Raw genomic sequence first — 72,089 nt, 5'->3', positions numbered from 1 at the left:
AGAAAGCTTGAAAGTCCTCTATTTTATTGAAAATCCATATTTTGCCTTGGAGCATGCATGATACTCGGTTTTGCTGGGTAGGTGATTCTTGGTTTTAATCCTAGCTACATTGACCTCCGGAATGCTATATTCCAAGCCCTTCCATCACTTAAGGTAGATGCTGCTATATCTTGTGTTATTCTGATTGTGTTTCCACAATGCTCAAATTGTTTCTTTCTGGCTGCTTGCAGTATTTTCTCCTTGATCTGAGAGCTCTGGAATTTGGTGACAATATTCCTAGGAGTTTTCATTTTGGGATCTTTTTCAAGAGGCAATCTGTGGATTCTTTCAACTTGTATTTTACCTTCTGGCTCCAGAATATCAAGGCAGTTCTCTTTGATAATTTCTTGCAAGATGATATCTAGGATCTTTTTTTGATCATGGCTTTCAGGTAGTCCAATAATTCTTAGATTATCTCTCCTGGATCTAGTTTCCAGGTCAGTGGTTTTGCCAATGAGATATTTCACATTGTCTTCCATTATTTTTTCATTCCTTTTGTTCTGCTTTATAATATCTTGATTTCTCATAAAATCACTAGCTTCTACTTGCTCCAATCTAATTTTTAATGTAGTATTTTCTTCAGTCATCTTTTGGACCTCCCTTTCCATTTGGTTAATTCTGCCTTTCAAGGCATTCTTCTCCTCATTGGCTTTTTGGAGCTCTTTTGCCATTTGAGTTAGTCTACTTTTAAGGTGTTGTTTTCTTCAGTATTTTGGGTGTCCTTTAGGAGTCCTTGACTTGTTTTTCATGGTTTTCTTGCATCCTTCTCATTTCTCTTCCCAATTTTTCCTCTACTTCTCTTTCTTGCCTTTCCAAACCTTTTTTGAGCACTTCCATGGCCTGAGACCAGTTCATATTTTTCTTGGAGGCTTTTGATGTAGGCTCTTTGACTTTGGTGACTTCTTCTGGCTATATGTTTTGATCTTCTTTATTGCCAAAGAAAGATTCCAAAGTCTGACTGAGAATCTGAGTCCATTTTCGCTGCCTGGCCATGTTCCCAGCCAACTACTTGACCCTTGAGGTTTTGTGGGGGTATGACTGCTTGTAGAGTATAGAGTACTTTGTCCCAAGCTTGAGGGACTGTGTTGTTGTTTTCAGAGCATTTTCTACACAGCAAGATCTGCCACAGCAGCGCTCCTCCTTCCCCAAGAACTGCCAACCTGGACGGCCAACTCAGATCTGAGCAGGCTCTGCACTCCTGCTCTCATCTGCCAGTTAATTCTTCCCACCAAGTGGGCCTGGGGCCAGAAGCAATTGCAACTGTAGTTCTGTAGCTGCACCATCTCCACAGCCCGTGGGACAGAGACCAAACTGAGAATTCCTTTCACTCTGTCCCTGCAGTTTTTTCCCCACTAATCTTCTCTGTTCTCTTTGGTGTTTGTGAGTTGAGAAGTCTGGTAACTGCCACAGCGCACTGATTCAGGGAGCTAGGGCCTGTTCCACCCAGCTCATGCTCTGGTTGATCTGGGCACAGCCCAGGCTGGGCTCTGTTCTGCTCTGCTCCCAGCTCCGTGCGATAGACCCTACCCAGCGACTATCCAGGCTGTCCAGAGCTGGAGCCCTGCTTCCCTCCCGCTATTCCATGGGTTCTGTAGTTCTAGAATTTGTTCAGAGCCATTTTTTATCAGCGTTTGGAGCATCCCGGGGGAGAGCCCTAGGCAAGTCCCTGCTTTCCAACTGACATTTGGTTCTGCACCCCTCCTCTTCTGTTAATCTGGGAAATTTATATTTTTGTAAATATTCATACATTTTATTAAGATTGTCAAATTTACTGGCATACAGTTGGGTAAAATAGCTCCTAAATATTATTTTATTTCCTCATCATTGCTGGTGAATTTACACTTTTCATTTTTGATACTGGTAATTTGGTTTTCTTCTTTCTCTTATCTTTATCAAATAAACCAAAGGTTTATCTATTTTAGTGTTTTTGTTTCATAAAACCAACTCTTAGTTTTATTTATTACTTCAATAGTTTTCTTGATTTCAATTTTATTACCCTCTCTTTTTGTTTTAAGTATTTCTAATTGGTTATTTACCTGGGGACTTTTAATTTGCTCTTTTTCTAGCTTTTGTTTAGTTGCATGCCAAAATGATCAGTTTACTCTTTCTCTACTTTATTCATGTAAGAATTTAGAGATAAAAAACTTCCCCTAAGAATGACTTTCACTGCATCCTATAAGTTTTGGTATGCTGTATCATTATTGTGATTCTCCTGGATGAAGTTATTGATTGTTTCTATGATTTGTTTTCTGACCCACTCATTCTTTAGGATTACATTATTTAGTTTCCAATTAATTTTTAGCCTATCTTTCCATGACCCTTTATTACATGTAACTTTTGTCATGATCTGAAGAGAATAAATTAAAATTTCTGTCTTTCTGCCTTGGATGGTCTATTTTTGTGTACGTGCCATGTACTGCCAAGAAAATGCATATTCCTTCCTATCCCCATTCAATTTTCTCCAGAAGTCTACCATATCTAACTTTTCTAGAATTCTTTTCTCCTCCTTAACTTCTTTCTTTTTTGTGGTTAGATTTATCTAGTTTAGAGAGGAGGAGGTTGAAGTCCCCCACTAGGGTAGTTTTGCTGTCTATTTCTTCCTGTAACTCCCTTAACTTCTTCTCTAAGAATCTGGATGCTACACCACTTGGTTCATATATATTTAGTAATGCTATTACTTCATTGAATATCATTCATTTTAGTTGAATATATTTTCTTTCCTTATCCCATTTAATTAAATTGATTTTTAGTTTTGCTTAATCTGAGATCAGGATTGCTACCCCTGATTTCTTTTTCTTTTTTTGTTTTTTTTAATTTAACTGAATCATAATATATTCTGCTCTAGAATTTCCTCTGTATGTATCCTTTCATTTTAAATGTGTTTCTTGTAAACAGCATATTATAGGATTACAGTTTTTAAACGATTCTGCTATCCTCTTCCTTTTTATAGGAGAGTTCATCCCATTCACATTCACCATTATGATTACTGTCTGTGTCTTTTTCTCCATTCTATTACCCACCCCACTCCCCATTAATGCTTTTCTATCTCCTTTCTCCCTTTCCCTACTCACTTGAATTTTGCTTTTGACCACTGTTGCCCTCAATCTGCCATACCTTCTATCAGCCCCCCTCCCTTTTCTTTCCCTGTTCTCTTACTACTTCTTCTCTTTCTTCTAACCACCCCCTCCCTTTTCCTTCTCCTTTCTCCTCCTTCCACCTGTAAGGCAAGTTGATTTCTATACCTAACTGAGTATATTATTCCCTCCTTTAGCCTATAACACTCCTAGCCTCAAGGGCTAAAAGACGGCTGCATTCCATCTTTCTGCTGGCTCCGCTGTTGCAAGATTTTTCCTGAGGCAGTATTTTCTGGTTTTTTAAGGTCAATAAGGAAGGGTAAGAGTGACCTACTGCTTACTCCACCATCTTGGCTCTCAGAAGCCAATTCTACTTTTTAAAAGTTGTTTTCTTATGTGTACTTTTTCCCCCATTTGGTCAATTGTGCTTTTTAAGGACTTGTTTTCTACAGTCAATTTTTGTCCTTCCTTTTCCAAGCTATTGACTCTCTTGCATATCTCTCATTTCTTTTCCCAATTTTTCTTCTTCCTCTCTTATTTCATTTTTAAAATCCTTCTTAAGCTCTTTCAGACCAGTTTATATCCCCCTTTGAGGTTTTGGATGTGGTTATATTGACAATGTTGTCCTCTTCTGAATTTGTGTTTTGATCATCATTGTCCACATAGAAAAAAAAAGCTACAGCCATTTTCTGTTTCTGCTTTTTACTCGTGATGTTTGCCTCTTTCTTGGCTTTTATGATCTCTCCTGTTGGAACACAGGGGGCCCTGACCCAAGTTTCTTGTGCTGGGGGTCAGAGGCCTCATCCCAGGCTTTGTGTGCTGGGGGCTCAGGTGCTGGCAGCTAGAGGCTGTAGGTGTCTGGCAGCTTACCAGGTGCTGAGCTATGGTCAGCAATGCTGAAGATCTCATGGTGGGTTGGGTCTGGCTGCTCTGAAGCATCAAAGGTTTGTCTGCTGGAAGATTCCTGCCTGCCTGCCTGTATTTGTTCTTCCTGGAGCTGTGCTGAAATATGGGGAGGTTTGGCTGCTGGAGGATGCCTGCCCACCAGGGCATGTGATGGTCTTCTGAGCCAGTTCCTCTGATTGTGCCAAGGTACTTGGGGATCCTGCTATTGGTGCTTGCCTGCTCTAACACCCTGGGAACCAAGATCTCCCATTGGTTTGCTGAAGGTGGGGCTTTCCCCTGGTTTCTTGGGATACCTCCCTCCCTTTTCTGCTCCCCTTCTACCAGTTTGAGAGGGACCTTTCCTATTAATCCCCCAAGCTTTCCAAGCCAAAAGTCTCTTTTACCCCACCTTTCTGCTGGCTAAGCTGTTTAAGGGTTTTTTTTTTTCCTGGGGTGATATTGTCTGGGTTTTTAGAGGCCAATAAGGGAGAGTGAGACCAACTTACTGCTTACTCCACCATCTTGACTCCTAGAAGTGACCACTATCTCAATATTCTTCATAGAGGGGCTGATACAAAGCCCAATAGGAAGTTAGCAAAGTTTGCTTTCTGCCCCTCCCCTCTTCTTTTCTGAAACCTCCTACTCACTTTTGATGGACCTCAAACCTTTTTCATGCAGTGCCCTTCATCCTTCCTCCTTCCTGAACAGACTGTCTCTCTCATCCTCCATATATTTAACCAATAGAGAATATAGTCCAAGTTCCAAAACATCACCTTTAATTTATATTGAAATTTCCTGTGTGTGCTCATTTCTCTTTGTCTAATGATACTAGTAGATCTCTTGCCAGTGGTTAGCCTGATAAATCAATTGGTAGTGATTTAAGGAGAAGAATGAAAGCTCTGAGAGCTTGAAAATGATACCCAAAATTCCTAGTCATCTAGAAGAATGGGGAGGTTAGGTTCTTTGACTTCACATTACTCTCCCTTCACATACTCTACGTTCCAGGTTAACTAGTCAACTTCATGTCCCCTATGCAGAACATTCCATCACTTACCTGTGGGACTTTACACAGACAATCCTCATGCCTGCAAACTATTGGAGTTACTAGTTGCCTTCATTTCTCATCTTAGTTTTAACCTCCTAAAAGGTTTTTTGTTTGTTTTTGTTTTGTTTTGTTTTATTGTCTCATATCTGAGGAAAGGTCTTTCAGACCTTGCCTGTTATGATAAATAGAGGAATGTGTATGTGTAGATGTACATATGTGCACATCTTCACACACACACACACACACACACACATATATATACATATATGCACATACACATGCACATATATATTCAGTTATTTTGAAAAAAAATTAAACCCTTTAAGAGCTGGCCCTGCACAATTTTGGGTCTGTATATTACCCAGTATCTAGGAGAAAAGATAAAAAAACTATGCCTGAAGAAAGGTAAACTTGAGCTCAAATCTTTTTTTTTTGTTTGTTTGTCTTTTTTTATTAATTTTTTTTTTATTTTCAGTTTACAACACACGGTTCTACATAATTTTGAGATCCAGATTTTCTTCCCTCCCTCCGCCCTCCCTCCCCAAGACAGCATGGAATCTCATATAACTACCATGTATAACTTCGCATTGAATTAAATTATACACTAGTCAAGTTGTGGAAAAGAATTATGACCAATGGGGAGAATCATGAGAAAGAAGAGACAGAACCAAAAAAAAAACCCAAAAACAAAAACAAAAGAGAAAAAAAAGGCGAGCATGAAGTGTGCCTCAATCTGCATTCAAACTTCACAGTTCTTTCTCTGGATGAAGATAGCATTCTCCATCGTGAGTCCCCTGGAGTTGTCCATGCACCTTACGTTGCTGAGAAGAGCGAAGTATGTCAGGGTTGGTCCTCACAGAATCCATATATCTGTGGTTGTGTACAATGTTCTTCTGGCTCTGCTCTGCTCACTCAGCATTATATCATGTAGGTTTTTCCAGATTGTTACGAAGTCTGTATCATCCCCATTTCTTATGGCACAATATTATTCCATTACTTTCATATACCACAGCTTGTTCAGCCATTCCCCAATTGATGGGCATCCCTTTGATTTCCATTTCTTGGCTACCACAAAAAGAGCCACTATAAATATCCTTGTACATATGGGTCCTTTTCCCGTTTGTGTGATTTCTTTGGGATACAACCCTAGAAGTGGTATTACTGGGTCAAAGGGTATGAACATTTTTATAACCCTTTGGGCATAGTTCCAAATTGCTCTCCAAAATGGCTGGATCAGCTCACAACTCCACCAGCAATGTAGCAATGTTCCAATTTTCCCACATCCTCTCCAGCATTTGTCATCCTCTTGTTTTGTTATTTTAGCCAATCTGACAGGAGAGATGTGGTATCTAAGAGTTGTTTTGATTTGCATTTCTCTAATCAGTAGTGATCCAGAGCATTTTTTCACATGCCTATAGATAGCTTTAATTTCTTCCTCTGAAAACTGCCTGTTCATATCCTTTGACCATTTCTCAATTGGGGAATGGCTTGTATTCCTATATATTTGGCTCAGTTCCCTGTATATTTTAGAAATGAAGCCTTTATCAGAGAAACTAGTTGCAAAGATTTTCTCCCAATTTTCTGCTTCCCTCCTAATTCTTGTTGCGTTGGCTTTTTTTGTACAAAAACCTTTCAATTTAATATAATCAAAATTATCTATTTTGCATTTTGTAATGCTCTCTATCTCTTGTTGGGTCATGAATTCTTTACTTTTCCATAAATCTGATAAGTAAACTATTCCTTGCTTTCCCAAATTACTTATAGTATCAGATTTTACTCCCACATCATGAACCCATTTTGACTTTATTTTGGTGTATGGTGTGAGATATTGGTCTATGCCCAGTTTCTGCCCTACCATTTTCCAATTTTCCCAACAGTTTTTGTGAAATAGTGAATTATTAGCCCAGAAGCTGGCCTCCTTAGGTTTATCAAAGAGTATATTGCAAAACTTGTTGATTTCTCCTACTTGTGTGCCTATCCTATTCCACTGATCCACACCCCTATTTCTTAACCAGTACCAGGCAGTTTTGATGACTGCTGCTCTGTAGTACAGTTTAATATCTGGTATGGCAAGGCCACCTTCTCTAGCATTTCTTCTCATTAATACCCTAGATATTCTAGACCTCTTGTTTTTCCAGATGAATTTTGTTATTATTTTGTCCAGCTCAGTAAAATAATTTTTTGGTAGTTTGATTGCTATGGCACTGAATAGATAGATTAATTTAGGTAAAATTGTCATTTTTATTATATTAGCTCAGCCTAACCATGAGCAACTGATATTTTTCCATTTATTTAGATCTGATTTTACTCGCATGAAAAGTGTGTCATAGTTATGCTCATATAGACCTGGGTTTGTCTTGGCAAATAGACTCCCAAATATTTTATAGTGTCTATAGTAACATTGAATGGAATTTCTCTTTCTATCTCTTGCTGTTGGGATTTGTCAGTAATGTATAGGAATGCTGAGGATTTATGTGGGTTTACTTTATATCCTGCAACTTTGCTAAAGTTGTTTATTATTTCAAGTAGTTTTTTACTTGATTCTCTAGGATTCTCTAAATAAATCATCATATCATCTGCAAAAAGTGATAATTTAGTTTCTTCTTTTCCTATTCTAATTCCTTCAATTTCTTTTTCTCCTCTTATTGCTACACCTAATGTTTCTAGTACCAAATTTAATAATAGGGGTGATAATGGACATGCTTGTCTCACCCCTGATCTTATTGGGAATGCATCTAGCTTATCCCTGTTACAGATAATGCTTGTCGATGCTTTTAGGTAGATACTATTTATAATTTTAAGGAAGGTTCCACTTATTCCTATGCTTTCTAGTGTTTTTAATAGGAATGGGTGTTGTACTTTGTCAAAGGCTTTTTCTGCATCTATTGAGAAGATCATATGGTTTCTGCTAGTTTTGTTGTTGATATGGTCAATTATGCTAATAGTTTTCCTAATATTGAACCAGCCTTGCATTCCTGGAATAAATCCTACCTGGTCATAGTGTATTATTCTCGTGATGATTTGCTGCAATCTTTTTGCTAATATTTTATTTAAAATTTTTGCATCAATATTCATTAGAGAAATTGGTCTATAATTTTCTTTCTCTGTTTTGACTCTACCTGGTTTGGGTATTAGTACCATATTTGTGTCATAAAAAGAATTTGGTAGGATTCCTTCTTCACCTATTTTCCCAAATAGTCTACAAAGTATTGGAATTAGTTGTTCTTTAAATGTTTGATAGAATTCACATGTAAAACCATCTGGCCCTGAAGATTATTTCCTAGGGAGTTCATTGATAGCATGCTCAATTTCTTTTTCTGAGATGGGGTTATTAAGAAATTTTACTTCCTTTTCTGTTAACCTGGGCAGTTTATGTTTTTGTAGATATTCATCCATATCTCTACGGTTGTCAAAATTATGGGCATGCAGTTGGGCAAAATAATTCCTAATTGTTGTTTTGATTTCCTCTTCATTAGAGGTGACCTCACCCTTTTCATTTTTGATACTAGTAATTTGATTTTCTTCTTTCTTTTTTTTTAATCAAATTGGCCAAAGGTTTATCAATTTTATTGGTTTTTTTCATAAAACCAGCTCTTTGTTTTATTAATTAATTCAATAGTTTTCTTGGTTTCAATTTTATTAATCTCTCCTTTGATTTTCAGTATTTCTAAATTGGTATTTAATTGGGGGTTTTCAATTTGCTCTTTTTCTAGCTTTTTCAGCTGTATGCCGAGAACATTGATCTCTTTTTTCCCTATTTTATTCATGTAGGCATTTAGGGATATAAAACTTCCCCTGAGAACTGCTTTTGCTGCATCCCATAAGTTTTGGTATCTTGTTTCATTATTGTCATTCTCTTGAATGAAGTTATTAATTGTTTCTCTGATTTGTTCTTTGGCCCACTCATTCTTTAGAATTAAATTATTTAGTTTCCAATTAGTTTTTAGCTTATTTTTCCATGGTTCTTTATTAAAAATGATTCTGATTGCATCATGATCTGAAAAGGATGCTTCGACTACTTCTGCTTTTCTGCACTGGATTGTGAGATTTTTATGCCCTAGTACATGGTCAATTTTTGAGTATGTGCCATGTACTTTTGAGAAGAAAGTATATTCCTTTTTATCCCCATTCAGTTTTCTCCAGAGGTCTATCATATGTGCCTTTTCTAAAATTCTGTTTACCTCCTTAACTTTTTTCTTATTTATTTTGAGGTTAGATTTATCAAGTTCAGAAAGGGGGAGGTTGAGGTCTCCCAATATTATAGTTTTGCTGTCTATTTCTTCCTGTAACTCCCTTAACCTCTCCTCTAAGAATCTGTATGCCTTACCACTTGGTGCATATATGTTAAGCAATGATATTGATTCATTGTTTATGGTGCCTTTTAGGAGGATGTAGTATCCTTCCTCATCTCTTTTAATTAAATCTATCTTTACTTTTGCTTTGTCTGAGATTAGGATTGCTACACCTGCTTTTTTTACTTTAGCTGAGGCACGATATATTTTACTCCAGCCTTTTAACTTTACCCTATGTGTATCCCCCCGTTTCAAATGCGTTTCTTGTAAACAGCATATTGTAGGATTATGGTTTTTAATCCATTCTGCTATCTGCTTCTGTTTTATGAGAATGTTCAACCCCTGCACGTTCAGAGTTATGATTTCTATCTGTGTCTTTATCTCCATCCTATTTCCCCCTGTTTATGCTTTTATTTCTCCCTTTCCCCTTCTCCTCCTCAACAACGTTTTGCCTTTGACCGCAGCTTTCCTCAGTTTACCCTCCCTCTTTATTCCCCTCCCTTATCTTACCGTTTCCCACTTGCTACTTCTCCTCTCCCTTCTGACCACCCCCCTCCCTTTTCTCCCCCCTTCCCCTCCTACTTCCCGTAGGACAAGTTAGATTTCTAAACTTATCAGGGTATGTTATTCCCTTCTTGAACTAGATCAGATGACAGTAAAACACAAATACTGCTCTTCTCCCTCCCTTCTTTCCCTTTACTATAATATGTTTTTGCGCCACTTCTTTTGGTGTAATTTACCCTTTTCTACTACCTCCTTACTGCTCCTCTCATAGCCCTCCCTTTATATCTCTTACTTATATTTTATATCTTTACATCAGTTAATTTATATAGGCATTCACAACCTATGTATATCCCTTTCAATTGTCAAAATAGCTGTACCATTCTCAAGACTGACTTATATATGTGTATATATATATATATATATATACACATGCATACATGCGCGCATATATATACACACATATATACATATATACACATATGCACACATATATATATATATATATATATATACTATATATATACATATACATATAAAACATACATAAGATGATATAATCCCACATAAAGATGTAAACCACCTGCCTTCTTGGTTAATAAGGTTTGTGGGGTTTTTCCCCCTGGTTACCTTTTTATGTCTCTCTTGAGTTTTGTGTTTGGAGATCAAATTTTCCATTGAGTTCTGGCCTTTTCATCAGGAAGATCTGGAATTCCCTTATTTCATTGAATGTCCATTGCCTTGCCTGAAAAATTATGCTTAGTTTTGCTGGGTAGTTGATCCTTGGTTGTAGTCCCAGCTTCTTTGCCCTTCGGAATATCATATTCCAATTTCTCCTGTCTTTTAATGTGGAAGCTGAGAGATCCTGCGTGATCCTGACTGTAGTTCCACGATATTTGAATTGCTTCTTTTTGGCTGCTTGCAGTATTTTCTCCTTGAGTTTATAGTTCTGAAATTTGGCTATAATATTTCTTGGTGTTTTCAGTTTGGGATCTCTTTCAGGGGGTGATCAGTGAATTCTTTCAATGACTATTTTGCCCTGTGGTTCTAGGACCTCTCGGCAGTTGTCTTTGATAATTTCTTCAAAGATACTGTCAAGGCTCCTTTTTTCATCGTGGATTTCCGGTAGACCAATAACTCTTAAATTGTCTCTCCTGGATCTGTTTTCCAGGCCAGTTGTTTTGCCAATCAGATATTTCACATTATTTTCTATTTTTTCATTCTTTACATTTTGTTTTACTACTTCCTCATAGATTCATTAGCTTCCACTTGCTCAACTCTAATTTTTAATGAGTTAGTGTTTTCATTTTGTTTTTGAGTCTCCTTTTCCATTTGGTTGATTTTACCTCTCAGGGTGTCATTTTCTCTCTTTAGATTCTGTATCTCCGTAGCCATTTCACCAATCTTATTCTTTAGGGACTTGATTTCATCTTCTTTTAGCTCCCTAATTTGGTTTTTAAAATCCTCCTTTAGCTCTTCCAGCCATGCTTTTTGGGCTGGAGACAAGTTCATATTACTTTTTGAGGTATCAGACACGTCTATAGTGTCATTGCCGTCCACTTCCGTATTGATATTTTGATCCTGCCTGTCTCCATAAAAAGAATCTATTGTCCTCGGTTTTTTTGTGTTCTTCTTCATGTTGGTTTGCCTTTTGCTGGCTTTACCCCGAATTTCTAGCTTTGGGCTCTTTGTCCCAGCTTTCTTATTCTGGGGGTTGTGAGTCTAGAATTATAACCTTCAGTTTCCTGAGGTGTGGAGGAGGGGTCTGGCTCCCTGGCGTCTCAGTCCCTATGGGTGCTCTCCAGCACTTGCATTTCAGCAATGGTCTCAGCTGTTTGTCGTTTGAGCTGATGACTGGCGCTTCCCCTGGGGGAGCAAGATTACGTCTGGGCTCCGGGTGTTGACCTCTGCCGACTCTGCCCCTCTGGGTCTAATGAGCTTCTACTATTTGTCCTGTGAGACCCCACTACTTTCTCCTCTGTTTCAGTTCTCTTTTTTTTTCCGAGGAATTCTCTGGGTGAGGGGGGGAGGGATTAGAGCCTTTTACCTGGCCATTGAGTCTTCCGGAATTTCAAGAAGCCGAGTTCCTGGGTTTTGCAAGCGTCAGGAGTGGGTGTTTTCACAGCCGGTGGTGTTGCGCTGCCTCTCGTTGCTCCCACAGACTGCCGTCCTGTGTTGGGAGTCCTGGGGATCTCTGCCGGTTTCGGGCGCCCAGCTTTCTCCCCGCCTGTCTCCCACGTGGATTTCCCCGCCAGCCGCTTCCGCTTTGGTCTGGAGCAGCTCCGCAGCCGAGCACTCTCCGAGCCTACAGGATTGTGTCTTCAGCCTTTCAGACTCTCCCGGCTCGGAAATTGGCCCCACGCAGACTGCTCGCCGTTTCTGACTCTCTCAAATCTGTTCAAATTCACTTTTTTACGGGAATCTGACAGACCACGTGAGAGAGCTCCTGTAAGACGCTGCCTTCATGCGGCCATCTTGGCTCCGCCCCCCTTGAGCTCAAATCTGACCTTTAACATATACTGCCTCTGTGACCTTAGGTGAGAAACTTCATCTCTTAATGATTATTCAAGAATAAATCACAAAGAATAAGTCGCAGAGAAGGATCTTACCTGCATTGGTAGTGAGAGTTTCCTCACCTGAGATTTTTTGTTGTCAGTGGAATCCCATGTCCTTTGTCTAATCTCTAAAATTTAGCATAGTGTCTGATGTCATTAAAATGCCTGATTAATACTTAATTACATTTAGTTCATCTAATTTTAAAGTAGGTCATTATTTCCTATTCCTCTTTCTCAAAAGGAAAAAGAAAACTTAACAAATTTTCTTGTTATTCCATTTTATGAGCTCAAAGAGGCTCGTAGTCATATAACTAGAAGCTGTTAGATATATTCTCGCCCTGGTAATAAAAAATCAAGGTCAAGCATTCTTTACATTATTACTCTAGCAAACATAGCAAGTTGTTATACATTTTACAGTTTACTGTTATATTAGCAAATGCTTTATTATTTATAACCATTTAAAAATTTGTTGCCCCACCTGCCTTTGGAGCCCTGGAGATGGAACTCCTGTTATGGCAGGGGAGGCATGGGGTAGGGTGGGGCAGGAGTCTGTGCTTCCTCCCAGGAGCAGGGCACTCCCCACTTCCACTTACCCCCTTGCTTGGCTACTGGACCTCAGTGGAGCCTGGTTTTCCCACCTCATTTTTCAGGGTGGTGGGGAGGGCTCTCAGATCCCCACTCCCTTCCATGAATAGGAGCACCTATACACCTCTGCAATAATGCTTATCACTTAACAAACCACATTTCTGCTGGGTGACTACATTCATTCCTGGGACTGGATTGTCAGTGATCTAGTCTCAGGATATGCACTGCAGTCTGTGTATATACAGCCCCCTGAAGGTTACCTTGCCAGCCCTTCTAGGATGCCCCAAGATCTCTAATGCCATGGCTAGGGCCATGGCATCAACACATAGTGATGAAGCAGGAGAAGAAGAGACAGGAGGAAGATGTAGACAAGATGATAGAACAGAAAATGAAGTAGGAACAAGAGAGGAGGAAGAAAAAGGAAATGTAAGAAAGGATGTCACTGGAAGTGACCAAAGAACAGATCCTTAAATTGCTGGAGATGCTCCTGGCCCTACAGGAGGTGAATCACCACATTTTCCTGCAGCTCAAGAAAGTTTTACATGAGGAGGAGAAAAGGTGACCTAAGGATCAAAGTGACTTGACAACACTTACATCTGCAGCATACTAACAAGGTCTGTCTGTGCCCACAGCAACATATTCTCAGCATGCAAGTCAGCCCTGGAGGACACAGCAGACTGGGAACTCTTATGTCTGTTCATAGGGCCAAACAGATGTTTGGATCCCAAGTGCTCATGGCCTGTCATTTTGTGGGGTCAACAGCTTTTGCAGGAACCTCAGAACATGGGCAATTCCAGGGTAGCCCAGGAGGGTCCTGTGGGGCAGCCCAGTCCCCCACCTCACTATGGACCTACCCAGCTGGGCAATAGTCCCAGCCAACAGCTCAGAGCCTCCTCAGTTTTTCTTGCTGTTCAGTACCTGTCCCAATGTCAGCCACAGTCCTATGCAGTACATGACCACTACCAGCCCACACAGAGTTCCTGCAACTTGGCAATGCCCTGTCCCTTCAGAAGCAATTTGGCTTCTCCGATTCATTTTTTTTGTGTCCTATTAATCCCCAGGCTCTGTACCCAATTTGTAGTCTTTTAGCCACACCCCAGCTTCCTGTACAGATGGTAAGTCCAGCTTTTTAGCCACCAGCTAACCATCCCCCACACCTCCCCCCACACTTTTATTCAGCACAGCCAGAACCAATGTTTTTATCACAAGTGACTTGACTCGGGGCAGTGTCCTACCTCCCCAGGTCTCCCAACTAATAAATGCTGTTTTATTGGAACCTTTTGGGGAAAAAAGAGGCTATGAGGAGAAGTAGCTCTCAAAAAATGTTGATTGAAAGTAGGGCAGTGGGAATTTGGAGTGGGAGGACTTAGATGCAAATTATAAATTAGCTACTTTAATACCTGAGTGATATGTACAATTTGGTAAACCTCTTTGGGACTCAGTTTCCCATCATGATGTCTTAGATCCCTTCCATCTTTAAAGCCATGAATCTATGAACTTCTGTAAGTAATACTTTGTCTTTTTCCCTATTGAAATTCCTCATAATTTTAGGATAGTTCATTTTAATTTTTGATTGATCTTCAGTTGAGAGCCATTCATAATACCTCAGATGTAAGTTGTTCTGTCATCCTCTCTACACAGCCAGGCTTTCTTTGAAGTAGCTAATGATTTGTTGATTTGAAAGAAAAGATTTAAATGCACTAAAATATCTTCCCGTTTCTAGAAATCCTTGATAATTTTTAAAGTAAAATATCCTTCCACACTACACATCATCATTTCCCAAGTTTTATAAGTATAAATTGTATATATCAGGTTTTTGTAAAGCTATGCCCTCCTACTTTTATCACTAAGATTTTTCATTTGAAGACACTGATATCAAACTTATAGTGAGCAGACTTCACAACTAGGAAATAATGCAGAGCAAAGAGAGTGGGAGAATTGATTGGTAATAAAGGGGGAAGGGACTCCATGAAGATAAATGAGACAAATGGGTGGCAAGCAATAGTTCCATTATGTGGATTAAGAATGTGAGGCCCAGAGAAATTACTTTGTTTCATAAAACCCAAAAGCCTGGAAAAGGTAGTCTGTTGAATTCTAGCTCTAACCAATGACTATTACTGTTCACCTTTTGTAATAATGACTGACATCTAGATAGCATATAGATAAAGAAGTCATCTATTTAATTTTATCAGATGCTTATTTTGAGCCAGGTACTGCATTAAGAGCTGGGAATACAAAGAAAGTAAAAACTTGCTTCAAGTAACTCACATTCTAAAGGGAGAGATAACTATGTTCAATTAGCAACTCTTCCTAAATGACATTTGTTACTGTAACAAGTAGTGACATGTGTAAAATATATACAATTTAAATGGAATGTAGTTTCAGAGAAAAGTTAGGTAGGCATTGGGTAAAGCTTCCTAGAGAAGGTGGGATTTGAGCTGATATTTGAAGGAATGCAGGAAAATTACAAGGTAGAGATAAGGGAAAATATTTCAGGCATGGCAGACAGCAAAGGGAAAGGTATAGAGTCCAGAGATGAAGTATTCTATAAGAAAAACAACAATCAGGCTCCTGTAGCTCGATTGTTAAATACATGGAGAGGAGTCAAGTGTAAAGTAGAAAGACAGAAAGAAAAAACAAATTGCAAATGTCTTTAAAATGCCAAGTAGAGGCTTCTACAAGAGATTTTGGAGGCAACTTGGCAATGTCAAAGAACACTAGAGTTAATTTATTATGGAAATGACTCTGTATGTTGGGAAAATCAATTTGAGAACTGAGTAGAGGATAGAGTAGAGTGGGGATTGATACTACTGGTAGAAAAATTACAAAGCTATTTTGACAATTTAGGTAATGGTTTAGGTTTTGTACTGGATGTGGTGGGGAGCAGATATGTGGATGGAGAGAAGACAATACATAATAAGAGATGTCATTGTAATAGCAATTGAGATTTGAAGATTTTTCCCACTTACTAATAGGCTATATGACCTGCTTACGTCAAAGAAAGCTTACCTCATATTTGGTGGGAGGAGCTTCCTGACAGGAAAAGGAAGTTATGTCACAGGAAAGAGAAAAAAGAAACAGAGAGAGAGAGAGAGAGAGAGTATAATTATGGCTACTAGTGGCCTCTCTCATGATAGAACTGGACAGGCCCACTTAGCTGTACTGTGAGCTTGCTTTTGGGGAAGACCCCAGCAGGGGATCAGAGAAGTTTTGGGATGGCAAGACTCCATGTTGTAGTATTCTGTATTTAATGTTTTACTGCTCTGATAGATTGGATAAATGGCTTGTGGGATATGGTTCTCTGGTGTCTGAATAAATGGTTTACTTCTTCTATGTGGACAGTCTCATATACTTTGTGATACAGAACTATATAGGCATTTTGACAATTATCATCTACATTGTTATTGTTGCTTAACTGATACAGTCATGAACTAGAAATTAAAATATTTGACATCATATTGAGTGTTAGGAGTCAAGAATGACACAAATGTTGCATCTACATGACTGGGAAGCTGACTGTTTTCAGGGAAGGACAATGACTTCTGTTTAGCCATGTGGAATATGAGTCGCCTGCAGGTCATACATTTCCACATATCCAAAATCAGTTAGATAACTTAATATTGGTATTCAAGATAAAGGCTGGGGTTGAGGATATAGATCTAGATATCTTTAGCAAAGATATTATAAGTAAACATATGTAAGCAGTGTGATCACTAAGAAAATGCAATATGCTGGGAGAAGAGAACAAGTTCTAGGACAGAGACTTGAAAGACTCTTGTGATTAATGGACATGACCTGGAAGATGAAGAAAGCAGAGCAAAAACATTTAGACAGATATTCAGACAGATGAGAGAAAAATCAGGAGAGAATAATGTCATGAAAATCTAGGGAAGAGAAAATATCCATGTGGAGAGGGTGATTCAAAGTTTGGATAAGGATTGCAAAAATGTAATTTGATTTGGCAAGTAAAAGACAATTGCTAATTAGAGAAAGAAATTTTACTGGAGTGATGACATAAGAAGCCAGAGCAAAAAGGTTTGTTTGAGAGTAACTGGAGAGGGTATGGATACATCTAGTATAAATTGCTTCCTTAAGGAGTTTGACCAAGAAGAGAAATACAAGATGGAAGCTAGTAGGAAGGGTCAGAACAAATGAAAGTATTGTTAGGATAGGGTAGATAGGGGAATATTTGTGTGCATCAGAGAAGGAAAGAGTAGACAAGAGTAAATTGAAGATTAGAGAGAGAGGGGAGATGATAGTAGGAAAGTATTCCAGAGAAAACAGTTGGAGATGGAATAAAGTGTTCATGAAGACAATTTGGACTTTGTAAGGAGAAGGCCACTTCTTCAAGCAAGATGTAGATAAAGGAAGATGTAATGCAAAAAAGATGCCTGAGTTATGTGAGATAAGAAAGTGGGGAGAAAAAAGGAGCTCTATGTTAATGTCCTCATTATTTCTATGAGGTATGAAGTAAAGTCTTAGCTAAGAAAGGGGCCAAGTGTTTGTTTCAACAATCCGGCTAGCAGCTTCTGTGGGGGTGCAAGATCCACCCACAGCCAGCACCCAGAAAGCTGCCAACAGCACAGGTTCTTTTGATCTACTTAACTAAGGAAAGCAAGGTGAAGGGGTTGACAAGTTTACTTTAATCCAGCATACAGACAGTATTCACTTTGTTCAGGGGAAAAATCCAGCATCCTGAACTTCAGAATAAAATACAAACAAATTACAAACATCAACAGACAGACCCAATACAATTCATAGTTACCAACATCTAGGTTCAACCTGGGAGCTCAGAACAAGGGCTGGCCCAGAGTCATGTGCCACCACTCCTGTGGCAAAGAGCTCCAAAGAACAAACAGCCAACACCTGGTTTTTATATCTTTTTCAGCATCAGGGGTGAGTCACACATGCCACTCACCCATGTGACCTAGAATCGTCACAGAGAGGCGGACTTAAACCCACATGGCCTAAAAGCCTCTGCTCTCCCAGACCTGTAAACTAGGCCCTCCCTGGAGTTAGCCCCACCTTGGGCCCCACCTTAGTTGCCAATCCACACCCACTAAGGTTTTGCAACTAATAGGGGTTTGGGCCTGGGGCTTAACACCTAGTAAGACTCAATCAAAGACACTGAATTAATCAAAGGAAACAAAGGCCAAACTCTTCAAGGGAACTTGTTGAACTAAGTACTAAGGAGCCCATTTTGATTACCAACACAGTGTTTCCACAGAAGCTTTGAGTAAGAATGAGTTTTGGGATAGTTACTATCACTACAGTAAATGGGTTTGAAAATGCATTAGGGATGTTTAAAAGCAGGGGTATGTTGAACCCTGCTTCTACCAGGAAAGGTGATTGTTTATTCAAAAATTTTACAAATGGGATTCATTTATTGTTTTTTTATTAATTTATTTCCCCAGTTACACATAAAAACAATGTTTAACATTTATTTATAAAACTTTGAGTTCCAAACTCTCTCCCTTGTGCCCCCCGCCCTCCTTCCCCCCTGCATTGAGAAGGCAAGCAGTTCAATATATGTTATACATGTGTAGTCATGCAAAACATTTTCATAATAGTCATGTTGTGAAATAAAGCACATTCTAGAAGGAAAAACTCAAAAAATAAAGAAAGTTTTAAAAATGTATGCTTCAATCTCTATATACAATCATTTCTTTCACTGGGGATAGAGAGCATTTTTCATAAGTCTTTCACAGTTGTCTTGGATTTTTGTATTGCTGAGAAGAGCTAAGTCATTCACAGCTGATCGTCTTAGAATAATGCTGTTACTTTGTACACAGTACATTTCACTATGCATCAGCCCATGCAAGCCTTTCCATATTTTTCTGAGAACATCCTGCTCATCTATTATAGTACAATAGTATTCCATCGTAATCACATACCACAACTTGTTCAGCCATTCCCCAATTTGTGGGCATCCCCTCAATTTCCAATACTTTGCCAACAAAAAAAGAGGTGCTATAAACATTTTTGTACATACAGGTCCTTTAACTGTTTTTAATCTCTTTTGGGACTTAGTAGTGAATCTTTTAGTTAGGTCAAAGAATATGCATGGTTTTATTGCCCTGTGGGCATAGTTCCAAATTGTTCTACATAATGGTTGAATTGGTTTCCAACTCCACCAACAGTGCATTAATGTCTCATTTTTCCAACATCCCATTCCAGCATTTGTCATTTACCATTCCTGTCCTATTAGCCAATCATATAAATTGGTACTTCAGAATTGTTTTATTTGCATTTCTCCAACCAATAGTGATTTAGAGTATTTATATGTATATGCATATATCACTTGAATACTGATCATATCTGGTGATCATTTATCAGTTGGAGAATGGTTTTTATTTTTATAAATTTGACTCAGTTCTCTATATGGTTGAGAAATGAGACCTTTATCAGAGAAACATGCTTCATTTTTTGCAGTTACTATTGCTAACTGTTTTTCTCTCTACCCTATCCCCCTCCCCCATTTATTCCATTCTCTTTCTCCTCTTACTCTGTCCCACCTCAAAATTGTTTTGCTTCTATTTATCCTCTCACCCAATCTGCCCTCCCTAACTTTCTATAGTCAACCCTCCTTCCCCCCAGTGTTTGCTTATTGTCCTAGCTTATTAGTTGACTTTTAAATATTTGTTAAAGTACGGCTCTGCTTCCATGGTGGAAGGCACACTATCCCAAGCTTCAGGGGTTTGTGCAGCTGTTTTTACAAATATTTCTAGAGACCTGTAATTTTTCAATACTTCCAAGGTAGTATGATCTAAGGAGAGGTGTTTGCTCCTCTCTTGGCTTGTGCTCTTGTCTGTAAGCAACCACAATCACTCTTTTCTGCCCTGGAACTGTGAGGAGGGTTTCCATTCTACTCTTCCTGGAAGGTCTGCTGTACTAATGCTCCTCCTCATCCTGGGACTGCCGCCCAGGATTGCAAACTGAATCTGAGTATTGGCAAAGCAATGGAGTACCACCTCAGTGCTATCAAAAAAAGACCCCTATATTATCCTTCTGACAAGTTGTTTTACCCCCTTACTCTCTGTGGGCTGAGAGCTCCAGAAGAAGCCACTGACACTGTTGCTGTTGATTCAATGATTCCCAAGGCAGTTACTCCTGGTTTCCTGGGGCTGGGGCTATGCTGGCGCTGCCTGCTCTGGATTGTGCTCCATTCTCTCCCAGATGTGACAGACCCTTCCTGTTGACCTTCCAAGTTGCCTTTGGTGTAGGTGAGCTGAGAGGCCTGGAAACTGCCACTGCTGCCACTGATTCAGTCTGTTGGAGGCCTGCTCCATGTTGGTGGGGCTGGGGCTGTGCTGGCATAGACTGTGCTGGACTGTTCTCTTCTCTCATCATGGTGCAACAGAACTTTCTTGCAGACTTTACAAATTGTCTTGTGCTGGAAATTTGTTTCACTCTGTCTTTTTGTGGGTTCTGCTCTTCTAGAGTTTGTTTAGAGTCATTTTTAAAGGTATTTAGAAGGTTTGGGGGGAGGGTTCATGTAAATCCCTGCCTTTACTCCACCATCTTGGCTACACCTCCAGATTCATTTATTGTTCTGTTATGGATTTGAATGTGATGTTGTTGTTGGTTGTTGATAGTCTCTAATTCTTGAAGAGGACCAATGACATCCAGAGGGTGATATCTTGACTTGCAAGTAAATCAGATTAAAGTGAGGCAGAACTGTGCAGAGAAACCAGCCTCACTCTCTCCTCCAGTCATCAGACTTTAGTGACAAGACATAAGTGGAGAAAACTTGTGATTGCCCCAAGTGCAGTGGTAGACATTGGCCTTTTTAAGCTAGTCTTTCCCAATTCTCAGATTGTCTGGGACAACACCCATTAAATATTAAAGACTTGGTAAGAATTGAGGCAAAAGATGGCCTAGTTTGCCTACTTAGAAGAATCAGTCTAGGAGGGGAAGACTATCAGATTTTGTGGCCACCACAGAAATATTTGCTATTTACACTCACTTTGAGTCAAACAGACCCAAACAATGAGCAAGTGAGGCTTGGGTTGGAAAGTATCATTGGCCAATCAGTGAAAGTCAGAGTGATTTAGGTTTTAAGGCATAATCAGGAATGTAAAATGCTGGGGAGGTTGAGGAGGAATGATTAGATAGGGAGAAGAGTTAAGTGCCATGAAAGCCCAAGGAGGAGATAGAGCTTTGCCTGCTCTTTTTTAAAGCCTTTGAAACTGTTAGCTACTCCCACCTCCTAGACAGTGTGAAAAGACTATTGAATTTCTCAGCTAACCATGCAAAGCATGTTTCTATTAAGTAGTAAAGTCAAAAGCCTCACTGCATGGAATTGAGAAGTGAGGAGAAGGTGAAGAAGTGAAGATAGCAAGTGTAGACAACATTCTGTATTCCAGGAAATGCATCAACTATGCCTACTTACATGAACTCAAGTTCAGTGAGGTATTCTTACTATCAGCCTACATAGTCTGAATATCAACTCTCTATATTCATTTCTTAGTGCAGAAATAATTTTCCTTGCTATAGAAAATGGGTCAAGAAGGAGTCCCACCAAATTATTTTCATGATACTAATACCTAAACCAGGAAGAGTCAAAACACAGAAATAAAATTAGAGACCAATTTCTCTAATGAATATTGAGGCAAAAATTTTAAATAAAATATTAGCAAAAAGATTGCAGCAACTTATCAAGAGAATAATTCAATATGACCAGGTAGGATTTATTCCAGGAATGCAAGGCTGGTTAAATATTAGGAAAACTATCAGTATAATTGATCATATCAACAACAAAATTAGTAGAAACCATACGATCATCTCAATAGATGCAGAAAAAGCCTTTGAAAAATACAACACCAATTCCTATTAAAACACTAGGAAACATAGGAATAAATGGAGCCTTCCTTAAAATTATTAACAGAGTCTACCTAAAACCATCAACAGGCATGATTTGTAATGGGGATAAGCTAGATGCATTCCCAATAAGATCAGGGGTGAAACAAGGATGTCCATTATGACCCATACTATTCAATTTGTACCAGAAACATTAGCTGTAGCAACAAGAGAAGAAAAAGAAACTGAAGGAATTAGAATAGTCAAAGAAGAAACTAAATTATCACTTTTTGCAGATGATAAGATGATTTACTTAGAGAATCCTAGAGGATCAAGTAAAAAACTACTTGAAATAATAAACAACTTTAGCAAAGTTGCAGGATATAAAATAAATCCACATAAATCCTTGGCACTCCTATACATTACTAACAAATCCCAACAGCGAGAGATAGAAAGAGAAATTCCATTCAAAATTACTGTAGACACTATAAAATATTTGGGAGCCTATCTGCCAAGACAAACCCAGGACATATATGAACATAAGTATGAAATACTTTTCACATGAATAAAGTCAGACCTAAATAAATGGAAAAACATCAGTTGCTCATGGTTAGGCCAAGCTAATATAATAAAAATGACAATTTTACCTAAATTAATCTATCTATTCAGTGCCATAACAATCAAACTACCAAAAAATATTTTACAGAGCTTGATAAAACAATAACAAAATTCATCTGGAAGAACAAGAGATCTAGAATATCAAGGAAATTAATGAAAAGAAATGCTAGGGAAGGTGGCCTAGCCATACCAGATATTAAACTGTACTATAAATCAGCAGTCATCAAAACTACCTTGTACTGGCTAAGAAATAGAGTTGTGGATCAGTGGAATAGGATAGGTACACAAGACAGAGAAGTCAATGACTATAGCAATCTTTGATAAACCCAAAGAATCTAGCTTCTGGACTAAGAATTCACTATTTCACCAAACCTTCTGGGAAAATTGGAAAATGGTAGGACGGAAACTGGGCATAGACCAATATCTTACACCATATACCAAAATGAAGTCAAAATGGGTTCATGATTTAGGAATAAAGGCTGTAACGATAAGCAATTTTGGAAAGCAAGGAATAGTTTACCTACCAGATTTATGGAAAAGAAAATTATTCATGATCCAAAAAGAGATAGAGAGCATTACAAAATGCAAAATGGATAATTCTGATCATGTTAAATTGAAATGATTTGTATAAAAAAGCCAATGCAACAAAGATCAGGATGGAAGCAGAAAATTGGGAGAAAATCTTTACAACCAGTGTCTCTGATAAAGGCCTCATCTCTAAAATATACAGGGAACTGAGCCAAATATATAGGAATACAAGTCATTCCCCAATTGAGAAATTGTCAGAGGATATGAAGAGGCAGTTTTCAGAGGAAGAAATTAAAGATATCTATAGGCATATGAAAAAATGGTAGAAATTACTACTGATTAGAGAAATGCAAATCAGAACAGCTCTTAGGTACCACATCGCTCCTGTCAGATTGTCTAAAATGACAAAACAGGAAAATAATAAATGCTGGAGAGGATGTGGGAAAATTGGAACATTGTTACATTGCTTGTGGAGTTGTGAACTGATCCAGCCATTCTGGAGAGCAATTTGGAACTATGCCCAAAGGACTATAAAAATGTTTATACCCTTTGACCCAGCAATACCATTTGTAGGGTTGTATCCCAAAGAGGTCACACAGGTGGGAAAAGGACCCATATGTACAATATTTATAGTGGCTCTTTTTGTAGTAGCAAAGAATTGGAAATCAAGGGGATGCCCATCAATTGGGGAATGGCTGCACAAGTTGTGGTATATGAAGGTAATGGAATACAATTGTGCAATAAGAAATGGGGATGATATGGACTTCATAACAACCTGGAAAAACCTACAAGATATATGCTGAGTGAGCAGATAAGAACCAGGAGAATATCATACACAACCACAGACATATGGATTCTGTGATGACTAACCCTGATAGATTTTTTTCTTCTCAGCAACACAAGGTGCAAAGACAGCTCCAAAGGACTCACAATGGAGAATGCTATCTACATTCAGAGAAAGGACTATGGAGTCTGAATGCAGATTGAGGCATACTTTATGCTCGCCTTTTTTTCCCTTTTTTTTCTCTTTTGTTTTTGTTTTTGTTTTGGGTTTTATTTTGGTTCTGTTTCCTGTTTCTCATGATTCATTCCATTGGTCATTCTTCTTCACAACTTAACTAGTGTCTTATAAGTAGAAGATATATTGGATTCCATGCCGTCTTGGGGGCGGGGGGGAAGAAAACCTGGAACTCAAAAGTATGTAGAACCAAGTATTGTAAACTAAAAATAAAAAATCTCAAAAAAAGAAAATAGAAAGTATATGGAAGTTGAACAGAAATCATTTTTCCTCAATTTGCTGTTTTTATCATCCCATAAAACTTGAACATCAGTTTTTTTGTTTTTTTTCCCTCCTTTAGCCCTCTCCTTCTACCCTAGTATAACTGGGGGGAAAAACTATTGTTTTTGTTTTCCTTTTACTTGCTGACAACCCTTAGCTGATTGTTTCCTTTAAAATACCATCCCTGTCACCCTTATTATAAAGTTATGCAACCTTTTTGTATCCATTCTTTGTGGGTGCTATTACCTCTATCTTCTATACAGATATTTTCAATATTTAAGTTGGTTGGTGAGTGCCCTGTACGTCCATATTAGTTGCTTTGTACAACTCCTGGTTTTCCATCCTGATCGGAATTGTTTTTCATTATATCCTCAGAATTTGATTCTCCACAGCTTTCCACCTTTCTTGGACTGACCTCTCCTACAATTTTTTTTTTAATTTCTCTTATTCGTTTGAAATTTCTTCTTCTAAAATGCAAGATATATAGAAAATATATGCATATATGTATATGTATATATAAAAGAAATATAGATCTATATTTACATATACAGACATACATATATGTATATACGCATGTATATGCACACATGAACACATGCATATATACATATCTGTGTATATATAATATATATGCATGTATATACATATATATATGTATATGTATGTGTGTATAAATGTGTATATGTGTGTGTGTGTGTGTGTGTGTGTGTGTGTATAAACTACAACTTGTTGTAGTCTTCTTTGCCATAAATTCAGAAACAGAAAGCTAACTTTCACCCAGGGAAGATGATTTCCACCCTAACAATAACTTGTTTCTTTCTTGGTGAAAACTGAAATTAGAATTATAATTGATTCATGGATTTCTCTCAATGCTTTAAAATAATATTGTCATTAAAGGAAGTCAAGAAATTATTAACTGGTTTTTCATAGGCAGGGATGAATTTCCAACAGATGATCTGATAATTGAAGTTTTCTAATTTTTTTAAATGCAAACATATCATGCTTGTCATCTGTTTCTTAAAACTTCTATTTTTCTTTTGTCCCAGGTCTTAATAATTTGTTGTCTTTTGTTTCTTCAGTCATCTCTGATTCTTTGTGCCCTCATCTGGAGTTCTCTTATCAAAGATACTATGAGTGGTTTGCCATTTCCTTCTCTGGGTCATTTTACTGATGAGGAAACTGAGGTTAACAGCCAAATTTGAAATCGTGAAGATGAATCTTCCTGATTCCAAGCCCCATGCTCTATCTACATCACTACCTAGCTGGCTCACAGTATTGATAAAATTGATATCTTTATGCTTCTTTTTCATTGAAAAGTATTTTGAATGCAAAATAATTCAAGTTTGGTGGCACAGCAGATAGCACATTGGACCTATAGTCAGGAAGACCTACACTAAAATTCAGCCTCAGATTGTTACTAGCTATGTGACCTTGGACAAGTCATTTAACCTCTGTATGCCTCAGTTTCCTCATTTGTAAAAATGGAGATAATAATAGTAACCACCTCCCAGAGTAGATATGAAAACAAAATGTGATAATATTCATAAAGTTTTCACAAACTTTAAGGCATTATATGGATGTTATTATATTGTTGTTGTCATCATTCTATACATCATATCATTTGATCCTCAGATCTATCCTATGACATAAATTTTGTTACTATTATTACCATTTTTTATGTGGAAACAGAGGCTCAGAATGATTAAATGTCTTGTCAAGTGTCACAACAGTAAGTGTCTGAGACAAGACTATGTCTTCCTAACTCCACTTTTGGTATGACATCTACCATACCACAATGCCAGGCATTCTACTAGCATGTTCTGATGACAATATCTGTTATTTTTTCGTCAGTTGATTTTGACCCAAATGTTTTTCAATGGACTTTTTTTGCTCCTATTCTTATTTTATCCCATGAGTAAATCTTAATAATTCTCCCTCAACTCAGACCCCAAAATTTATCTATTATTCCATTTTCCTTTCCTGGTCCTAATAATATATAACTTTCCAGAGTAATATTTTACTCACTGTCATCATCCAACCAAGTGTTGGATACCAACTGCGTGAGGTCAACTTTGCTTCCTTCCATTAAGATTTCTAATTCATCTTCTTTGTACATATGCCTTGTGTATTTATAAATACATATCTGTTCTAATTTCCTGGGGTTAATTTTAAGGGTTAGAAAGGTAAGCAGGCTTTCCTGTTCATTTCCCAACATTTAGCAGCTTATATTCTCTAATGTATAACTCTAACACTCTCTATGAACAGTTTATTGGTGTTACCTCCAGTAAGCGCAAAAAGGAAAAAGCAAACCCAACCCAAACATCACATAAATTTTAATTAGATTTATTGAAAAAGATGAGTTATTGCAGAGATAAATTGTAGTTGGCCCTTTTTTCTGGTGAATTAAACCTAGTGTGAGAGCAGGCTGTCGCCATCATAAATCTAAAGAGATCTAGAGAAAGAGTATGCTCTCCTAGGACTATAAAGTTATTTTGTTTTTTGTTTTTTTTCTTCTCATGTCTATGTTAGCCTTCTCCAACTCACTACAATCAATAGTTTCCATGTAAGTATCATAGGATGAGGTTTTTGGGGCAATATATTTTGAAGCTGGTTTGTTCCTGCTTAGAGAGTGAAAATGTTTTACCTTTGAGGATAGTACTTTTCAACAAGTCCCCTTATATTTAAGTGCTCTTGAAAATTTGAGTATATTAACTGTTGAGACAACTTTTGTCTATCCTGTGGATAGCCTTTTCTACATGTTGATTGGCCAGGCATTATGATTCTAGCTTGTGGATATTCCTTCCTATAATCATGATTGGTTTCCCAATCTCAGTAGCTTCAGATGTAGATACTTGCTATCTGGATGGAGAACTAGGAATGAATGGTTCTCATAAATAGATTAAGTATAATGGACATTCAGGGACATAAGGATCTAGTACATATCTCAAGGTGGCTCAGCTGGGATCCATAAGAATCCTGATAATTCTACTATTATGAGAGTTGCTTTTGCCTTAGAGCATATACAGAAGGTAAAGGATCCTTTGCAGAAGTATAGAGCGGGCCTTTTTTTAAAATTCCAATTGTATTTAAGATTACAAGTAGCTGTGCTTCAAAGAAAACTATTAACATGAAAGCAAAAGAATTACAATAAACAATAATTCAAATAAAAGCTAAGAAAGGAGTCTCTCCCAATTGAGGTTGCATTTCAGTTACATAAATAAGAAGAAGAAATTGCAGTAACAGCAATGATGATGGTACATTGATAACCTCACTTAGCCTTATATCTACCTGAGGAAATTCATACACTGGTAGTACTTTGTGCTGTTGTTGTTGAAGTTGTGTCTAAGTCTTCATGACCCCTTCGGGGTTTTCTTGGCAAAGGTTCTGGAGAAGTTTGCCATTTCCTTTACCAGCTGATTTTATGTAAGGAAACTGAGGTAAACGGGATTAAGTGACTTGCCTATACAACTAATAAGTGTCTGAGGCCAGATTTGAAGACAGAAACATGAGTCTTCCTGACTCCATGTCGGGTACTCTACCCACTATGCCATGGGTTTTATTTAGGACTTATTTCTTGAAATTTTGTTTTCTAAGAATTTCTGCTTGTTTCCACTGTTTTTCTCTTGAAAACACCCAAAAATTACTTCTATCTACCAGTACAGTGATATTTTCTTCTCTTTCTCCTTTTTATCTTTGTATTACTAGAATTTAGCGCAATGTCTCATGAGGAGTAAGTGCTCAATAAATGTTTATTGATAGATTTTTTTGTCTGCTCTTTTGTTAGAGATAAAGAGAAATTCCTAATTGTTTTTATTTAGAAAACTGGTATCAATACGAAACAAAAACAGAAACTTGGTGATTTCCAGGAGCCAAGATGATGGAGAAAGCAATAAATCAGTATAACTGTCCCATTCTCACATGCAAACAACCATAAAATCGAGCCCCAAGGCTGGTTCTACAGCAACAGAACCAACAAAAAGATAGGGTGAAACAATATTTTAGCTTGGAAAACTTGGAGGAGTGGCAGAAAAGGTCCTTCTCACTCCAGGGAGGGGAGCACATAGTCCAGAATAGAAAATGTCTCAGCAAGGGCCATCTCTGCAAACCAGTAGGAGATCCTGAGCCCCAGTGTTATAGAACCTGCAGACTCCAGCTCCAAGAAACACCATGTGCTGCAGCACAGCCCCAGGCAAACAGGTAGATGTCAACTTTAGGAGGGCAGGAACCTAAGCAAACAGGCAGCTGCCAGCACTAACTCCCCATGCTTCAGGGTAGCCCCTGGCAAACAGGCAGCCTCCAGAGGCCAGACCACCACTTCCTGCAGTGCATGCCTGGCGAATCGCAGAAATATCCACCAACCTTGGCACATGACACGCACCACCACTAGGATTCCAGCTTAGCACCAGGTAAGCTGTCAGACCCCTACAGCCTCCAGCAGCACCAGCCAACCCCCACCCTAACCCCTCAACATAGCACCAGACATGAGAGTCCCCACTAAGCCTCATGGCAACATCAATGCAGCATCAGGTACATAGCCAGGGCCTGCAACCACTAGCACAAGAAGCCTAAGATAGTACGAATTCCACCCCAGGATTTCAACCCTTCATAAGGAGAAGAACAGAACTAAACCAAAAATTTGACCTCCCTTATCAAGACACAAGAAAAGCATAATAAGCAGGTTAAAAGAGAAAAGAAAACATAAGTGATTAAATAGAGATCAATTGTTAATATCTCTACATGGGATAGTGATACTTGTAATTCTTTTAAAAATATCACAAACAGTACAGCTAGAAGGCATGAGTATAAGATGAATTTGAGGGAATTAAATATAAAAATAAGGGATGAGAAAGAGGAGTACATTGGGTGTAGAAAAAAGGGAGAGGTATAATGGGGTAAATTATCTCACATCAAGAGGCAAGAAAGACCTGTTACAATGGCAGGTAAGATGGAAGGGTGGATGATGGGCATTGCTTCAATTCTAATCTGATCAGTATTGGCTCAAAGATAGAATAATATACACAATCAGTTGAATATAGAAATATATCTTACCCAATAGAGAAGTAGGAAGAGAGAAGATTAAGTAAAGGGGGAGGGGGAGGGACTGAAAGTAGGGTAGTGAGACCAGGGAAGGTAGTCAACAAAAGGAAAACATTGGTGAAGAGGGAAAACATGACAGTAGAGAGAGAAGAAGCATGAGGAAGAATAGGATGGAGGGAAATACATAGGTAGTAATTGTAACTCTGAATGTAAATGGGATGAGCTCTTCCATACAATGGAAGCAAACAGCAGAAGGGATCAAAAACCAGAATCCTACAATATGCTGTTTACAAGAAACAGACTTGAAGCAGAGAGACACATATAGAGTAAAAGTAAGGGGTTGGAGCAGAATTTATTATACTTCAGCTAAGGTTAAAAATAAAAAATCAGGGTTAGCAATCCTGATCTTAGACAAAGTAAAAGCAAACATCGACCTAATTAAAATAAATAAGGAAGAAAACTACATCTTGCCAAAAGACAGTGAAGCATAGACAATAAAGCAATCAAATTAGAACAGCAAGGTACAGTCAAATCCATGGGGAAGAGAAGAATTCATGAAGAAAGAAGAGATAGAAAATGGTACAAAATATAGGATAGATAATTTTGATTATATTTTCAAAATTTTTTAAAGCTTTTGTACAAACAAAACAAAGGCAATCAAGATTAGAAGGCAAGCGGAAAGCTGGGAATCAATCTTTACAGCAAGTGTCTCTGAGAAATTCCTCATTTCCTAAATATATAGAGAACTCAGTCAAATTTATGAGAATACAAACCATTCTACAACTGAGAAATGGTCAAAGGATAAGAACAGACAGTTCTCAGATGAAGAAATCAAAGATACGTATATGAAGAAGTGCTCTAAATCACTTTTGATTAGAGAAATGCAAATGAAAACAACTCTGAGATACCACCTCACGCCTATCAGATTGACTAATATGACAAAAAATGAAAATGTTAAATGCTGGAAAGATATGGGAAAATTGAGACACTGATGTACTATTGGTGGAGCCATGAACTGCTGACCCTTCTGGAGAGCAATTTGGAACTAGGCCTCAGGGCAACCAAACTGTGCATTCCCATTGATCCAGCAATACTACTACTAGATCTGTATCCCAAAGAGATATGCAAAAATATCTATAGCAGCCCTATTCATGGTGACAAAATATTGGAAATTGGGTGGATGCTCATCAATTGGTGAATGGTTTAATGAGCTGTGTTATATGAATGTAATTGAATACTATTATGCAATAAGAAATGAACAGGCAGATTCCCGAAAAACCTGGAAAGATATGTATGAACTGAAACAAAGTGAAATGAATAGAACCAGGAAAACTTTGTACACAGTATCAGCAACATTTTGTGATGATCAACTATGAATGACTCCTCTCTTCTCAGCAATGCAGTGATCCAAAGGACTCATGAAGGTAAATGCTATCCACATCCAGATACACAATTGATGGGCTCTGATTGCATATTGAAGTGTATTTTTCCCACTTATCTTTTTATTTCTCATGTGTTTTTTTTTCTTTTGATCTGTTTCTTCTTCCACAACTGTGATGAATATGGGCATGTTTTACATGAGCACATGTATAACATATACCAGACTGCCTGCCATTTTCAGAAGAAAGGAGGGGGGGAGGGAGAAAAATTTGGTATGCAAAATCTTGTTAAAATGAATGCTAAAAATTTTCTTAATAGGCAATTGGGCAAATAGCATTAAACCAAAACAAACAAACAAACACTGTAATTTGAGATAAATATAGACAAAAGATTTAAAGATAGACTCATTATATAGAACAATAAAAGAAATTCCTTCCAACTGAAGTTCTCTAATTTTGTTGAGTTATTCAGGATGACTTGCAGGAAATAGTTAAAGGTCATCTAAATATGTCTAGCAGAAGAAGACTATTTTCTCTCATTATAAATATAATGGCTCACATTTCCAACAATTTCAGTATCAAGATAGATAGATACCAGTGAATTTAATTGTTTTTTTTTTAAATATCACTGGCTATATTCATGCTGATTGACATTTCAGTCAGCTAATGACAAGAAAGTCAGGAATGCTGGCTTGTCATGCCCTAAAGTATAGTTCCCTTAGAAGACTGGTTGCCATTGAATTACTGAGATTCATTAATTCATTCAACCAAAAATATTAAATACCTATTCTCTTCCTGGAATTAGGAAAGCAAAAATAAAATCAAAATTGGCCCTTTCTTCAAGGAGCTTACCTGCTATTGCGCTTGGGAGCATGAAAGATGTGCCAATAGACACATATGTATGTGTGTATACATACATATATACATATGTATGTGTGTAATTAGTTTCACATGCAAATATAAACAAAACACAGAAAAATTAAATATATATTTTGGGGTTGGGGGTATATGTAATACTAACTGGAGGAGCTGGGAAAGACATAAAATAGATTGAAAAATCTGGTCTCTGCCCTGAAGAAAAATAGAGATATTAAGAGGCAATGGTGAAAAAGGAAAGAATTCAAGCAAGGGAGAAAGCCTATGTAAAAACACAGAGCCAAGAGGTGGAGTGTCTTGTACAGGGAATGGCAAATATTCTACTTTGATCAGAACATAGGACTAAGGAAGTAGAACATGAAATCAATCTGAAATGATTGTTTGGAACCCAGGAGACTTTAAATAACAGAGGCAATTTGTATTTTTCCCAGAGGCAAGAGGGATGCCCTGAAGCGTCCTTGACAATTCTAAAGAAAATGGATTAGAGGAGAGAGAAATTATAGACAAAACTTAGGAGGCTGTTGTAGAAGTCGAGATGAGAACTGATGAGAGTTTGGATTATTTTATGACTATATAAATAGAGGTTAAGGAATTGTTCCAATAAAAATTGATGAAGTAAAATGGGAAAAAAATGGTGAGTGGACATGAGTATTGCAAGATTGAGGCAAGAAAGCAGCAAAGATGATTCTTAAATAAACTTCAGTGCCACTATCTTCATCTTCCAATAGATCACTTATGATTTGTAGCAGTAATGTGAGAATACAAAATATCCCTAGTTGCTCCAGATATTTTGAAACAATTTCAAATACTCACGAGTACTCAGACTAACAATACTTAGTGTCACCCAAGCCAGCTTGTAAGAAAATTAACTTAATCTAGAGTGGAGGGGGAATCTCAGATAAAATCTCAGACACTCTCAAAGAGAACATTGATAATCAAATATCCTAAAATCATCCCATAAACAATTCAAATTTAATTTTTGGAAGGGTAGAGGTATTCCAAATACAATCTGTTGTTACTTTCCTCTGGGCATTAAAAATTCAAAATACATATATGAATATGTGTACACAAACACATTGTGTAGAGGACAGGGAGTAGAACGGCTATAGTATAAAAATAATCTGGGAAAAGTGATCATAAAATCTTAGAGCTGGTAGAGATTTTAGAGCTCTAACTTTCCTAATTAAGCAGAAAAAAGATTGAGTCCTAGAGAAGTCAGGTGACATTTGCAGGCATAGTCAATTCTCAGCTGTTACACATTTAATTTCAGAACTTCAAACATTTGTTTTATTGTTAGTAATCTCATTCTAACTTTTGTATTTGTAACCATGCTCATTCTTGACTATACATAATAGAGATAAAATGAAAGCCACAAGGTGAAAAAGTTTGTGGAGTGGCTGACAAACGAGTAATTAGATGCAATTGCTCAGGAAGGTTATGAAGATGATGACAACAAACAAAATCTCAAGATTGTGCCACTCAGTTTCCAAGCTTGAAAGGTGGGTTTTGCCAGCTGAGTAGAGACATTAAGGTTGCTGATCCCATCACCAATTGCAGCCTCAAGGTTAAACTTCAATTAAGCTCTACTCTGCTCCCATACACTGAGATCCTGAAAGATGACAAATGGCACATGAAGATGACCCTGATGGATAATTTCAAGTTGTTGTATCTTTCATGATCTCCAACACCATCCACCATCTATGAAGGAGAGAGTGCTATGAACAAGGTCAACGTCCCAATAGTTTTGTCTTTCAACAGCAGAGACTAAGGACTTAGCACTTATCCCTTGGTTTTCAGAGGGTGGCTAAGGGAGTGGGTTTACATCGGTATAGTATATAGTACATAGCTCTCACATTGTCATCTGACACAATGGAAGGTAAGATTTAATTAAAAATGTTTTAATTTGAAGACTTTTACTTGCTATATGCTATTGTAGATTTCACGTGCTATGAAAAGTGAATATTATCTGAGGTCAACGTTTGTTTTTGTTTTATTGTTATGTTAGCCGAGAAGGTCACAGAATTCTAGGGAATTACTACTGCGAAAAATGGTTTGCATGTTACCAATTTTATTTTGTGTGCTCCATTTTATGGATTATTTCATGGTTAATGTGTTAGTAGCCAGTTAGTTACTGTGTATATTATCAGAGTTAATCCTTTGTTATAAATATTTGTATAAACAAGTGTATTTTCACAATCTCTAACAAAGTTTACAATTTTTAGTGATCACAGATCCCATAGATTCAATATATCAACATTTGCATTTTTTAAAATTTTTACACCACTTTCTAGGAATGTTTGTCCTCCCAAATTTGAGGATTGACCATATGTGTGTATACAAACACATAAATACATACGTATATACATATTTATGTATACACACCTATATATGTATACATATACATATATACATACATGCACACACATGCATGTAGTTCTACAGCTTCTTAGTGGTAGAGCCAATACCCAGACTTAAAAGCCTGAACTAGGGGGGGGGGGGGCAGAGCCAAGATGGCGGCTGGTAAGCAGGAACTCGTGTGAGCTCCGTACTGAGTCCCTCCAAAAACCTATAAAAAATGGCTCTGAACCAATTCTAGAACGGCAGAACCGACAAAACAGCAGAGGGAAGCAGGGCTCCAGCCCAGGATAGCCTGGATGGTCTCTGGGTGAGGTCTATCCCACACGGAGCTGGGAGCTGGGAATGGAGTGGAGCAGAACCCAGCCTGAACAGCGTGGACCATCCAGACCAGAAGCCGGGCAGAGGGGGCCCTAGCGCCCGGAATCAGTGAGCTGCGGCAGTTACCAGACTCCTTAGACCACAAACACCAAAGACTGCGGAGAAGGTTAGTGGGAAAAGCTGCAGGAGTAGAAGGAGTTCGCGGTTAGGGTTCCAGCCCCGGGGGCAGCGGAGGTGGGGCAGCTACAGCTGTTGTTACTTCCTGCTCCAGGCCCACCTGGTGGGAGGAATTAAGTGGCAGATCAGAGCAGGAGTGCAACAGCCGGCTGAAGATCTAAGCCCAGGCCAGGTTGGGGGTTGGGGAAGGAGCAGAGCTGGTGTGGCAGAGCTGGCACCTCCCCCCCAAACGTGGAACATAGAACTCTCTAGTCTACAAGCAGTCATACCCCACTGAAAAACTCAAAGGTCAAGTTAGTTGGCTGGGAATATAGCCAGGCAGCGAAAACGTACCAAGATTCAGTCTCAGACTTTGGATTCTTTCTTTGCTGACAAGGAAGACCAAAACATACAGCCTAAAGAAGTCAATAAAGTGCAAGAGCCTACACCAAAAGCCTCCAAGAAAAACATGAACTGGTCCCAGGCCATGGAAGAGCTCAAAAAGGATTTGGAAAGCAAGTTAGAGAAGTAGAGGAAAAATTGGGAAGAGAAATGAGAAGGATGCGAGAAAACCATGAAAAACAAGTCAATGACTTGCTAAAGGAGACCCAAAAAATACTGAAAAATACACTGAAGAAAACAACACCTTAAAAAACAGACTAACTCAAATGGCAAAAGAGCTCCAAAAAGCCAATGAGGAGAAGAATGCCTTGAAAGGCAGAATTCGCCAAATGGAAAAGGAGGTCCAAAAGACCATTGAAGAAAATACTACCTTAAAAATTAGATTGGAGCAAGTGGAAGCTAGTGTCTTGATGAGAAATCAAGGTATTATAAAACAGAACCAAATGAATGAAAAAATGGAAGACAATGTGAAATATCTCATTGGAAAAACCACTGACCTGGAAAATAGATCCAGGAGAGATAATTTAAATACTATTGGACTACATGAAAGCCATGATCAAAAAAAGAGCCTAGATATCATCTTTCAAGAATTATCAAGGAGAACTGCCCTGATATTCTAGAGCCACAGGGCAAAATAGAGATTGAAAGAATCCATCGATTGCCTCCTCAAATAGATCGCAAAAAGAAATCTCCCAGGAATATTGTCGCCAAATTCCAGAGCTCCCAGATCAAGGAGAAAATACTGCAAGCAGCCAGAAAGAAACAATTTGAGTATTGTGGAAACCCAATCAGAATAACCCAAGATCTGGCAGCCTCTACATTAAGAGATCGAAGGGCTTGGGATACGATATTTCGGAGGTCAATGGAGCTAGGATTAAAACCTAGAATCACCTACCCAGCAAAACTGAGTATCATGCTTCAAGGCAAAATATGGATTTTCAATAAAATAGAGGACTTTCAAGCTTTCTCAGTGAAAAGACCAGAACTGAATAGAGAATTTGACTTTCAAACACAGGAATCAAGAGAAGCATGAGAACGTAATCAAGAAAAGGAATAAGAAAAAGAAAATTCAAGGGACTTACTAAAGTTGAACTGTTTTGTTTACATTCCTACATGGAAAGATGATGTGTATGATTCATAAGACCTCAGTATTAGGGTAGCTGAAGGGAATATGCATATATATGTATATATATGTATATATATGTGAGTTTGTGTATATATATATATATATATATATATATATATATATATATATATATATGGAGAGAGAGAGAGAGAGAGAGAGAGGGAGAGAGCGCACACAGGGTGAGTTGAAGATGAAGGGAAGATATCTAAAAGAAATAAAATCAAATTAAGGGATGAGAGAGGAATATACTGAGAGAGGGAGATAAGGAGAGATAGAATGGGATGGATTATCTCCCATAAAGGTGGCAAGAGGAAGCAGTTCTGTGGGAGGAGGGGAGAGGGCAGGTGAGGGGGGAATGAGTGAACCTTGCTCTCATCAGATTTGGCCTGAGGGGGAATACCATACATACTCAGTTGGGTATCTTACCCCACAGGAAAGAAGAGGGAGGAAGATAAAAAAATGGGGGGGGATGATGGAGGGGAGGGCAGATGGGGGTGGAGGTAGTCAAAAAGAAACACTTTCGAAAGGGGACAGGATCAAGGGAGAAAATTCAATAAAGGGGGATGGGTTGGGAAGAAGCAAAATATAGTTAGTCTTTCACAACATGAGTATTGTGGAAGGGTTATACATAATGATACACATGTGGCCTATGTTGAATTGCTTGACTTCTTAGGGAGGGCGGGTGGGAACGGAAGAGGGGAGAGAATTTGGAACTCAAAGTTTTAAAAACAGATGTTCAAAAACAAACAAAAATGTTTTTGCATGCAACAAGAAAGTAAGATACACAGGCAATGGGGCGTAAAAATTTATCTTGCCTTACAAGAAAGGAAGGGAAAAGGGGATGAGAGGGGAGTGGGGTGACAGAGGGGAGCACTGACTGGGGAACAGGGCAACCAGAGTATACGCCATCTTGGAGTGGGGGGGGAGGGTAGAAATGAAGAGAAAATTTGTAATCCACACTCTTGTGAAAATCAATGCTGAAAACTAAATATGTTAAATAAATTTAAAAAAATAATTAAAAAAAAGTAAAAAAAAAAAAACGAGGTCCAGTGGGAAATGAGTACTGGTTCCAAACAAATAGGGGACCCAAAGAGGTTTGAGTAACCTAAAGGTAACATTAGGGTGCTCCATAAATAACTGTTAAAAACAAATAACATAATAAATGGTTGGGATAACAAGGGATAGTGGGAAATGACTTTGGACTAGAAGTCAGGAGACCAGGGTTTTAGGCCCACTTCTGTATTGAATAAAAGTGTAATCTCTAGGAAAATTAAAAAAAAAGCCTGAACTAGTACAAAGTACATATTCACCTTTGACAAGGCATCACAGTTATACCCTCTATGTGTTAATGTTTAGAAGAGGCTTAGTGCTTTCATTCTCACACATGTGAATAGATTTATCATGAAATAAATACAAACATGCCACAAGAGAAAGAATATTGATTCTTAAGTCAGAAGACATGGGTCCAAATCCAGCCTTTTGATGTTTACTACCTTCCTGAACCTTGACAAATCATTTAATCTTTCTGGACATTGGTTTCCTCATCTATAAGATGAGCTGTTGAACTGAATGGCTTCTGATGTCTAGGTCTAAAATCCTGTAATCTTCTCAACATCATGCCATAGGGAGAGCCAAATTTTCTGGATTAAAATATGTAACTTTCTAAGCATATTGTTCCTTCTCTCTAATTTGCATGCTAGATAGTCTAGATCTAGGAGCCACTTTGCTCCTGAGGCCTAAACCAGTACAATGCAACTTAACTTTTAGAACTTAGAGTATATTATATCCAATTTTTAAACTGGATTAATGAACTAAATGTGATGGAATAACAGCAGTAAAAACAGCTTAGTCCTCTTTCTCTTGATTAAACCATTCTGAAGAGCAATTAAAAGTGGTCATTTGAACAGAAAGGTATTATTGCCTTTAAAAGATGATACCTCTCAGGTTTCTTTAGAGATTTTATATTCGATTATGCTCTTAGTATTATATGACTATTTTAAAAGAAAGGATTGAGCAAAAAGATCATTTCAAATGTGATTTTTTTTCTAGGAGAGAGATTAGGGAAAAAATTTTAAAAGACTCTTGATTACAATGAACCATCATGACAGATGATGAGGGAAAGAATTTAAGAAATGTAGGGCCAAGGGGGAAATATTAGCTTCCTTCAAATTCTTAAAGGTTTACAAAATAACAACAATCTCTAAAATTAAGCTACAATCATATCTATGAATAACCGTGTGGCAGTTTCATTGTGAATTCATTAAAATAAAACAAACACAATGAAGGAGATATTAAAATGAAAAATGCTCAAATTACATTTTGTTTTCATATAACTGTTGTATATTGAAATACAGCTGTATCTTCAATACTATATTCAGTTGTGATCACTTCAGTGACAAATGTAACATAATAGAAAGAGAAAAGGCCTGGTGAAGGACAAGGAAAATGATTGTAATCATGAATTGGACTAGAGGAGGAGACTCCAAAAGAAAATAGATTAAAAAGACTAGACTGATTTGCTTTAAAGAGGAGATAGGTAAGAAGAAATATAATAGAAGCATATCAAATAAAGAATAGAATGAAGATACACCAGGAATTTTTCCCTTTTAACCTTTGTTGTAATTCAAGGATATTGGGCGGTGGGGGGACCAGTAAGTTTAAAAGAATAAAATAAGGACTTCCAGTCCTCAGAATAGATTCTTATGAATTAGAAAACCTGTTATTCTTAAGTAAACTACTGAATATATGAGAAATTAATTCAATTTCTTTGTGCCTCCATTTACACTTTAAGTTAGCATCATAGAATCGTAGAATCAGAAATTATTTTGTCATTATCTTAAATATGAGGAAACTGTAAGCTGAAGAAGATAAAGACAGTGTCTCACCTATTTCACAATTAAAGATGGGACAAAAACACAGTTCTCCTTAATCCCAGTCTGTTTAACTATTAAATATTTTAGTATATACTTCATTTTATTCATTATAATAAAATAGTATAATATTCATTTCTATAATATTTTAAGGCATTCAAAGCACTCTGTAGATGCTATTTCATTTGATCCTTATGAAAACCCAGAGAGATAGGTATAATAATTATCCCTACTTTACATGAGAAAATTTGAAGCTGACAGAGGTTAAATGAGTTGCCCAGGGTCATACAGATAAGAAGGTTTTGAAGCAGGATTTAAACTCAGATTTTGCTGACTCCTCTTCCAATATTCTATCCACTGTGTCACCTAGCTGATGATTATGTTATTATATATTCTCTTTTTCAGTTTTCTCTCTTGAAGGATATTCATTGAACAAACATAGTCTTTATGTTTCCTCAATACATTTAAGTAATTTCATAAAATATATCTTAATTACATCTAAATATTTTTTAGCAACTTTTTAAAAAAATTGAGTTCAAAATTTTCTCCCTGCCTTCCCTTCATCCTCCTTTAGAAGGCAACTAATTAGGATATAGATTATACCTGTGAAATCAGGAACCATATTTCCATATTAGTCATGTTGTAAAGGAAAACACAGGCAAAAAATAATAAAGCTAAAAATTATACTTCTATCTATACCCAGACTCCATCAATTCTTTTTCTGGAGGTGGATAGTTTTTGTCATCATAAGTGTTTCAGAATTTTCTTGGATCTTTGTATTGATCAGCATAGGATAGGTAAGCCATTCATAGTCGGTCATCTTAAAATATTGCTGTAACTGTGTATAATGTTCTCCTAGTTCTACTCACCTCATTTTGCACCAGTTAATATATGTTTTCTAAGATTTTTCTGAAACCATACTGTTCATCACTTCTTAGAGCATAATTGTATTCTATCACAGTCATATGCCACAACCGTTCAACCATTCCCCACTTCGGGGTATCCCCTCAATATCCAATTTTTGGCACCACAAAAAGAATTGCTATGAATATTTTTGTACGTATAGGTCTTCTCCCTCTCCCTGTCCTTCTCCCTCCCTTCCTCCTCTCTCTCTCTCTGTCTCTCTCTCTCTTTGATCTTATTGGGAGACAGATCTAGTAGTGGTATTGCTGTTTCAAAGGGTACACACAGTTTTATAGTCCTTTGCCCATAATTAAAAATTGCTTTCCAGACTGATTAGACAAGCTTATGATTCCACCAAAAGTGCATTAGCATCCCAATTTGTACACATATGAGTCAATCATTTGTCACTTTCTTTTTCTGTCATATTAGACAATCTGATAGGTATAAAGTGGTACCTCAGAATTGTTTTGATTTGTATTTCTCTAATCAGAAGTGATATAGATAAGTTCTTTATGACTAGATAGCTTTGATTTCTTCTTTGGATAACTGTACGCTCATGTCTTTTTACCACTTATCAATTGGGGAATGAATCATATTTTTATACATTTGACTTAGTTCTCTATATATTTGATAAATGAGTACTTCATCAGAGATATTTACTCTATTTTTCCCCTTAGTTTCCTGCTTTCCTTCTAATTTCGGCTGTATTGGTTTTGTTTGTGCAAAATCCTGCAATATTCTCTATCTCTGATTCAGTCACAAATTCTTCTTTTTGCATAGATCTTATAGGTAGTTTTTTCCATGTTCCCCTAATCTGTTTTTAATATCACCATTTTTGTCTAAATCTATTACCTACACATTTTAATCTTATCTTAGTAAATTGTGTGAGGTGTTGGTATATACCTAGGTTCTGCCAAACTCCTTTCTACTTTTCCCAGCAATTATTCTCACGTACTGAGTTCTTGTCCCAAAAGTATGGAACTCAGGATTTATTGAGCACTGGATTATTGCCATCATTTATTATTATGTGCTGTGTACCTAACCCACCACTGTATTTCTTAACCAATACCAGTTTGTTTTAATGATTACCACTTTGTAATACAGTTTGAGATATGATACTACTAAGATATCTGCTTTCACATTTTTTTCCATTGATTCCCTTGATATTCTTGATTTTGTTCTTCCATATGAATCTTGTTATTATTTTTCTAGCTCTATAAAAGAATTTCCTTGTAGTTTGAATGGTATGGCACTGAACAAGTAAATTAATTTAGGAAAATTATTATCTTTATTATATTGACCCAGTCCACCCATAAACAATATTTCTCCAGTTATTTAGATCTCACTTCAATTGTGAAGAAAACAAAAATGGGTTTTGTAATTGTATTCATATAGTTGCTGGATTTACCTTGGCAGGTAGACTACCAAGTGTTTTAAACTGTCTGCAGTTATTTTTTATGTATTTTCTTTACCTCATCTTGTTGGACTTTGTAATACATAGGTGCTGATAATTTATATTGGTTTATTTTATATCCTGAAGCTTTGCTAATCTGTTAATTGTTTTACCTAGTTTTCCTGTGGATTCTCTAGTATTCTCCAAGTGTACTGTCATATAATGTGCAAAAAGTGACCATTTTGTTTACTCATCCCTTCAATGCCCCTTTTTCTCTTATTACTACAGCTATCATTTCTAGAACAATATTAAATAATAATGATAAAATGGCTATTCTTTATTTACCCACAATGTTATTGTTTATTGTTTCTCTTTTTTCCTTTGACCCCTCTTTTTTAGGATTAGATAATTTGATTTCTAATTAATTTAAATATCTATGTTTCTGTGGCCCTATTAAAGGCAGTTTATTGCATTATGGTCTGAAAAGGATACATTTAATGGTTCTGCTTGTCTTAATTTTGTTGCGAGTTTTTTTATGCTATAATATATGGTCACTTTTTATGAAGGCGCCATGTTACAGCTTTTCCCATTCAATTTTCTCCCTCATTTTGTCATATCTAATTTTTATAATATTCTCTTCATTTCATTGTCTTCCTTGTTTATATTTCTTGTTTAGATTTATCTAGTTCTGAGAGGTAAAAGTTGAGGACACCCCACACCCCAATATAATTCAGCTGTTTATTTCTTCCTATAAGTCATTTAACTTTTCCTTTAAGAATTTGGATGCTATCCCATTGGTGAACGTATGCTTAGTATTGATTTTACTTCATTGTCTATGGTATTAGCAAAATGAAGTTTCCCCACTTATTTATTTTAATCAAATCTACCTATCCTTTTGCTATGCATGAGATTAAGATTGCTACCTCTGTTTTTTTTTCCTCAGCTGAAGGATAATAAATTCTGCCCCAGGCCCTTATTTTCACTCTGTGTGTATGTGTCTTTATGTTTCAAGTGTATTTCTGGTAAGCAACATATTGGTACATTCTGGATTTTAATCCATTCTGCTATCTGCTTCTATTTTATGGACGAGTTTATCACATTTACTTTCACAGTTATGAATACTAACTGTGTGTTTCCTTCCATTCTATTTTTTCCCAGATTATCCTTCTCCCTCCCTCCCTCCCTCTCTCTCTCTCTCTCTCTCTCTCTCTCTCTCTCTCTCTCTCTCTCTCTCTCTCTCTCTCTGCCTTGTCCCCCCTCAAAAGTCTGGTTTCCTTCTGACCATTTCCTTCCTCAATCCTCTCTGCCTTCTCTTAGCCCCCTATTACCTCTCCCTGCTACTTCCCTATTGGGGAAGATTTCTGTACCCAACTGGGTGTGTACATTATTCCCTTTTTGAATGAATTCTAAAGAGAACAAGGTTTAAGCTTGCCTACCACCCCCCAATTTTCTATTTTACCATCTGGATGTAACATATTGGGACAGTTTTCCTTTATAATTTCTTGAAATATGATGTCTAGTCTCTTTCTCTGATTTTTGGATTTCAGGCAGGCTAATTAATTATTTCTCCTCAGTCTATTTTTCCAGGTCAGTTGTCTTTCCAATGAGATAGTTGACATTTTCTTATATGTTTTCCTTTTTTCCTTTGTTTTATTGCTTTTTCATGTCTCATGGAGTCTTTAGCTTCCACCTGCCCAAATCTAATTTTAATGTATTATTTTCTTTAGTAAGCTTTTGTACCTGTTTTTCCATTTGACTAATTCTACATTTGAAAGAGTTCTTTTTCATGGATTTTTGTGCCTCTTTTACTATTTGGCCAATTCTGGTTTTAAGGTGTTATTTTCTTCTATATTTTTGTGCCTCTTTTGCTAGGCTGTTGACATTCTTCATAATTTTCTTATCCCACTTCACTTTTTTTCAATTTTCTTTCCTAATTTCTTTTCCCAATTTTTCCTCTACATCTCTTATTTGATTTTTTCAAATACTTTATGAACTCTTCCAGGAATTCTTGTTAAGCTTGTTTCCAAGTAACATTTTTTGAGACTTTACTTGTAGGTAGTTTGACTTTGATGTCTTTTTCTGTGTTTGTGCCTTGATCTTCTCTGTCAACATAGTAACTTGTTATGGTTAGCCTTTTTTGTTGCTCATTTTTGTAACCTAATTTTTGATTTTTAACTTTATGTTAAGTTGGGCTCTGCTCCTAGAATGGAGGGAGCAATGTCCTGCCCTTCAGGGTTTTTGTGCTGCTATTTTCAGAGCTACTTCTGAGGGTCTGTAAGTTTTGGGTGCTTCCAATGTGGTGTGATTTAAGGAGAGGTATGGTCACTTCTTTCCTGGCCTATGCTCTGGTCTTCACTGTGAAGAGAATTCTAATTTTTGCAATAGTCAATATGATATGTGTAATGAATATACTGATAGATTAAATATTTTTGGAATTGCCTCTCTTGTGAATGAGCCCACCATATGGCTTAAAATGATCAAACTTTGACAAGACTCAGGATGAGTGACATCCTTCTGCCTGCACTCCTGCAGTGAAGTGAATCAAAGATTGTAGAACCTGTTCCTGTCACAGAACTCTGGTCCTGTGACCCACCCCACCAAGTAACCACCTGCAAGGACTTGAGCAATATTGCTCCCACTGGATTCAAGAATTATTAAATTGTCTTCCATTTGTGGGTTTGTTGTGGGAAACCACTCCGGGCTCTGGAATGATTGTTTATAATCCACCTCCCCTCTCCCTTCCCACTAGTGATTTATGTATATAATCTCTGTGTTCACTTCAGCAAGGTGGAATTCTGATCAGGAGAAATCCTAATTTGCAAATCTGTTCCTCATAATGAAACTAATTAATTAAAGGGCTACCTGATTGCTGGGACTTTGTCTCTGGCCTGCTGTTTCATCATTCTCAGGATAGAGACTGGCTCAGCAAAATCCTGTTAACATTAATTGGTGGCAGAAGTTTTCAGGGCTTTGAGCTCTGTGGTATAAGGGAGATGGGACGAGTGCCACTGGGTTTTTTCCAGGGTCCTGACTTATTTCTCCCACTCTCACTCCACTGAAGGCTCAGTCTTTTGACCAAGACCACGTTTCAGTTTGAGGAATGTTCTTGGGACCTTTGATTGGCCCAGACCACTCTGGTAAGGCCTGTTGCAAATGGATTTTGCTTTGCTCGCATCTTTTCTCTTATAATGCAGGGATGGCTGTAGCCTGAGCTTTTTCTCTTCTTTCTTTCATAAATGCAGTCTGAGTTATGGACTGCAAGGTTTTTTTTTTTTTATTTTTGCAGAAAATATTTTTTGAGTAAGAATTGCTTGCATGATTGGTTTTGTGTGTGGTTAAATCTGTTGAAATTAATGTCTTAACTGTTCACTTGGTTAGAGTTGTAGAAGGTTTACTTCTATAATTCAAGTGAATTGCTAGCACAATGTGGATTACTTGTATTTGTGTACTTGTACTTTCTATATTTGTGGTGTTATATCCTTTTCTAATGTATTTGTATATTATGTATACTTGTTAGTTAAGTGGTGTTATTATCTTTGAGTGTAAACCTTTAAAATAGGACAAATGTGTAGTAAGGGCATGGGGGAAGATGCAGCAGTTTCTATAGACAAACATGTAACTCTCAAATGTATAAGAAATATAGTCCTGAATGCCCCTCACATTGCCAAGAATGGGTTGATTTGACTAGTGATGACCCTAAACTTTGCTCAGCTTCTTGGGGCAGCTTTGGTAAGAACACATTAGAGCATTTAAGGCAGAAACTGATGTATAAGGAAACTTAGCCTCATAAGTGGGACAGCTATGGTACTCAGAGGCAAGAGAAAGACAGCCTAGGGCTAAGTTACAATCAAGGAAAAAAAGTATTTAATCATTCTTCTTAACAACCCCCAAACCGCCCAAACTATCTAAAATATACCCACCTTTACCATCAGCTCCCCAGTTTCTATGTTTCCTTTCAAAGTACAAGCCAAAGTTCTCCCAGGGAAAAATTTTAAAAAAGTGTTAATAAAAAAAAAAAACAAGGACAGTCGCTTGATCAGTGTTTTCAACAATCTGGCTAGCAGCTGTTGTGGGGGTAAAAGACTAACACAAGCCCAACAACAAGAACACTACCAGCACACTGCAAAAGCACAAGTTATTTTGATCTGCTTTAGTAAGGAAAGCAACGTTAAAGGGTTGACAAGCTTACTTTAATTCAGCATACAGATACAATTCACTTAGTTCAGGGGAAGAAGCCAGCACCCTGAACTAAGGAGCACATACAAACAAATTACAAACATCTACAGAGAGACCTTGTCTGATTCAAATCCCAATACATAGTTACCAGAGTTTAACAAATTCCCAACATCCGGGTTTACGAGCTGGAGGGCTCTTAGCTACAGCTGCCAGGAGTCTCAACATTAGCAGGAGGCACCAAGACTGAGAGCCGGGCACAAATGGCTCTGTCTTCTCTTCTTAAAGCATTTTAGCCATCATCAAATGCCATCTGAATGACCAGAACTTAGGCTCCTATGATTGGCTCTGGAGTTAGCACCTCCCCTTAGATAGTTCCACCTTGGGCCCCACCTTAGTTACCAATCCACACCCACATAGGTTTTACACCTAATAGGGGTTTGGGCCTGGGGCTTAGCACCTAGTAAGACTCAATGAAATACACTGAATTACTCAAGGGAAACAAAAGCCAATCTCTTCAAGGGCACTTGGCTGAGCTAAGTGCTAAGAGCCCATTTTGCTTACCAACACAATCAGGATCTGTGGTTTCAAGACCCAGAAGAGTAGAGAACTCCTGGTTATTTTGCCAAGGAGTAGCCCAGCCCCAGGGGGGATCCCATAGGCTTTGCTGTGTAGTTCAGACACTGGTATCTGGATCTGTATCAACCTAAGGTTGCCTCAATCAGGTAGGGGGAGACTTGGAGTTGATGTCAGAATGCACCCCAGAAACCATTGAGAGATGTTCTCTGCAATCCTAATCACTCAGCATAACTAGGCTTGGGGGAGGGCAGGTAAAAGGAGGCAGATGTATAGGCAGCACCTGTTGTCCCCATGACTTCTTTTGAAGAAGTTTTAAACCCTTCTGATTTCTCCACTCCCCTCCCCCAGGGTCAAGAGAGTCTCTCAATTGTGGGGATTGCTAATAAGACCATTGTAGCACATATCTCAGAACCACTCTCCCTGTTTATTGGAGAGATCAGAGCTTTCATTCTTTTGTACTGGTCCCTGAGGCTCCTAGCCCCTTACTAGGAGAGGCCACTATTTCACTTGACCCAGGAGAAACCACTTCCTTTTATCCTTTATCCCCATCACTTTCCTTAACCCCTTCTGACCATCTGGCTATTAACCAAGTTCCCTCCAGCTTGTGGATTTTAGATGTTACTGATAATGGGTCAGTTAGCAGTACCCCACCTATTGTTGTGAATTTAGCTCTCCCATCTGATCTATTCACTTCTGAGAAAGAAGGGGATGTAGTTAGTATAAGCAACACATTCAGTCTTGCTATCTATGTACTTGAGAAGGAAAGTGAGGATGAAACTTTGGACTATGACTTTGATATGCTATGGAAACATCAGGACTTCCTCACCTCCTCAGGACAGCCCATTAAAAAGCAGAAACAGATTTCCCATCTATTAGTCTCTTTACTGCTTCCCTAAGCTGTAGCAGTAATTAAAATTCCAGGGCGCAATGGAGAAAACAGCATTTGTGCTGGTGGAAAGGACTTGGTTGTCTAATTAGCGGAAACTGCAACTTTAACTCCTCAAACCCCTGAGGTACTGGCTCCCATTGTACAGGTCCCTGTGGAACTTTCACTTTGCCCCATAAGCATGGCCTTGGCATTTCCATCTCCCTCTGAAGGCCTGCCTAAGACTCTTAGCTGTACTAGAAAAGAAATAGTCACTGCCCAGAAAAGGATGCTTATCAAAAAGCAGAAACTGTGAACTTGATAAGACAATGAGACTATGGGTTGGGAGTTTTTACAGAACTGCTGTTGCTGTCTATGAGATGTCTCCCACCTGTCCCAAGTACAATGCATTCAAGCTTCTGAAGCCTGTTCCTGGGCAGTTTCCTTTCCCAGATGCGCCCTTTGAAACCTAGCAGATCAGCCTCAATTGCCACCTGTCCTTGGTCACAGATATGTTTTGGATATGGTCTGTATGTTTACCTGGTGGGTGGAAGTGTTCCCCTGTCATACTGCTATAGCCTCTGGGGCAGTAGAAATCATTCCATTGTGGGGGGGGGAGGTTCCCAAAGAAATTCATTGTGCCTATCATTCCCAGTCATCAGGACTACTTGAAAGAGTTGTTGGGATACTTAGGACCTACCTTGCTAAATTCTATGGGGAGCAAAGTAACTCCTGGCCCAAAGCCCTTGGTTTAGCCCTGCCCAACCTTAGTCCTAGGCCATTTGTTTCCCATAAACTCAGTCCCCATGGTCTAGCATATCAGACTCTTGCCTACAGGGTCCATTACATTCAGGAGTCTCTTCAGAGACTCAGGTTCCACTCTGCATCCAGGGCATAAGTGGCAACATGGGCCCCCACCTTGGATCATTAAATCTCACGCAATGTAATTAAACCTTTATCCTGAACTCCACATGGGTTGTTTTTTCTAAATGCTCACTAGATTCCTTTGGTTACTTCAGCCACAGATTTCCCTGAAAGGGACTCAAGCATCTCATAACGCTACAGAAGCCCCCTGGTAGCAAGTGGAGTTGAAGGGCATGCCCTATTAAATCAGGCATCAGATCTCTCACCTTTGCCCACAACAAAGGCAAATGTAAAGGTGTCCATTCAATTTCTGGATTAGGGTGGGAATCCAAGAAATGACTCTTGTTTCATAACCATGCTAGAGATAAACACTCATGCCTGGAGGTACTGAGTTCTGTGATTCTCACTCACTCTGCCTGGGATTGATCCTCTAGTTCTCATACTTTTGCCACTGAATTGCCTCCATTCGCTGGACTGTTCTTCTTATGTGGCTCCACACTATGTCATAGCCTTCCTCCTTTCTGGGAATGCCTCTGTGCTTTAAGGGCTGAGTTTGAGGGCCTAGAGGGTCACATGTGGCCTTGAAGCCACAGGTTCACCATCACTGATTGACACTATGCCCAATTTGTCCCTATTCCTAGAGAACCACTCCACTGAAGTTCTTCTCCAGTTAAAGTTGTCCATTCATCTGCAGCTAAGGCTCGCTTTCCTGCCCATTGTGGCCCTGTTGGCATCCATTGGATCCCTGACTGGTACCACAGCCACCTTTGGCATGCTGCATGTCTTTCGGGAACCTCTAGGTAGAATTAGCTGTGGGCCTGGAGTGCAAAGGGAAGCTTGTCACCAGCCTCCAAACACAGTTTGATTCACTTGCCCTCATGGTATTACAAAACTGTAGGGGGCTGGATGTCCTAACAGCCTGGGGTGGGGGGCTAAGCTGTCATTGTGGAGGAGTGTTGTTTCTATGTCAATGAATCCTCTCAAATAGAAGAGGACCTTAAAGCTTTAAACAAGCAAGCAGAAGATTTATGGGATAGAGGTCAAAACATTCTGAAGTATGTTACCCTCTCACCTTCATTTGATCGACTCTCCTGGTTGCCTGAAAAATTTGGCAGCACTCTCCATTCTGCCTTCCCTGATTTGATATTTCTTTTCTTTATTTGCCTTGCCCTCTACCTTGACATTAACTTGTAACTTACTTATTCTTATATAAAGTCAAAATTATGTTTCAAATGAATGTTCTTCATTGGCCTTCAAGGGTTGTTCCTACCTTTTTGGACAACAGGAGGGGATATGAAGGGAATTCTGATTTTTATAATAATCAATGTGATATGTGTAATAAACATACTAATAGATTGGATTTTTTTTAGAATTCTCTTTCTTGTGAGAGAGCTCACAATGCAGATTAAAATGATCAATCAAACTTTGACAAGGCTCACAATCAGCGACATCCTTCTGCCTGCATTCCTGAAATAAAGTGAATCAAAGACTGTGGTCTTTGTGATGCACCAAGTAACAACCCTCATGGACCCCCCAATATTGCTCAGACAGGACTCCAGAATTGTTGTATTGTCTTTCACTTGTGGTTTGTTGTGGCAAACCACTCTGGCCCTGGGAATGACTGTTTGCAATCCACCTTCTCCCTTCCCTTCCTGCTTGTGATTTATGTGTATATAAATTCTGTCTTCACTTCAGCAAAGTGGATTTCTGATCAGGAGAATTTCTGATTTGCAAATCTGTCCCTCATAATCGAAACAATTAAAGGGCTACCTGATTACTGGCACTTTGTCTCTAGCTTGCTGTTTCGTCATTCTCAGGTTAGAGACTGGCTCAGTAAAATCCTGTTACGGTTACCAAGGACAGGATTTTTGTTGGAGCCAGAGACAGCTACAGCTGAAGCTGAAGATAAAGCCTAAGCAGGAGCTGCCAGTAGCAGAGCTGACCGGCGTGCGGACCGAGAAGTGCTGAGCAAGGACTTGAGGTGTATAAGGAGAAGTTTTCAAGAACATGGCTCGTACCAAGCAAACTGCCCGTAAATCCACCGGTGGTAAAGCCCCCAGGAAGCAGCTCGCTACAAAAGCCGCTCGCAAGAGTGCGCCCTCTACTGGAGGGGTCAAGAAACCTCATCGCTACAGGCCGGGTACTGTGGCTCTCCGTGAAATCAGACGTTACCAGAAGTCCACCGAACTTCTGATACGTAAACTTCCCTTCCAGCGTCTGGTGCGTGAAATTGCTCAGGACTTCAAAACAGATCTGCGCTTCCAGAGTGCAGCAATTGGTGCTTTGCAGGAGGCAAGTGAAGCCTATCTGGTTGGCCTGTTTGAGGACACCAACCTATGTGCTATCCACGCCAAGCGTGTCACAATCATGCCAAAAGATATCCAGCTAGCACACCGCATACGTGGAGAACGTGCTTAAACTCCACTGTGATGGGAAACATTCTTCACTCTCAAAACAGAAAAAAATCTCTTCTTCCTGTTATTGGTAGTTCTGAACGTTAGATATTTTTTTCCCATGGGGTCATAAGGTACCTAAGTATATGACTGCGAATGGAAAAATAGGGGACAGAATCAGGTATTGGCAAGTTTTTTCCATTTTCATTTGTGTGTGAATTTTGAATATAAATGCGAGGACATAAAGCATTAATGCGGTCAAAAAAATGTTTCCGTGAGCAAGTTTCAACGATTCAACTTTATAACAATTATAAATAAACCTGTTAAATTTTTCTGGACAATGCCAGCATTTGGATTCTTTTAAAAAGTAAATTTCTTATTGACGGCAACTAAATGGTGTTTGTACCATTTTTATCATACAGTAGATTCCATCCATTCACTATACTTTTCTAACTGAGTTGTCCTACATGCAAGTACATGTTTTTAATGTTGTCTGTCTTCTGTGCTGTTCCTGTAAGTTTGCTATTAAAATACATTAAACTAAAAAAAAACAAAAAAACAAAAAAAAAACATTACCAAGGGCAAGACTTGTTCCCTTTAGCTGCCAATGCTAATGCTCCTCTTGACCTTGGAATTGTGACCTGGTCTCTGTGCCTTTGTACCTACAAGCACCAGTGCTCCATTCTGCCTTGGAACTGAAACCAAAGTCACTGCTCCCTTGCGAACAATCACTCTTTTCTGCCCTCTAATAGTGAACAGGGCCTCTCTCCCCCTGCACCTGTGAGTGTTAGTGCTCTTTTTTGTACTGGAACTGTCTCCCAGAATTGTGTATGTGCAATGCCACAGGATCTTGTACTCAGTGCCAGCAAAGAGTCCCCTGTAATCTCTTTCTGACCAGTTGTCCCACCCCTTTACCCCTGTGGGCTGAGACCTGTTGAAGCCGAGACTGCCGCTCTCTCAGCCACCCTCCAAGCCTGTTGCTGGTGTTGCACACGAGTTGATGCCAGGTTCTGTGTTCAGAGCTGACTACTACCCCTGTGCCTTCCTAACAAGTATAGACTTCAAAGAAGATTACATTTTCTTTCAGAAATTCCACACACAAATAATATCTGCCCTTGCTCCCTGTTTGAAGACCAATATGTTGTGGTGGAAAGAGTATGAGCAGGAAGTCAGGAGACCAAAGCTCTAGTTTTGGCATTGTCATTAACTAGTTTTGTGATAGTGAAGTTCTACACTTTGCTGAACATTTGTCTTATTTATTTATGAGGGGATCTTAATAGATGATTCATAAGATTTACTCTTGCTTTAAACTGTGAATCCCTCATCAATGATAATACAGGGAAAAATGGAAGAAGCATTAAAAAAGATAAATGGTTAAACAAGAAGTAATTTCCAATTAGATGGGAATACAACATGTAATGTCTTCTATTTTATACTGTTTTATACTTTTGATAATACTTTCAAATCTGTTGGTGGTGGTGTTATTTAGTAATATCAGTTATGTCTGACTTTTCCTGACCCCATTTGAGGTTTTCTTGGTAAAGATACTGAAGTGGTTTGCCATTTCCTTCACAGTTCATTTTATAGATGAAGAAACTAAGGCAAACTTGATTAAGTGACTTGTCCAGGGTCACACAGCTATTAAGTGTCTGAATTTTGAAATCAGGTCTTCCTGACTTCCAATCTTGGTGCTATACCTACTGTGCCACCCAGCTGCCTTATTTTTAAGATCTACCTTACTATGTGTGCTTTCCTTGGGCTAGAATTGAATTGTGTTTTGTTTTGTTTTTTGGGAACTCACTGAGCAAAGACAAGGGATTTGACACAGCAGAACATTTGGGATAAACAAGCACAGGACAATTTTTAAAAAAATTATTATAGTTTATAATTATTGACTGTCTATACTTTCCGTGGGAAATTAGAAATCATTTCTTCTATAAATATAAATATGTTGTGTATTAATAATCCTCTAACATAATGATACCTTGTATTTGTAAAGCCCTTTATAATTTTCAAAGCACATTTCCCTATATTGTCACAGATTATAAAGATCTTCATTTCACAGACAAGGAAGATGGTACCCAGAGAGTTTAATGGAATTACCCAAATTCACACACTTTAAGTGGCAGAGCTAAGATTCAAGCTTAAATCATGTAACTCCAAGTCCTGTACTTTAAAATGATAGGATTAGAATAAATAAACCTCAAAACCTGTTTCAGCTGTAAATTTCTATAATTCTTTGATTTATGCAATACTTAGAAGGATATGGAAGCAGTGGGGGAGAGGCACAGGAAGATAAAGAAGATGTATTTGAATAATTGGTCACCTGAGTATTACAGAGCCATATGAGTCATCTTCAAACTATAGAGATCAGAACTGCTTTCTAGCATTTGGAATCCATTCCATTACCCCTGCATTAATTGCCCTGTAAACCTTTGACCCTGATCCACTTCACAAAGTAAAATATGAATACTGCTTAAATTATCAAGCAAGATATTATTCTTCCTTTATAAAGAGGTATACCAGTTATATAAGAAGAGACCTTTGAGTCTTGAAATATTAATCTCTGGCTGTGCCTGGATTATTATTTTCCTCTCTCATGTTACATAGGAAGATGCAGTTTGCTATGTTATCAAGAACAGAAAATAAAATTCTCCCTTCCCCCTCTCCCCCTCTCCCTCTCACTCTCCCTCTCCGTCTCTCTCCCTTTGTCTCCCTCTCTCCCTCTCTCTCTCCATATTTTGAAAATATCATCTCATAGAAAATAGAATTCTAAAAGTATGATGTATTACAAGGAGAAAAGTTCTTTAAAAGTAAATGGGAGTTCTTCCTGCATCTTATCCACCTCCTCCTTCATCTATACAGTGTACTGAACAAGGCTTCAGAAAGTTTACAGATGTGCTCTCTTATCTAATGGGTCAATCAGCAGGTATTTATTAAGTGCTTTATGTGCCATGCAATTTGTCAAAGACTGAAGATACAAAGAAAGGCTAAAGTTTTTAAGCTCACACTCATGACATTGTCCTATATGAAAACCAAATTATTCCATCTTTCTTTCATTGAATTATCACTTCACATGTAGAACAAAGATTTTAATATGTTCTTACCTGAGAGCTTCTTAATTTTTTTCATGTAGATGATTTTAAGTAGTATATTTTTAAAGTCCTGGAGCATTCTATATTTTCCTGTTAATTTGGAAATAAAGAAAAATAGGTGGGGCATTAAGTGGCCAGTGGATGGATAAATTTGTGAGGAGATAGGGTATTCTGAATTTATAAAGTATTGATTTTTTTAATGAAAAACATGTTTGATTTGAGATGAATAACTTTTTAAAACAAACCTGGAGTCACAAAGTGGCACATCTAATTAGAGACGTGTATTTGAACAAGGCTAAAATACACAATTTTCTGGGTCACAAAGGAGTCAAACAGATAATAGTATATGGAAAGTGTACTAATGCAGTGAACACCACAAGTGCATGGTAGTCTGTTTGCAACAGATTCTAAACTTGAGAACTGTCATGAAATTTAAAAAAAAAACCAACTTGTTTTAGTAAGCTGAAATGTTTCTTCAAGATCTTTATTACTTGTTATCACTGAAGATTTAGTGTTCTTTAAGTGACCATTTCATTCTCCTATTCAAATATCAGTTTATCATTATTACTTCTAAGATCAAGTATAAATTGCTTTTCTTTGCATTTAATGTTTGGGCCCTGCCTCAGCTCTGGTTATACTAGGCTATAAAATTCTATGGTCCAACAGTTGTTGTTCACTTAATGTTACTCACACTGAAAGTTGCATCTCCATGCCTTTTTACTGGCTATCTTCTATGCCTGGAATAATCTCACTCTTCATCTCTGCTTATTAAATTCCACAGTTACTTTGAAACTTAGATTAAATGCTGCCTTCTAAGACTGTGCCTTCTAAAGTTATCTTTTATGTATTCTCCATACATCTTCAATGTATTAATTTATGTATATGTTGTTTCTCTCCTTAGAATACAGGTGCTTGAGGTCAGGGAATAGACATGTTTTTTTTTTTATTTGTATCCTGAATGCATAGCATGTTGTCTGGCAAATCACTGTATTAATGAGTGTGGGTTGGTTAAAGGGGCATGGGCATTTCCTCTCATTAAATAACCTAAAATATTAAAAAGAAGAAAGTTTTCACAAAATTTCTCAAAACCCAGAAGACAAATGGACATGACAACAAGACTTGTACATGCTCATAAGAAATTTTACTATTTTTTTTTATCAGTTAACACTTCAATATTTAAGTAACTAACTGTGCTAGGTGCAAATTTAAAAAAAAAGTTTCTCTTACAATAAAGGGAAAATATTGTATCTTTTCCCTTTATGTAGAAGTAAGTTAATTTCTTGCCATGCCTCTACTCCTTAGGGTACTATTTCTTGAAATACCTTTAAAAACGTGCATGTTGGGGAAAGATTTGATTGAGAAAGCTGCAGAAAAGAAGAAGTGGTATGGTTCCTGTCAGGTGATATGAAGGAGAGAGGTGACAGAAGAAATGAGTTGATCTAGTCCGAAGCAGATAAAGGTTGTGAAAACATTGAGAAAAAGCTTATACTGTGATGTGAATGCTGAAATCAGAATGTAATGTTACAGAATGAATGTAGGCACTATAGGAGAGCATTTTGAAGGCTGAATTCCTAGCCAAAGACTGAAAATTCAAATAAAAGAGGTCATGGAGAATCTGGTTCCCAGATCTTTGAGTGAGATCTCAAGCTTGAAACAGAAGGGATGATTTTCATATTCTTTACTAGTACAATTTCAAAGATTCAACTTGTTTAAATGTGGGTTGAGAGGAAAGAATACAAAATGGTCACAAAATTAATGCTTAGGAATCTGGAGAATTTATGGTGACAGGAAAATATGTTTGGAAGGACAGTTGTGATGAAAAGATGAGTAATTCAGTCTTCCCCACTTTCCCTTTTACATATGCCTATAGCATTTTCTGCTTCATATCCATGGTTATGCCCATATGAAACATGGTGAAGGCTATCAAAACATGGCCTCCTCTATGGTTCTGCCTGTCAGTTGTTTTCTATAGCAGCCACTCAGTCCTCTTTCCTTCCATGGTAATATTTACGATTCATGAGTCTGGAGGTTAAGCAAGCAAGTACTTGCCTATGTGCTGTAAATTAAACCTGTCTGTATAGAATTCATTACTCTGGTTTCACACACTCCAGAAAAAGGATGTTGTCATTGTCTGTGTCCTTTGCAGACTGGGGCTGATATGTAACAGCAGGTGCCTTTGAAAGAAATGTTGTTGGCACTTGTAAAGGCTGGCTCCCTAAAGCTATGTCCTTTTTGCTTAGGGAAACGACATTGTTTCTTTTGATGCCAGTCTGTCAGGAGGGTTCCTTGCTGAACTGCTCAGGAAAACTAAGTGGCATCACATGAAAAAGACTTTAGAAGTCTGGCTTGACTGGAGGGGCTGTGAACATCACAGGTCAATGATCACACTTAGCAGAGTCTCCTTAATTACCTGTCTTTGAATAAACCTGATGCACACAGGATCTCTATTCCTCCCCTGGTTCATGCTTTAGAGACGAAATCAGGTACATTTTAAAAATCCTGGAGCTCCATTTATAATTGATAGTCTCACATCTGTTTGTTAGTACTATAGAAATCATGCTGGTTACCATAGAGGAAAGAATGGAGAGTTAACATCATCATCATCATCATCATCATCATCATCATCATCATCATCATTATTATTAATTTTAATCAATTTGATACATAATATTTAGATTTCTTCAATATTTTAAACGCCTCTGATATCACTGCTATGGGTCCTCCTTCCAGTGAAGGAACTCACAATCTCATTAAAACCTAGGATATGGTTTCCATATTTTCTAGGGTGTCAAAAACTAGCAAACACAGAGTTAATCTATATGGCTAGTCTTATGACCAAGTGGCAGTCTATTACAGGATCTATGTTCAAAGCCTTAGTAGTTTGGTAGGACATTCCAGGATTTGTGTTCTTTGGCATAGCTTTCCAGAAATCATAATCTCTTCGGTTTCACTGTGGAACATCTTAAGTAGGACTTTATTAGAAGAATTTTAGGAAAAAAATCCTAAAAGATAGTGGAACAGTAGAAAGAGTGCTTCTTTTAGAGTCAGAGGACATGGGCCTTAAATTTTAGGTCTAATTCTTATTTCTGTGACCTGGGACAATTTACTTTACTTTTCTGGGCCTCCAGGCCTTATAGTTTCATCCTTTGTAAAATGAGAGGGTTGGACTTTCAGAGGTATCAAATTTGTAGCAGTCACACACATACACACACACACACATATACCACCACCACCACCAACACCACATCCCTCAAGAATGTAGTCCGAGCCAGATTAAAATATAATTGTAAAAATGTTTAACAAAATAACTAAAAATATAATAAAACAGAGATAGTGTTAATTTGTGGTTTTCTAAGTCAATATGAAGTCTGTAGGAATTTTTTTTTTAGTTTGACCCAACTGACAAAATGACCTTTAATATTTCTTTGCAAGTCTAAACCTACAGTCCATTGATTATACTTTATATTTGTGCAGCACTATTCAGTTTTTAAAATTCCTTCCTTAAGTGTTATCTCATTTGGCCTTCATGACAACCCTGTAGTAGACAGAAGAACAAGCATCCCTTTTACCATTGTAAATTTATGATCTAAAAAGTAAAGTTCTTTGTCCAACAGCACACAGTAAGTAATGTGAAAGATGGTGTTAGGACATAAAGATTCTACCTCCTAGTCTAGTATTGTGTCTCCCACAGCAGAATATATACATCAGCACTGTAGACTTAGGAGGGTTTATATTCAAATAAAATTCAGTATCACTTCCAAAAGAAAATAACATAGAAAGACTACTTAGTAGGACTTCATTTTGGAACTTCTAATAAATGCTAATGAATGTGGAAGATTTGGTTTTATAAATAGTGATATTCATTTAATATGGTGATTGAAATAGTTAATCTTTTTGGTAAACTTGAATCTTATTTCCTGGGCAAAACCTCACTTTACCTTTATCTTCCCATCTATAAAAGCAAGAAATCCCAAAAATATATTTTCCAGGAAGATTTGTCTATAAATTTTTTCTAAGCTGAAAATTGTCCATTCAGAAATATGGGTTCCTTTGGATTTGAATTTTTGATCAGGAAACAACTTGTAAATACTTCTTACAAGCATGGGTACTTTCTACTTAACTTACAAAATTTCAGAGTGTAAAGGGGCTACAGAGGGTGTATATTCCATATTAGTTAACACAGTACTCTACATGTGTAACCATCAATTCTATTCATAAGGACTCTGCAGCAGAAATTTTCATAGCATTAATAATAACATATCTCTTATTTGTATTCTGTAGCCAGTCACCAAAACTACTCTGGAAAGTGACGGGGGCCAGGGAAGGAAATTATTTGGAATAGTCTGATTGTCTTAAATGACTTAAACTTTTGTTTTCAATGAGTTAGAAGCAGGAGTTGCAGAGATGGGGCTTTTTATCAGGACAGAAGTTCAACAGTTGGGGTGCTAACCATGAAATCATTCATTTCCTTCCCTTTTCAAAATATATTAGGGATATTGTATAAACCCAGCTGGAGAAAAGAAAGGATAAAAGCCACTTTTATAAAGTAACCTATTAATTTTTCCTTTTTAGAACAACAATCAATCTGTACTGAAATGTTATTATGAAAAGAATTGAGTAATTACAACAAATTATACTTGTCAAAAATAACATATAGAAAAATCAAATAATTCCCCAATACCTGTCCCCATTTCCATGCTCAGAGAGGAAGAAGAAAATGTATAACTTCTCCATAGTTTGGTGTTGCACAAGTAAGGAAAAAATAAAAATATTCTTGTGAAAAATGAAATGTCTGTTTAAAGTTGCTGTTTTCTCTTCCCTACTTCCTGAGAGAAAGCTATGATCCTGAGTTAGGATGGTTGCAAAAAAGGGTATGTTCCATAATGATTGCCACATTACTCTCTCCTTAAAAAATCTTTACCTAAAAGGGAATTCTTAATAATGATGGAATCTGGGAATTGGGGGAAAAATCCCTAAGAGCAAATTGTCCTATTACTACCTGAACAGGATCTCTACTACAATCTGTGAGACAAATAATCTTTGGAAGACAAAGAATCTTTGGATCTTTGTTCAGTTGAAAGGCAAGCAACTTCTTTCAAAAGGCATCCAATTCCACTTATGAAAATCTCCAAGTGTTAGTGAGTTTTTCCCTTCACGTCAAGCCTAAATTCTCAAGTATAACCCACATGTTGTTCCTAGTTCTGCACTCTGGAAGTAAACAATTCTAACTACTTTTCCACATAATAACTCTTCAAATACTTGAAGATGTCAAGTTTTAAGAAAGATATGATACATTTCCAAACTAAATATTCCCAGTTCATTAACACAAATGGTATTGGTTCAAATCTAATTAATATTATTGTTTATTATTGTTTATTGTTTAGTTGTTGTCAGTCTTGCCTTGACTCTTTGTGACCCCGTTTGGGATTTTCTTGGCAAAGATATTGGAATGTTTTGCCATTTCCTTCTCCATCTCATTTTACAGATGAGGAAACTGAAGCACGTATGGTTAAGTGATTTGGCCAGGATCACATATCCAGTAAGTGTCTGAAACCAGACTTTACCTTGGGAAGGTGAGTCTTCCTAACTCCAGGCCTGGTGCTCTTCACTGCACCTTCTCACTACCAAAGTCATTGTTGCTTTACTCTAAATGTTTTCCTACTTATCATTCTCCTTCCTAATGTGATGAGTATTGGACAGGAGAGGTCCTTACCTTTACTTTACTTTGATTATGCACAGTATACATTGAATGCTTCCAATCTGAAAAACCACTTGAGGGAATACCTATTGGAGTGCTCTATCCCCTCTTCAGAGCATGCACATGTTCTAAACAGTGAGATACTGTTGTCCATTAAAATGTTAAATTTGGTCTGATGACGACAAACTGAATAGAATATTACTTCACTTGATTGGAATACCATGTTACTCTCAATGAAACCTAAGATCAATTTTCTTTTACCTTCTATTTTCTTGCATAAAACACTCTTAACTTGAAGCTTACTATCCCAGGGTTTTTTTTTCAGATAAAGTACAATTTTATTGCATTTTGCCCATAATGTACTTATGAAGTTGTTCATGCAAGTTCGAGAGTATTTTAATCCTTATTCAATTACATTTTTATAATCAGCCAAAAGTTCTACCTTACAAAAATGTTTTTGAATACTTATTTGGTCATCCAACCTCTTATTTTTCCCTCTTTTCTCTGACACCTGTGAATTTGATAAGGGCTCCATGTACACTTTTACATAAAGTTATTGAAAAATTGTTAAACGTCACACAGCTAAATGCAGATTCTTCAGCTACTCTACTAAACACATTCCAGGTCGGGTATCAAATTATTAATGACTCCTCTTGTGGTTCAGCCAATAAATCATTTCCACACCGTGATATAATTTAGCCCATTTTTCCCCTGGGGAGAAAAACTTTATTTCACTCCTATAGAAAATGGAGATGTAAATAAATCTCCCTAATGACATAAAGAGATAAGGAAGTATGTAATGTATTCAGAGTAAGTCCAATGTTTTGGAGAGGCCCTGTTCAATCCTTAGAATCTTTCTCAGAGCTTAGAGTCCCCTTTCTCCATTTTTCCCATTAGAATATATAATAGAGGACCTTTTCAAATGCTTTAGAAGACAGGTGACATGCTAACACTATGAAGGATTTAGCCCACAGGAATATTTAGCCCACAGAAGAAAAAAATAACTTGAAGTATTTGCGTATGGAAGGGAAATAAATGGTACCTTTATCTATGTTATCTATGTCATGGTTATCATGAGAAAATTAGAAGCAATGGGTCAACATTGAAGAACCAGATATCTGTAATAACAGAGGGAAAATTTCTTCATAATTAAAACTTTTTAAACAAGTGCAGTGGTCAACCTTGGGAAGGGTTTCTTTCCTCTTGCTATTTTTTTATCTTATATCTTAAGCAGAGAGATAGCATAAGAAAATCAAAAGCTAAGAAAATTCAAATAATAAGATAACAGAGTCTATATTTGTATCATATACATGCTTGTAGGCTAAAGGGATGAATTTGTCATTTCACAACACAAGGATTTATGAACACCTGCTTACTATTTACTTATGGTGTACTAAGAATTCTGAATGATAGAAAAGAAGTGCAAAACAAGTTTGCTCTAAAGTAATTTGGTTATATCCTTTTAGCACTTTGGATTTTCTGATTTATTTAACTCCCTTTCACATGGAGAAACTCAAATTTGTATTATAAGAAACCTAAATCTGCCAGACTGTCTTTGTCTATTAACTAGGAAACCTATTTTAGGATAGGTTATGATCTTCTTATGATCATCTTAATACTGACTCCAAAACTGCATATATGTGTGTATACACATATGTATATATGTATATGTATAATTCAAAATAATAAAATATTTCTCACTTTCTGAGGCTTTTTTTAAAAAGCCAATATCCAAAACTAGGAAAAATTAAAATAAAGCAGCTAGTGATAGAGAACTTATCTCCCTAGAGCAGTTGAAGGAATGCTTGAATAGCTCTAGTTGCTATCCATTCACTCATTATTAAATATTATATATGTAAAAATTTAATATTACATCTTAAAATTACATTTTTGAAATTATATTTAAAATTATATATGTAAAGTATTTTGCAAATTTTAAAGTGCTATATAAATATTAGCATTTACTAATATTTGTGATGTACAAGAAATAACAACATGTAACACCTAAAAATGGAAAAGATCACTCAAAAGGCCAGAAGAAAGATATAAAATTAGAAAGATAACCACCCTATAAGGGGCCAGGATGATTTCTATTTGTGCCATTCTAATTTCCCCCTGTGGATGGGGCTTCTACTTCCTCTTGTACCAGATTCATGTGAGAAGAAGAGTGATCTTATTTTGACCATTTGGTCATCTCCTGCTACATCTGATTTCAAGCCTCAGGCTATTAGAGGCTGACTGAAGAAGACAACCTTCTGCACCAGCATAAAGCAATTTCTGAGCCTACCAGCCTCATCTCCTGCCTCTAGCCTCGAACTTCTCATCTCTTGCTGCTACAATTTGCTAAGGTAAGAGGAAAAAGAAAATCAGTGAAGATTGGGGTTTCAATCTGCCATTGAACAGGTTTGAGCTCCTAATAATGACTTCTCCTGCCTAATCTCCAGCCTTTGGGAGGAAAAAGGAAAAGGGCAATGGGTCCTCCCACCTGATTGTGTGTCTTCCATCTCCCTTGATAATTAACACCTGCCTGATCTCCAGCACCCTTTTGGAAGAGTAGTAGCACCTTCAATTCAATGGTGATTATAGTCAGCTGGTAATACTTTACATATCTTAGTGATTCTGAACCTGACTAGATAATCATCCCAAACAACAAAGAGAAAGTACACTCTTTGCTCCCTACTGCTACTTCCGGGTTCTCCCTTTACCTCTATCATTCAATAACATCTATTCTTTAGAGGTTCATGAAATATTTGTCTATCATGTCCAAAAATCTGAATAGCTGCTATCTATACACCTCTAAGACACTCCACTTCCTTATTCAATAATGATTCCAGTAATTAGTTTGTAACTTTTCTCTTCTCCCCAACTCTTCAATTCCAACTAATAGTATAGGATTCAACATGCATATTGATTCTCCCTCAAACGTTCTAATAACTCAGTTTCTCAATTTATTCACTTCACATGACCTATTCCTCTACCACCTCAGCCATGCACAAAGGTGATCATAACCTTCATCTTAACATCATGCATAAATGCACTTCCTTCATGTTTGGAAATCCCTTTATCTGACCATAATGTATTGCCTGTCCACCTCTCCCTCTGCCTTCCCTTAGCAAGCGCTACTCTTCATATACACCATGATATCTAATCCTTTGACTCATCTTCTAGGCCAACAATCCTGAACAAGACACTATCTCATATTTTCCTCATCTTGAGACCTTGGAGAAGCAATTTAATTCTATGTTGTCCTCTTCCATGGGATCCTTGGCCCTTTCATCAAATACCTGATTGTTCCCTGGCAAAACTCAGCTTTGGTTGACACTCATAATGTGCTGCTTTCACTCTTACACCCATACTGCTGAACAAAGATGGACAAAATCACATAGATGTTCTGTCTGGATCCACTAAAAATTTTTGTTACACATCAATTGGGCCTTCAACTGCTTCTGGGCAATCCTTTTACTCCTCTCTTATCAACTCACTCTCCTAATCTTTACAGAAGCTCTTCCAAATATTTTCCTCCCTCCTCAAATCTCCTATATGTTCCTCTCTCCTTCTCAGCTAAGAATAATAATTCATATTACATAGGAAAAATGTATGGGCATTCAAGATGAGTTTCCTTTTTTTTCCACTTTTCCTCATCATATCTAAGTATAACTCAGATGCCTTCTTTTTCTATACCTTCCCTCACCTGTCTTATAGAAAGAGGTAGCTTTACTCCTCAGCAAGGTAAATCTCCTGCACAAGCAATACCATTCCATTCTTTCTCCTCCAGCAAATTGCTGTCTCTATCACTCCAACTCTCATTTGTCCATTTCTCCCTGCCTACTGGCTCTTTCTCCACTGCTTAGAAATGTGCTCATGAGTCCATTAATTAAATGAAGAATTATTATTAAATATTAATTTAAAATTATTAAAATAAATCTCACTTGATCCTTCCATCTCCACTATCATTCTATACATCATCCTGCCTCTGTGGCTAAGCTCCTTAAAAAAAAGCTGTCAAAAATAGATATTCTCTCTTCTCACTCTCTTCTTAAGCTTTCATAATCCGGTTTCCAACCCCATTTTTCCACTGAAATTACTCTTCCTAATGTTGCCAATGATCTTTAAATTGCCAAATCCAACGACCTTTTCTCAATTCTCATGCTTCTTAACCTCTTTTCAGGCTTTGATGCTATTGATCAGCCTCTTTCTCCTTGAAAGTCTCTTTTCTCTAGATTTTAAAGACAAGATTTTCTTTCAATTTTCTTCCTACGTATCTGACCACATTCTCAGTTTCTTTTGCTGTATCTTCCTTCAGATTATACTTCCTAAATATGGTTAACCAGCAAGGTTCTTCCCTGGGCCCTCTTCTCTTCTTTTTCTATATGACTTCACTTGGTGATCTCATCAGCTTCCATAGATTTAATAATCATATTACGTTCTGATGATTCTCAAGTCTATCTATCTTGCTCTAACCTTTCTGCTGACCTCCAATCTCACATTGCCAATTACCTTTCAGACATTTCAAACTGAATGTCCATTAGACATCTTAAATTCAACATAGCCAAAATCAAACTCATTATCTTTTCCCTAAACCCTCCAACTCCCCCATTCCCTATTACTGTAAAGTGGGATATTAAATTCCTGGTCTTTTAGGCTCTCAACAAGGCCTGCTGATTTGACCTTTGCTACTTCTCTCATCTGTTCCCCCTTCTACCTCTGACTTCTGCTATAAGACTGCTGTACCTTGTCACCTGACACTTGGGCTATAGCAGTACTCTGTAGGACTGCCTGCCTCAAGTCTCTTCCTACTCCTATCCATTCTCCATTCAGCTGCCAAACTGATGTTTCTTAAAGTGCAGGTCCTACCATGTGACTCCCTCCCCACTCCAGACTCAATAAACTCTAGTGGCTCCATATCATTCCCAATATAAAATATGAAATTCTCTGATTAGTGCTCAAAATCCTCCATAAACTATCCCTTCCCTAAATTTCAAATGTTCATACACCTAACTCCCCACCAAATATGTTTTCACCTGGTGATATTGTCCGATTCATTATCCTAGGAGCAAGGAACTGCATCTCTTGGCTTCAGGAATTTTCTCTGACTGTATCCCATTCCTAGAATAATCATCCACCTCATCTCCACTTCCTAGGTTCCTTGACTTCCTTTAAGTGCAAACTAAAATCCTAATTTCTTCAGAAAGCTTTTCTTAAACCTTCTTTTTTAATGTTTTAGTGATTTTATTTAATATTTTAGTTTTCAACATTGATTTCCACAAAATTTTGAGTTACAAATTTTCTCCCCATTTCTACCCTCCCCCCTATTTCCAAGATGACATATATTCTTATTGCCTCATTCCCCAGTCAGCCCTCCCCTCTTTCACCCCACTCCCCTCATCCCCTTCCCCCTTACTCTCTTGTAGGGCAGGATAGATTTCTATGACCTATTCCCTATACATCTTGTTTCCCAGCTGCATGCAAAAACAACTTTTTTTTATTTTTGTGAGCATCTGCTTATAAAACTTTGAGTTCCAAATTCTCTCACCTCTTCCCTTCCCATCCACCCTCCCTAGGAAGGCAAGCAATTCAACATAGATCACCCATGTATCATTATGTAAAACACTTCCACAATGCTCATGTTGTGAAAGGCTAACTATATTTTCTTCTATCCTATCCTGTCCCCCTTTATTCAATTTTCTCCCTTGACCCTGTCACTTTTCAAAGATGTTTGCTTTTGCTTACCTCCTCCCCCTATCTGCTCTCCCTTCTATCTTCTCCCCTTTTTATCGCCTTCTCCTTACTTTCCTGTGGAGTAAAATACCCAGTTAAGTGTGTATGCTCTCCCTCCTCAAGTTGAATCAGATGACAGTAAGATTCACTCATTCTCTTCACCTGCCCCCACTTCCCTTCCAACAGAACTGCTTTTTCTTGCCACATTTATACCCCATTCTATCTCTCCCTTTCTCAATATATTTTCCCTCACCCCTTAAATTTACTTCATTTTTTTAGATATTGTCTTTTCATATTCAAGTCATCCTGTGCCCTCTGTCTATATTCCCTTCAACTCCCCTAATACTGAGAAAAGGTCTCATGAATGACACACATCATTTTTCCATGTAGGAATGTAAACATAACAGTTCAACTTTAGTATGTCCCTTATGAATTCTCTTTCTTGTTTACCTTTTCATCCTCCTCTTGATTCTTGTATTTAAAAGTCAAACTTTCTATTCAGCTCTGGTCTTTTCATTGAGAAATCTTGAAAGTCCTCTATTTTATTGAAAATCTGTATTTTGCTTTGGAGCATTATACTCAGTTTTGCTGGATAGGTGATTCTTGGTTTTAATCCTAACTCCACTGACCTCCAGAATATCATATCCCAAGCCCTTTGATCCCTTAATGTAGAAGTTGCTAGATCTTGTGTTATTCTGATTGTGTATCCACTTAATTCAAATTGTTTCTTTCTGGCTGCTGGTTTTTCTGGTTTCTGGTTTTTCTCCTTGATTTGGAAACTCTGGAACTTGGTGACAATATTCCTAGGAGTTTTCTTTTTGGGATCTTTTTCAAGAGGCAATCGGTGGATTCTTTCAGTTTCTATTTTACCCTCTGGTTCTAGAATATCAGGGCAGTTTTCCTTTATAATTTATTGAAAGATGATGTAGGCTCTTTTTTTGATCATGGCTTTCAGGCAGTCCAATAATTTTTAAATTATCTCTCCTGGATCTATTCTCCAGGTCAGTAGGTCTTCCAATGAGATATTTCACATTGTCTTCTATTTTTTCATTCCTTTGGTTCTGTTTTATAATATCTTGATTTCTCCTAAAGTCACTAGCTTCCTCTTACTCCAATCTAATTTTTGAGGTGCTATTTTCTTCAGTGGTCTTTCGGACCTCCTTTTCCATTTGAGTAATTCTGCCTTTTAAGGCATTCTTCTCCTCATTGGCTTTCACTAACTAGATGTGAAGCCCCAGGCTAGTTAGCAAACTAGTTTGTGAGAGGCTTGAAGCCCTCAGGGCCATAAGGACTATTGCTAAAACCAGAGCCAATGGTATGTGCACTGAACTCTAGTCAATCAGATGAGGGCTAGAACTGTATGAAAAGAGTTATTTTGACATTTGGTTTAGTCTGTTCTTTAAGGTGTTATTTTCTTCAGTATTTTTTGGGTCTCCTTTAGCAAGTCATTGACTTGTTTTTCATGGATTTCTTGCATCACTCTCATTTCTCTTCCCAATTTTTCCTCTACTTCTCTTACTTGCTTTTCCAAATCCTTTTTGAGCTCTTCCATGGCCTAAGCCCAATTCATATTTTTCTTGGTGGCTTTTCATGTAGGCCCTTTGACTTTGTTGACTTTTTCTGGCTGTATATTTTGTTCTTCTTTGTCACCAAAAAAGGAATCTAGAGTTTGAGTCTGAGTTTGTTTGCACTGTTTGTTCATGTTGCCAGCCAACTACTTGAACCTTGAACTTTTTGTCATGATATGACTGCCTGTAGAATAGAGAATACTTTCTCCCAAGCTTTAGGGTCCAAGCATTGCTGTTTGCAGAGCTACTTCTACTACACCATCACCCCAGGCTCTGTCACAGCAGCGCTACTCCTCCCCCAAAAACCACCAACCAGGACCACAATACAGATCCAAACGGGGTACCACAAGAGAATTTGCCTTTGTGCCCACAAAGTGCTCCTTGTACTCCCGCTCTGATCCACTGCTAGATTCCTCCCACCATGTGAGCCGGGGACTCAGGAAGCAGCTGATGCTGGTGCTCTGGAAGTAGCCTCAGGTGCTTCCTGCTGCTGCTAATGCCACCACCATTGCACTACCTCCACCACCCCCAGAGCTGGTGGTGGGACAGCTCTGAACTCAAACCCGAATTTTCCCCCTAACCTGCCCTTTGGAGTTTGTGGATTGAGAAGACTGCCGCAGCTCATTGTTCCATGGCCCCAAGTCCTGTTCTGGCTGGCTCCCTCAGGGTCTGGTTCAGTGCCCATGCTGGGCTTCCCACCGCTCTCAGCACTGTGCAATAGACCCTTCCTGGCAACCATCCAGTCTCTCCTGGGCTGGAGACCTGTTTACTTCTGCTACTTCGTGGGTTCTGAAGCTCTAGAATTTGTTCAGAGCCATTTTTATAGGTGTTTGGAGGGATTTGGGGAAGAGCTTAAGCAAGTCCCTGCTTTCCAGCTGCCATCTTGGCTCCGTCCCCCCTCCTTAAGCCTTCTTAATTCCAGTATGTTCTGTCTCTTAATTATTTCACCTTTATTCTATATATGACTTTTTTGTACACATTAATTTGCTTTTTTTCTCCATTAGACTGTGAGCTTCTTGAGGGCAGGTACTGTGTTTTACTTCTTTTGTATCCTCAGTGCCTAGTATACTTCCTGGCACAGAGTAGAAGCATAATAAGTGTTGATTGATTGAATGGACAAATGAATATGCCAGATATTATGCTAAGACTAGATGGGAAGATAAAAATGGACTTAAAAATAGTGCCTTTCTTCAAGTTGCCTATGTCTACTCATACACATAAACACATAGACATATAGATGTATGTATATACACACCACATATAAAGAAAAGAAAGTCATCTGGGAGCAGTAAGAACTGATGGGTAATGGGATAGCCTTCTTATTGGAAGCATCACTTGAATTGATGTTTGAACAAAGATATGGAATTGTTAGGAAATTTCACCTTATTTTTTAAGCAAGTGCTACAAATACCAGCAAGAAGTATAAGTACACATCCACTTTGGTTTCACTAAGTTTGTGTGTATGTGTGTGTGTGTGTGTGTGTGTGTGTGTGTAAATAAAATGACTCCTATGAAAATAGAGATTTGGTAGGTTTGCAATGAGGTGATATTGCAGTTGGACTGTTTTCCCTTTTAAATAGCCTGTTTCCTCATAGTGCCAAAACACCCACTGTGTTGGGAAAATAATCTACTAGGGGTTCATTTTCTGTAGAGATTTGTAGGAGACATTCTACGTGAACTTAATGTCATAAATTATCCCTACCATAGGTAACTAAGTGACACAGTGGATAGAGTACTGGACCTTGAATAAGGAATACTCCTCTTTCTCAGTTCAAATCCAGCTCCTGAAACTTACTAGCTATATGACCCTGGGCAAGTCACCTAACCCTGTTTCCCTCAATTTCCTCATGTGTAAAATGAGCTGGTTAAGGAAATGCCAAAACCCTCCAATATCTTTGCCAAGAAATCCCCAAAAGGATGACTAACTTTGATAGACTTAGTTCTTCTCATCAATGCAAGGACCTAAAACAACTGCAAAGGACTGGTGTTAGAAAATGCCCTCCACATCCAGAGAAAGAAATATGGAGTCTGAATGCAAATCAAAGCATACCATTTGCTCTCTCTTTTTTGTTGTTTTTTGGGTTTTTTTTTGTTTTTCTTTCTCGTTGTTCCTCCCATTTGTTCTAATTCTTCTATACAACATGACTAGAGCCTATATCGGATTGCATGCCATCTTGGGGATATTGATGAGATGTTACGTTAAGTATTTTGCAAATGTGACATGTTCATTTTGAGGGGATTCTGTTGTACTTGAAAAAAGGTTCCTACCTATTCAGGAGAAAGTTGCCTATGTAATGGACATGAAAGGTCTTGGGGCCAAATGTGTAAAGCCACTTAGTAAGTGAAAGATTTTCCTGCCTATTGAATAGACCTCAAGTGGGGCCAACAAAGGGAGGCCTGATTAGAGACAGACGCACACCCTTTCACTAACTAGATATGAAGCCCCAGGCTAGTTAGCAAACTAGTTTGTGAGAGGCTTGAAGCCCTCAGGGCCATAAGCACTATTGCTAAAACCAGAGCAAATGGTATGTGCACTGAACTCTAGTCAATCAGATGAGGGCTAGAACTGTATGAAAAGAGAGCCCAGAACTTGGAGCAGCAGAACTGGTAGCAGCTGAGCTACCAGGATTCAGAAGCAGACATCAAGAAGACATTGAGGCAGCAGACACAAAGGGAGAGCCAGCCTCTAGTCTCTAGATAGACTGCAGAGTGGAGAATGCTGAACAAAGAGATAGTTGCAGAGATCAAGGAACTCAGAGTCAGCAGAGCTGCAGGAGAGAGTGCTGAGAAGAGAGTTAGGATTCAGGAGTGACTTTTTACAAGAAGACCCTAGCAGTGGGGGGAAGTTACAATATGGCTTCATTCTGTGCTATAATGTTTTGTTAAAATTCCCTTGTTACTACAGTGAGATGGGCTTACCAGTTTTGTAATATTATTGCTACTATATCAAATTGGGTGCATTGGTCCTTGGATTTGATCCTCTGGAGTCTAAATTAATATTATACTTCCTCTGCCTTATACCTAGATAATTCTTTATACTTCGAGATTCCGAACCACTCAGGCATGTCCATGGTTCTCTCTGAGGTCGTGAATTTTGCCTTACTATTATATTAGCAACATTGTTGTTACAGAGGGGGAGAGGGGAGGAAGGTGGAGAAATTTTAAAACTTATGGAAGTGAATGTTGAAAACTAAAGATAAAATTTATATAAAAAAGAAAACCCCAAAAGGTCACAAAGAGTTGTATATGACTGAAAGATGACAAACAACAACAAATCCCTAACACACTCAACCCAACTAAGCATCCACAATTTTCCATGAAGCTATTAATTGAATGTGTTTGATAGATGAAACCTTTTGGCTATTCTCTAGAGTGTATTTATGCATCAGATAGTGGATTGTACTGAATGAATACTGAGGTCCCTTATAACCCTCAATACTATCAGTATCAAGGTTGTGAAATCAGTTTGCTTTTTGTCTCCATTGGTGAAAATGTATTATAATATAATCATTGCTTTTCAAAGCATACTAGAGTCAGAAAGACGTAGGAGTGTGGATGGTAGCCAGAGGATCAGATCTGATCATGTTTTTTTTTTCTTTTTCCCCAGTCTGAGAATGTGCTTTTCTAAGCAATACATAATATTATAAGATAATTTGGCTGCTGTTGTAATTAAAAATAAGTTACAGATTACAGTACTTTACAAGTCCTATGAGAACAATGGAAATAAAGTACAATTTTAGGGTACAAAAAACAAGGCCTTTAAAGACTCCACTCATCTCAAGTTAATTTCTCAACCCAAATTTAGGTGGTTTTCAGTGGGATTCAATCACAGTAGTTTCACATAATGTGATGTACCTCAATACTGTGATAACTTTTGCAATGCTTACCAGTGAGAATTTGTAAAAATGGAGAGTCATAATTTCCCCTAAGATGAGAGAGAAGAAAGTTACTGCATAGTGGAAAGACTGATGGATTTGGAGTCAGAGGACCTGCAATGAAATCAAAATGTATTGTTTGTGGAATCGGATAAATTGACCTCTCTCTGGTTTCAGTTTCTTCTTTGTAATATCAGAAGGTTAGATCGAATTAGCTTCTAAGAGAGCTTCTAGTTTTAAATATATCTAAATTGAATTATAACTGGTTTTATTTGTTATTAAATGATGAGGACAAAATGGACAGGAAGATTTTGCCACAATTATGTATATATAGTGTGGTTGAGAGTGCATGGGATTGAGAGTACACAGGTTCTAGTCAAATCTTGCCATTAATTAACAATGTTACTCTGGGAGAAAAATTACCCAAACTCTTGGAGTGTGTGTATTTTTCTCCCATTTTACAGATGAAGAACTCAATCTACTTCAAAGAATTTCTGTAACCATAAAAGTAGAGCAATTTATCTGAGGTTGCCTGTAATTGCACATGTATGTAAGCAATTATCAAGAAAAAAAGTGCTCACTTTGAAACATTTAGCTATGACATTTTCACTGCTGTTAAAATTATGTATTAGAAGCTTTCAATAATATTATGCAACGAAGGGGAGGAGATGAGGGTGGAGGTAGAAATGTCTAATTTCTGCTCTGTCAAGATGCTTGAATTCTTATAGTTGTTTTTCTTCTCTCTCAATATAAGTAATCTTTTTGAATCTTCAAAAATCACTTTGATGAAGATGTAAAAGAAACACTATGTACTTGACACTACTTAAAACAATAGTTCTACTTTGAATATTAGAACTGATTTTGACAGAACAAATTTTCACTAGTAGTTCTCAGCGGGGTTTTCTTTCATGTAATAAATTTTAGATTCACAGTTTCTGACTTACCTGTTCCTTGAAATATTTTGAGCATTATTTTTAAAGGTGCAGCTCTTCTCAGTCACTCTTTGGGAATAACCACAATTCGGTTCCTTTTTCAAAGCATGCAGTGGAGGAAAAATTCCCTACGTGGTCCATTCATGGACCTAAGATTTAACCTCTTTCAATAAGTTTCATAGTATCTTTCTTGTGAGATGTTTTTTTTTTTTACTTTAAACTGATTTGACGGGTATTGACAGAACTATGTCTATCCATCTATCATCTTTCTATCTATTGGTGTATCTCAATGAATGCACACACACAAATATATTTTTATTTTGTTTCCCCCTCTTTAAATAGTTTCTGGTGCATTACACCTAGCATATTGTTTGCAGGGCCCATAACACGATCAAGTGTTCAGCAAATTTGAAACATTAAATAATTTCTATTTAACAGAATAGTAGAATTGTATGTTCTAGTTCTCAAAATGTCACTGTGTTTTGCAAAAGTAGACCAGGTCAAGAATCACTATAGCTTTATATTTATTAACATCTATCACTCTTGCCACACAGGCATATGACTGATACATTGATTTCAGGGTGGAGAAAATGCAATATGGAGGTAAACAAAATCTGTAGTCAGATCCGCTAAAATCAAGATCCTGACTACAAAGCTCCTTGTACTTTAGGAAAAATAAATAAATAAATCTCCCTTACGTAAGATATTTATCTTTTGGTACAGGCCAAAGAAAATCCAGATGTTTGTGGGACAGACCACAGATGTTGATCATTGTATCACTAGAAGTCTGTAGGGAGATGATCCAAGAGTCAGGCAGCCAAAATGAATATATATTACTTGTGGAGCTCTTTCCAAAAGGGTCAAGTGACAGTCTTTGTCCTTGGCTGGTATAAAGTTCCTCGTTTGTAAAACAAGAGGATTGTACTACATAGGCTATCAGAACTAAATCTATGATCCCTTGGTTACTTATGTCCCTCCAGAGACTGCTTAACATTTCTGTATCTCCATATATACTGAAATAAAGCCCGCACAAGCAAACTGACCATGATGCCGTTACTTGTGTCAAACAGTGGGAATACTTTCAATCCAGGGCAAAAATACAGATTTTTCCCACTTCTTATTGTAGCTATTTCAATACTGCAGTAGCTAAATGTTATATAATTTTGCCACTGTTGATATTTTGTATGGTGATTACAAGCATTCCTGAACTTAGAGTAGAGTCTTGGAGATTTGACAAGGCCAAAAAATTAATTACTTTACAGTCAACCTGGTAAAGTAAATCTAGACTTAATTAGTCTGGTCCTTGGATAA

General features: G+C 37.7%; 1 protein-coding gene and 1 pseudogene across 1 annotated transcript; both read left to right on the top strand.

Annotated features, from left to right (window-relative positions):
- Positions 1 to 13,195: 13,195 nt before the first annotated feature.
- Positions 13,196 to 14,188, top strand: LOC118837595 (annotated as a pseudogene).
- A 35,297-nt stretch (positions 14,189 to 49,485) lies between these two features.
- On the top strand, positions 49,486 to 49,917 carry LOC118829040 (histone H3.3A-like). The gene has a single exon (XM_036735973.1). It carries the CDS (start codon positions 49,507 to 49,509, stop codon positions 49,915 to 49,917), a length of 411 nt encoding a protein of 136 aa, XP_036591868.1. The 5' UTR covers positions 49,486 to 49,506.
- Positions 49,918 to 72,089: the final 22,172 nt, after the last annotated feature.

Source organism: Trichosurus vulpecula, chromosome 1 (genome assembly GCF_011100635.1).
Source record: "Trichosurus vulpecula isolate mTriVul1 chromosome 1, mTriVul1.pri, whole genome shotgun sequence".
Lineage (NCBI taxonomy): Eukaryota > Metazoa > Chordata > Mammalia > Diprotodontia > Phalangeridae > Trichosurus > Trichosurus vulpecula.
This window is presented reverse-complemented; position numbering and strand designations above follow the sequence as displayed.

Bases quoted from the DNA above. Each gene is read 5' to 3' on its own strand.
- LOC118829040 (XM_036735973.1), top strand. From the start codon at position 49,507: ATGGCTCGTACCAAGCAAACTGCCCGTAAATCCACCGGTGGTAAAGCC.